This window comes from Coregonus clupeaformis, chromosome 18 (genome assembly GCF_020615455.1).
Source record: "Coregonus clupeaformis isolate EN_2021a chromosome 18, ASM2061545v1, whole genome shotgun sequence".
In the NCBI taxonomy this organism is placed as follows: Eukaryota; Metazoa; Chordata; class Actinopteri; order Salmoniformes; family Salmonidae; genus Coregonus; species Coregonus clupeaformis.
Genome location: NC_059209.1, coordinates 43,090,602 through 43,162,690, shown reverse-complemented (window position 1 = coordinate 43,162,690; position 72,089 = coordinate 43,090,602). Strand labels below are relative to the sequence as shown.

General features: G+C 46.1%; 1 protein-coding gene across 1 annotated transcript; it reads left to right on the top strand.

Annotated features, from left to right (window-relative positions):
• Positions 1–31,837: 31,837 nt before the first annotated feature.
• Positions 31,838–61,388, top strand: dmrt3a (doublesex and mab-3 related transcription factor 3a). Its single transcript, XM_041873855.2, is given in 4 exon segments — positions 31,838–31,865; positions 31,868–32,140; positions 32,143–32,220; positions 59,302–61,388. Coding segments are annotated over 4 exon segments (1,488 nt in total). The 3' UTR covers positions 60,411–61,388.
• Positions 61,389–72,089: the final 10,701 nt, after the last annotated feature.

The window sequence follows — 72,089 nt, the reverse complement described above, 5'->3', positions numbered from 1 at the left end:
AGGGCAGACAGAACCATGTGGAGGGGGGCAGGCAGACAGAACCATGTGGATTGGGCAGACAGAAAGAACCATGGGAGGGGGGCAGAGCAGAAAAAAACATGTGGAGGGGACAGGCAGAACCATGTGGGAGGGGGCAGAAAGAACCATGGGGAGGGGGGCAGAAAGAACCATGGGGAGGGGGCAGAAACAACCGCGGGGGAGGGGGCAGAAAGAACCATGGGGAGGGGGGCAGAAAGAAACCATGTGGAGGGGGCAGGCAGAAAGAACCATGTGGAGGGGGGCAAGCAGAAAGAACCAGTGGAGGGGCAGGCAGACAGAACCATGGAGGGGGCGGACAGAAAGAACCATGTGGAGGGGCAGACAGAAAGAACCACGTGGAGGGGGCAGGCAGAAAGACCCATGGGGAGGGGGGCAGGCAAAACCATGTGGAGGGGGCAGGCAGAAAGAAACCATGTGGAGGGGGCTGCAGACAGAACCATGTGGAGGGGGCAGACAGAAAGAACCATGTGGAGGGGGCAGACAGAAAGAACCAGGAGGGGGGCAGGCAGACAGAAAGACCCCTATGGGGAGGGGGCAGGCAGAACCATGTGGAGGGGGCAGGCAGAACCATGAGGAGGGGGCAGGCGAAAGAACCATGTGGAGGGGGGAAGACAGAAACAACCATGTGGAGGGGGCAGGCAGACAGAACCGTGTGAGGGGGGCAGACAGAAAGAACCATGTGGAGGGGGGCAGACAGAAAGAACTATGTGTAGGGGGAAGACAGAAACATGTGGAGGGGGCAGACTGAAAGAACCATGTGGAGGGGGCAGGCAGAAAGAAGCGCATATGGAGGGGGGCAGACAGACAGAACCATGTGGAGGGGGCAGACAGAAAGAACTATGTGTAGGGGGAAGACAGAAACATGTGGAGGGGGGCGGACTGAAAGAACCATGTGTATGGGAAGACAGAAACATGTGGAGGGGGCAGACTGAAAGAACCATGTGGGGGGGGCAGACAGAAAGAACCATGTCAGGACAGGCAGAGGCCAAGTGTGGAGGGGGCAGGCAGAAGGAACCATGTGGAGGGAGCAGGAAACAACATGATGGAGGGGGCAGACAGAACCTGTGGAGGGGCGGCAGAATCCATGTGGAGGGGGACAGGCAGAACCATGTGAGGGGGGCAGACAGACAGAACCATGTGGGAGGGGGCAGGCAGAACCATGTGGAGGGGGGCAGACAGACAGAACACATGTGGAGGGGGCAGGGCACAGCCATGTGGAGGGGGGCAGGCAGAAAGAACCATGTGGAGGGGGGCAGACAGAAAGAACCATGGAGGGGGGCAGGCAGAACATGTGGAGGGGGGATGGCAGAAAGAACCATGCTGAGGGGGGCAGACGGAAAGAAACCATGTGGAGGGGGCAGGCAGACAGAACCATGTGGAGGGGGGCAGACAGAAAGAACCATGTGGAGGGGGCAGACAGAAAGAAATCCATGTGTAGGGGGAAGACAGAAACATGGGGAGGGGGCAGACTGAAAGAAACCATGTGGAGGGGGCAGGCAGAAAGAACCATGTGGGAGGGGGCAGACAGACAGAAAGCCATGTGGAGGGGGCAGACAGAAAGAACTATGTGTAGGGGGAAGACAGAAACACGTGGGAGGGGGGCCAGACTGAAAGAAACCTGTGTAGGGGAAGACAGAAACATGTGGAGGGGGCAGACTGAAAGAACCATGTGGAGGGGGCAGGCAGACAGAACCATGTGGGAGGGGGCAGACAGACAGAACCATGGGGAGGGGGCAGGCAGAAAGAACCATGGGTAGGGGGAAGACAGAAACATGGAGGGGGCAGAAAGAAACATGGGGAGGGGGACAGGCAGAAATAACGATGTGGAGGGGGCAGGCAGAAAGAAACCATGTGGAGGGGAGCAGGCAGATCCATGTGGAGGGGGCAGGCAGAAAGAACCAGGTGGGAGAGGGCAGGGCAGAAAGAACCATGTGGAGGGGGCAGGCAGAACCATGTGGAGGGGGGCAGACAGAAAGAAACAATTTGGAGGGGGCAGGCAGACAGAAACCATGTGGAGGGGGGAAGGCAGAAAGAACCATGTGGAGGGGGGCAGACAGAAAGAACCATGTGGAGGGGGCAGGCAGAAATAACCATGTGGAGTGGGCAGGCAGACAGAACCATGGATTGGGCAGGCAGAAGACTATGTGGAGGGGGGCAGACAGAAAAAACCATGTGGAAAGGGGGCAGGCAGAACCATGTGGAGGGGAAAAGGCAGAAAGAACCATGTGGAGGGGGCAGACAGAAAGAACCATATGGAGGGGGCAGGCAGACAGAACCAGGTGGAGGGGGCAGACAGAAATAACCATGTGGAGGGGGCAGACAGAACCATGTGGAGGGGGAAGACAGAAATAACCATGTGGAGGGGGCAGCAACAGAACCATGTGGAGGGGGCAGGCAGAAAGAACCATGTGGGAGGGTGCAGACAGAAAGAAACATGTGGAGGGGAGCAGACAGAAAGAAACCATGGGGAGGGGGCAGGCAGAAAGAACCAAGTGTGAGGGGGCAGGCAGACAGAACCATGTGGATTGGGCAGACAGAAAGAACCATGTGGAGGGGGCAGACAGAAAAAAACATGTGGAGGGGACAGGCAGAACCACGTGGAGGGGGAGCAGAAAGAACCATGGGGAGGGGGGCAGAAAGAACCATGGGGGAGGGGCAGAAAGAACCATGGGGAGGGGGCAGAAAGAACCATGGGGAGGGGGGCAGAAAGAGCCATGGGGAGGGGGGAGCAGAAAGAACCATGTGGAGGGGGCAGGCAGAAAGAACCATGTGGAGGGGGCAGGGGCAGAAAGAACCATGTGGAGGGAGCAGGCAGGCAGAACCATGTGGAGGGGGGAAGGCAGACAGAACCATGTGGAGGGGGCAGGCAGACAGAACCATGTGGAGGGGGCAGGCAGACAGAACCATGTGGAGGGGGCAGGCAGACAGAACCATGTGGAGGGGGCAGGCAGAGACAGAACCATGTGGAGGGGGGCTGGCAGAAAGAAACATGTGGAGGGGGCAGCAGACAGAACCATGGGGAGGGGGCTGGCAGAAAGAAACCATGGGGGAGGGGGGATGGGCAGAAAGAACTCATGGGGGAGGGGGCTGGCAGAAAGAACCATGGGGAGGGGGCAGGCAGAACCATGGGGAGGGGGCAGAAAGAACCATGTGGAGGGGGCAGGCAGAAAGAACCATGGGGAGGGGGCAGGCAGAAAGAACCATGTGGAGGGGGCAGGCAGACAGAACCATGTGGAGGGGGCAGGCAGACAGAACCATGTGGATTGGGCAGACAGAAAGAACCATGTGGAGGGGGCAGACAGAAAAAAACATGTGGAGGGGACAGGCAGAACCATGTGGAGGGGGCAGAAAGAACCATGGGAGGGGGGCAGAAAGAACATGGGAGAGGGGGGCAGAAATAACCATGGGGAGGGGGCAGAAAGAACCATGGGGAGGGGGGCAGAAAGAACCATGGAGGGGGGCAGGCAGAAAGAACCATGTGGAGGGGGCGAGGCAGAAAGAACCGTGTGGAGGGGGCAGGCAGAAAGACTCCATGGGGAGGGGGCAGGCAAAACCACGTGTGGAGGGGGCAGGCAGAAAGAACCATGTGGAGGGGCTGGCAGACAGAACCATGGGAGGGGGGGCAGACAGAAAGAAACCATGTGGAGGGGGGCAGACAGAAAGAACCATGTGGGAGGGGGCAGGCAGACAGAAAGACCCATGGGGAGGGGGCAGGCAAAACCATGTGGAGGGGGCAGGCAGAAAGAACCATGTGGAGGGGGCAGGCAGACAGAAACCCGTGGAGGGGGCAGACAGAAAGAACCTATGTGGAGGGGGCAGACAGAAAGAAACCATGGGGAGGGGGCAGGCAGACAGAAAGACCTATGGGGAGGGGGCAGGCAGAACCATGTGGAGGGGGCAGGCAGAACCGTGTGAGGGGGGCAGGCAGAAAGAACCATGTGGAGGGGGGCAGGCAGAACCATGTGGAGGGGAAAGGCAGAAAGAACCATGTGGAGGGGGCAGACAGAAAGAACCATATGGAGGGGGCAGGCAGACAGAACCAGGTGGAGGGGGCAGACAGAAATAACCATGTGGGAGGGGGGCAGAGCAGAACCATGTGGGAGGGGGGAAGACAGAAATAACCATGTGTAGGGGGCAGACAGAACCATGTGGAGGGGGCAGGCAGAAAGAACCATGTGGAGGGTGCAGACAGAAAGAAACATGTGGAGGGAGCAGACAGAAAGAACCATGTGGAGGGGGCAGGCAGAAAGAACCATGTGGAGGGGGCAGGCAGACAGAACCATGTGGATTGGGCAGACAGAAAGAACCATGTGGAGGGGGCAGACAGAAAAAAACATGTGGAGGGGACAGGCAGAACCATGTGGAGGGGGCAGAAAGAACCATGGGGAGGGGGCAGAAAGAACCAGGGGGGAGGGGAGGGGGCGGAAAGAACCATGGGGAGGGGGCAGAAAGAACCATGGGGGGGGGGCAGAAAGAAACCATGGGGAGGGGGAAGCAGAAAGAACCATGGGGAGGGGGCAGAAAGAACCATGGGAGGGGCAGAAAGAACCATGGGGAGGGGGGCAGGAAAGAACTGGGAGGGGGGCAGAAAGAGCCATGGGGAGGGGGCAGAAAGACCATGTGGAGGGGGCAGGCAGAAAGAACCATGTGGAGGGGGGCAGGCAGAAAGAACCATGTGGAGGGGGCAGGCAGACGAACCAAGTGTGGAGGGGGAAGGCAGACAGAACCATGTGGAGGGGGCAGGCAGACAGAACCATGTGGAGGGGGCAGGCAGACAGAACCATGTGGAGGGGGCAGGCAGACGGAACCACGTGGAGGGGGGCAGACAGACAGAACCATGTGGAGGGGGCTGGCAGAAAGAAAACATGTGGAGGGGGCTGGCAGACAGAACCATGGGGAGGGGGCTGGCAGAAAGAACCATGGGGAGGAGGATGGCAGAAAGAACCATGGGGAGGGGGCAAGCAGAAAGAACCATGGGGGAGGGGGTGGGCAGAACCATGGGGAGGGGGCAGAAAGAACCACGCGGGAGGGGCAGGCAGAAAGAACCATGGGGAGGGGGCAGCGAAGACCATGTGGAGGGGGCAGGCAGACAGAACCATGTGGAGGGGGCAGGCAGACAGAACCATGTGGATTGGGCAGACAGAAAGAAACCATGGGAGGGGGCAGACAGAAAAACATGTGGAGGGGCAGGAAACCTGTGGAGGGGGCGAGAACCATGGGGAGGGGGCAGAAAGAAACCATGGGGAGGGGGCAGAAACAACCATGGGGAGGGGGCAGAAAGAACCATGGGGAGGGGGCAGAAAAGAACTATGTGGAGGGGCGGCGAAAGAACCATGTGGAGGGGGACAGGCAGAAAGAACCATGTGGGAGGGGGCAGGCAGAAAGACCCATGGGGAGGGGGCAGGCAAAACCATGTGGAGGGGGCAGGCAGAAAGAACCATGTGGAGGGGGGCTGGCAGACAGAACCATGTGAGGGGGCAGACAGAAAGAACCATGGGAGGGGGGCAGACAGAAAGAACCAGGAGGGGGGCAGGCAGACAGAAAGACCCATGGGGAGGGGGCAGGCAGAACCATGTGGAGGGGGCAGGCAGAACCATGTGGAGGGGGCAGGCAGAAAGAACCATGTGGAGGGGGAAGACAGAAATAACCATGTGGAGGGGGCAGGCAGACATAACTATGTGGAGGGGGAAGGCAGACAGAACCATGGGGAGGGGGCAGACAGAAAGAACCATGTGGAGGGGGCAGACAGAAAGAACCATGGAGAGGGCAGACAGGAAAGAAACCATGTGGAGGGGGCAAGACAGAAAGAACCATGTGGAGGGGGCAGACAGAAAGAACCATGTGGAGGGGGCAGGACAGAAAGAAACCATGTGGGAGGGGGCAGACAGAAAGAACCATGTGGAGGTGGGCAGACAGAAATAACCATGTGGAGGGGGCAGACAGAAAGAACCAATGGGGAGGGGACAGGCAGAGCCAAGTGAGGGGGCAGGCAGAAGGAACCATGTGGAGGGAGCAGGCAGAAATCAACCATGTGGAGGGGGGCAGACAGAACATGTGGGAGGGAGCAGGCAGAACCATGGAGGGGACAGGCAGAACCATGTGAGGGGACAGACAGACAGAACCACGTGGAGGGGGCAGGCAGAACCACGTGGGAGGGGGCAGACAGACAGAGCCATGGTGGAGGGGGCAGGCATAACCATGTGGAGGGGGCAGGCAGAAAGAACCATGTGGAGGGGGGCAGACAGAAAGAACCATGTGGAGGGGCAGGCAGAACATGTGGAGGGGGATGGCAGAAAGAACCATAGTTGAGGGGGCAGACGGAAAGAACCAGGGAGCGGGCAGGCAGACAGAACCATGGGACAGACAGAAAGAACCATGTGGAGGGGGCAGACAGAAAGAACGCATGTGTAGGGGGGAAGACAGAAACATGTGGAGGGGGCAGACTGAAAGAAACCATGTGGGAGTGGGGCAGAGGCAGAAAGAAACCATGTGGGAGGGGGCAGACAGACAGAACCATGTGGAGGGGGCAGACAGAAAGAACTATGTGTAGGGAAGACAGAAACATGTGGAGGGGGTAGACTGAAAGAACCATGTGTAGGGGGAAGATAGAAACATGTGGAGGGGGCAGACTGAAAGAACTAATGTGGAGGGGGCAGGCAGTCAGAAACCATGTGGAGGGGGCAGACAGGACAGAACCAATGGGGGAGGGGGGCAGGCAGAAAGAACTATGTGTAGGGGGAAGACAGAAACATGTGGATGGGGCAGAAAGAAACATGTGGAGGGGGCAGGCAGAAATAACGTAAGTGGAGGGGGCAAGGCAGAAAGAACCACGTGGAGAGGGAGCAGGCAGATCCATGTGGGAGGGGGGCAGGCAGAAAGAACTCATGTGGAGGGGGCAGGCGAGAAAGAACCATGTGGAGGGGGCAGGCCAGAACCATGTGGAGGGGGCAGACAGAAAGAACACCTTGGAGGGGGCAGGCAGACAGGAAAACCATTGGAGGGGGGAAGGCAGAAAGAACCATGCGGAGGGGGCAGACAGAAAGAACCAGGGGAGGGGGCAGGCAGAAAATAACCATGGAGTGGTCAGGCAGACAGAACCATGTGGATTGGGCAGGCAGAAAAGAACCATGTGGAGGGGGTCAGACAGAAAACACATGTGAAGGGGGCAGGGCAGAACCAAGTGGGAGGGGAAAGGCAGAAAGAAACCATGTGGAGGGGGCAGACAGAAAGAACCATAATGGAGGGGGCAGGCAGACAGAACCAGGTGGAGGGGGCAGACAGAAACAACCGTGTGGAGGGGGCAGACAGAACCATGTGGAGGGGGAAGAAGAAATTAACCATGTGTAGGGGGCAGACAGAACCATGTGTGGAGGGGGCAGGCAGAAAGAACCACGGGAGGGTGCAGACAGAGACATGTGGAGGGACAGACAGAAAGAACCATGTGGAGGGGGCAGGCAGAAAGAAACCATGTGGGAGGGGGCAGGGCAGACAGAACCATGTGGATGGGCAGACAGAAAGAAACCATGTGGAGGGGGCAGACAGAGAAAAACATGTGGAGGGGACAGAGCAGAGCCATGTGGAGGGGGTAGGGAAAGCAACCATGGGGAGGGGGGAGAAAGAACATGGGGAGGGGGCAGAAAGAAACATGGGAGGGGCAGGCAGAAAGAACCATGGGGAGGGGGGGGGGCAGGCAGAAAGAACCGAGTGGAGGGGGCAGGGAGACAGATACCATGTGGAGGGGGAAGGCAGACAGAACCATGTGAGGGGGGCAGGCAGAAAGAACCATGGGAGGGGGGCAGGCACACAGAACCATGTGGAGGGGGAAGGCAGACAGAACCACGTGGAGGGGGGCAGGCAGAAAAGAACCATGGGGAGGGGGCAGAAAGAGCCATGGGGAGGGGGCAGAAAGAACGCATGTGGAGGGGGCGGTAGAAAGAACCATGTGTGAGGGGGCAGGCAGAAAGAGCATGTGGAGGGGGCAGGCAGACAGAACCATGTGGAGGGGGGAAGGCAGACAGAACCATGTGGAGGGGGCAGGCAGACAGAACCATGTGGAGGGGGCAGGCAGACAGAACCATGTGGAGGGGGCAGGCAGACAGAACCATGTGGAGGGGGCAGGCAGACAGAACCATGTGGAGGGGGCTGGCAGAAAGAAACATGTGAGGGGGCTGGGCAGACAGAACCATGGGGGGAGGGAGGCTGGGCAGAAAGAACAATGGGGAGGGGGCTGGCAGAAAGAACCATGGGGAGGGAGGCTGGCAAGAAAGAACCATGGGGAGGGGGGCAGGCAGAACCATGGGGAGGGGGCAGAAAGAACCATGTGAGGGGGCAAGACAGAAAGAACCATGGGGAGGGGGCAGGCAGAAAAGAACGATGTGGAGGGGGGCAGGCAGACAGAAACCATGGGAGGGGGCAGGGCAGAAAGAACCACGTGGAGGGGGCAGGCAGAAGGAACCATGTGGAGGGGGCGGGCAGACAGAACCATGTGGAGGGGGCAGGCAGACAGAGCCATGTGGGAGGGGGCAGGCAGACAGAACCATGTGGAGGGGGCAGAGACAGAAACCATGTGGGAGGGGGCAGGGGCAGACAGAACCATGTGGAGGGGGCAGGCAGACAGAAACCATGTGGAGGGGGCTGGCAGAAAGAAACACGTGGAGGGGGCTGGCAGACAGAACCATGGGGAGTGGGGCTGGCATGAAAGAACCACGGGGAGGGGGGCTGGCAGAAAGAACCATGGGGAGGGGGGTCTGGCAGAAAGAACCATGGGGGAGGGGGCAGGCAGAGCCATGGGGAGGGGGCAGAATGAACACGTGGAGGGGGCAGGCAGAAAGAAACCATGGGGAGGGGGACAGAAAGAACCATGGGGAGGGGGGAGCAGAAAGAACCATGTGGAGGGGAGCAGAAAGAACCATGGAGGGGAAAGCAGACAGAAAGAACCATGGAGGGGGCAGGCAGACAGAACCATGTGGAGGGGGCAGACAGACAGAACCATGTGGAGGGGGCAGGCAGAAAGAAACCATGGGGGAGGGGGGGCAGACAGAACCATGTGGAGGGGGCAGTGGCAGAAATAACCATGTGGAGGGGGCAGGCAGAAAGAACCATGTGGAGGGGCAGGCAGACAGAACCATGTGGAGGGGGCAGACAGAAAGAACCATGTGGGAGGGGGCAGGCAGACAGAACCACTTGGAGGGGGCAGACAGACAGAACCATGGTTAGGTGGACAGAAAGAACATGTGAGGGGGCAGACAGAAAGATCCATGGGGAGGGGGCAGGCAGAACCAGGGGAGGGGGGCAGGCAGAAAGAACCAATGTGGAGGGGGACGCAGACAGAACCATGTGGAGGGGGCAGACAGAAAGAAAACCATGTGGAGGGGGCAGAGACAGAAAAAGAACCATGTGGAGGGGGCAGGCAGACAGAAGACCCATGGGGAGGGGGGCAGGCAGAACCATGTGGGGGGGGCAGGCAGAAAGAAACCATGTGAGGGGGTTAGACAGAAAACCATGGTGGAGGGGGGCAGGCAGACATAACTATGTGGAAGGGGGAAGGCAGACAAACCACGTGGAGGGGGCAGACAGACAGAACCATGTGTGGAGGGGGCAGGCAGAAAGAACCATGGGAGGGGGCAGGCAGAAAAACCATGTGGAGGGGGCAGACAGAAAGAACCATGGAGGCAGACAAAAGCCATGTGGAGGGGGCAGACAGAAAGAACCATGTGTAGGGGCAGACAGAAAGAACCATGTGGAGGGGGCAGACAGAAAGAACCATGTGGAGGGGGCAGACAGAAAGAACCATGTGGAGGGGGCAGACAGAAACATGTGGAGGGGGCAGACAGAAATAACCATGTGGAGGGGGACAGGCAGAACCATGTGGAGGGGGCAGGCAGAAGGAACCATGTGGAGGGGGCAGGCAGAAGGAACCATGGAGGGGGCAGGCAGAACGAACCATGTGGAGGGAGCAGGCAGAAATAACCCTGTGGAGGGGGCAGACAGAACCAGAGGGCACAGAGAACCATGTGGAGGGGACAGGCACGAACCATGTGGAGGGGCAACAGACAGAACCATGTGGAGGGGGCAGGCAGAACCATGTGGAGGCAGACAGACAGAACCATGGAGGGGCAGGCATAACCATGGAGGGGGCACAGACTACCATGGAGGGGGCAGACAGAAAGAACCATGTGGAGGGGGCAGAAACATGGAGGGGGATGGCAGAAAGAACCATGTTGAGGGGGAACCAAAGAACCATGGAGGGGCAGGCAGACAGAACCATGGAGGGGGCAGACAGAAAGAACCATGGAGGGGGCAGACAGAAAGAACCATGTGTAGGGGGAAGACAGAAACATGTGGAGGGGGCAGACTGAAAGAAACCATGGACAGGCAGAAAGAACCATGGGGAGTGGCAGACAGACAGAACCATGTGGAGGGGGCAGACAGAAAGAACTATGTGTAGGGGGAAGACAGAAACATGTGGAGGGGGGCAGATGAACAGAACCATGTGAGGGAAGAAAGAACCATGTGGAGGGGCAGACAGAACCATGTGGAGGGGCAGACAGACAGAACCATGGGGAGGGGGCAGGCAGAAAGAACCATGTGAGAAGACAGAAACATGTGGAGGGGGCAGAAAGAAACATGGGAGGGGGCAGGCAGAAATAATGATGTGGAGGGGGCAGGCAGAAAGAACCATGGAGGGAGCAGGCAGATCCATGTGGAGGGAGCAGACAGAAAGAACCATGTGGAGGGGGCAGGCAGATCCATGTGGAGGGGGGCAGGCAGAAAGAACCATGTGGAGGGGGCAGGCAGAAAGAACCATGTGGAGGGGGCAGACAGAACCATGTGGAGGGGGGCAGACAGAAAGAACAATTTGGAGGGGGGCAGGCAGACAGAACCATGTGGAGGGGGGAAGGCAGAAAGAACCATGTGGAGGGGGGAGACAGAAAGAACCATGTGGAGGGGGCAGACAGAAATAATCCCATGTCGAGTGGGTAGGCAGACAGAACCATGTGGATTGGGCAGGCAGAAAGAATCATGGAGGGGCAGACAGAAAACCATGGAGGGCGGCAGAACCATGTGGAGGGGAAAGGCAGAAAGAACTCATGTGAGGGGGCAGACAGAAAGAACCATGGAGGGGCAGGCAGACAGAACCAGGGTGGAGGGGGCAGACAGAAATAACCATGGAGGGACAGACAGAACCATGGAGGGGGAAGACAGAAATAACCATGTGTAGGGCGGCAGACAGAACCATGTGGAGGGGGGCAGGCAAGAAAGAACCATGTGGAGGGTCAGACAGAAAGAACCATGTGGAGGGGCAGACAGAAAGAACCATGGGCAGGGGGCAGGCAGACAGAACCATGTGGATTGGGCAGACAGAAAGAACCATGGGGGGGGCGGACAAAAAACATGTGGAGGGGGCAGGCAGAACCATGTGGAGGGGGGCAGGCAGAAAAAAACTCCATGTGGGGGGCAGGGCAGAACCATGTGGAGGGGGCAGGCAGACAGAACCATGTGGAGGGGGCAGGCAAGGAAGAACCATGTGGAGGGGGCAGGCAGACAGAACCATGTGGAGGGGGCAGGCAGACAGAACCATGTGGAGGGGGCTGGCAGAAAGAAACATGGAGGGGCCTTGCAGACAGAACCATGGGAGGGGGCTGCGAGAAAGACCCATGGGGAGGGGCTAGCAAGAGAGAACCATAGGGAGGGGGCAGAAAGAACCACGGGGAGGGGGCAGAACTATGGGGAGGGGGAAAGGCATGGAGGGGCTGGTCAGAAAGAACCATATGGAGGACAGAAAGAACCATGGGAGGGGGCAGACAGAAAGAACCATGTGGAGGGGCAGGCAGACAGAACCATGGAGGGGGCAGACAGACAGAACTCATGGAGGGGGCAGGCAGAAAGAACCATGTGGAGGGGGCAGACAGAACCATGTGGAGGGGGCAGGCAGAAATAACCATGTGGAGGGGGCAGGCAGAAAACCATGGGAGGGCAGGCAGACAGAACCATGTGGAGGGGGCAGACAGAAAGAACCATGTGGAGGGGGCAGGCAGACAGAACCATGTGGAGGGGGCAGACAGACAGAACCATGGGGAGGGTGCAGACAGAAAGAACCATGTGGAGGGGGGCAGACAGAAAGACCCATGGGGAGGGGGCAGGCAGAACCATGTGGAGGGGGGCAAGGCAGAAAGAACCATGGGAGGGGGCTGGAGACAGAACCATGTGGAGGGGGCAGACAGAAAGAACCATGGAGGGGGCAGACAGAAAGAACAATGTGGAGGGGGCAGACAGAAAGACCCATGGGGAGGGGCAGAACCATGTGGAGGGGGCAACATCATGTGGAGGGGGCAGACAGAAAGAACCATGTGGAGGGGGCAGACAGAAATAACCATGTGGAGGGGGCAGGCAGACATAACTATGTGGAGGGGGAAGGCAGACAGAACCATGTGGAGGGGGGCAGACAGACAGAACCATGGAGGGGGCAGAAAGAACATGTGGAGGGGGCAGGCAAAAAGAACTCATGTGGAGGGGGGCAGACAGAAAGAACCATGGAGGGGGCAGACAGAAAGAACCATGTGAGGGGGCAGACAGAAATAACCATGATTATTAGGAGGGGGCAGACAGAAAGAACCATGTGGAGGGGGCAGACAGAAAGAACCATGTGGAGGGGGCAGACAAGAAAGAACCATGGAGGGGCAAAGAAACAGAAGAACCATGTGAGGGCAGGCAGACCATGGAGGGCAGGCAGAAGGAAAACCATGGGAGGGGCAGGCAGAAAGAACCATGTGGAGGGCGGCAGAACTCATGTGGAGGGGGCAGAAATGACCATGGAGGAGAGACAGAACCATGAGGGGGCAGACAAGAACCGTGGGGAGGATGCAGACAGAAAGAAACATGTGGAGGGAGCAGACGAAACACTATGGAGGGCAGGCAGAAAGAACTCATGGGAGGGGGCAGGCAGACAGAACCATGTGGATTGGGCAGACAGAAAGAACCATGTGGAGGGGGGCAGACAGAAAAACTTATGGAGGGGGCAGGCAGAACCAGTGTGGAGGGGTCGGCAGAAATAACCATGTGGGGGGGCAAGGCAGAACTCATGGAGGGGCAGGCAGACAGAACCATGTGGAGGGGGCAGGCAGACAGAACCATGTGGAGGGGGCAGGCAGACAGAACCATGTGGAGGGGGCAGGCAGACAGAACCATGTGGAGGGGGCAGGCAGACAGAACCATGTGGAGGGGGCGGCAGAAAGAAACTGTGGAGGGGGCCAGACAGAACAGGGAGGGGCTGAAAGACCATGGGGAGGGGGGCTGGCAGAAAGAACCATGGGAGGGGGCTGGCAGAAAGACCATCGGGAGGGGGAACATGAGGGGAGAAAGAACCATGGGAGGGGGCAGCAGAAAGAACCAGGGAGGGGGCAGAAAGAACCATGGGGGAGGGGGCTGGCAGAAGAACCATATGGAGGGGGCAGAAAGAACCATGTGGAGGGGGCAGACAGAAAGAACCATGTGGAGGGGGCAGGCAGACAGAACCATGTGGAGGGGGCAGACAGAAAGAACCATGTGGAGGGGGCAGGCAGAAAGAACCATGTGGAGGGGGCAGACAGAACCATGTGGAGGGGGCAGGCAGAAATAACCATGTGGAGGGTGCAGGCAGAAAGAACCATGTGGAGGGGGCAGGCAGACAGAACCATGTGGAGGGGACAGACAGAAAGAACCATGTGGAGGGGGCAGGCAGACAGAACCATGGAGGGGCAGACAGACAGAACAATGGGAGGGCAGACAGAAAGAACCATGTGGAGGGGGCAGACAGAAAGACCCATGGGAGGGGGCAGGCAGAACTATGTGGAGGGGGCAGGCAGAAAAAAAGAACCATGGAGGGGGCTGGCAGAAAGAACCATGGAGGGGGCAGACAGAAAGAACCATGTGGAGGGGGCAGACAGAAAGAACAATGTGGAGGGGCAGGCAGACAGAAAGACCCATGGGAGGGGGCAGGCAGAACCATGGGAGGGGGCAGCAGAACCATGGAGGGGGCAGGCAGAAAGAACCATGTGGAGGGGGCAGACAGAAATAACCATGTGGAGGGGCAGGCAGACACTACTATGTGGAGGAGGCAGACAGAACCATGGAGGGGGCAACAGACAGAACCATGTCGGAGAGCAGGCAGAAAGAACCATGGAGGGGGGCAGGCAGAAAGAACCATGTGGGAGGGCAGACAGAAAGAACCATGTGGAGGGCAGACAGAAAGAACTCATGGAGGGGGCAGACAGAAATAACCATGGAGGGGCAGACAGAAAGAACCATGCTGGAGGGGGCAGACAGAAAGAAACCATGTGAGGGGGCAGACAGAAAGAACCATGTGGAGGGGGCAGACAGAAATAACCATGTGGAGGGGGCAGACAGAAATAACCATGGGAGGGACAGGCAGAACCATGTGGAGGCAGGTAGAAGGAACCATGTGGAGGGGGCAGGCAGAACGAACCATGGAGGAGCAGAAAGAAATAAAATGCCCATGTGGAGGGGGCAGACAAGAACCATGTGAGGGAGCAGGCAGAAATCATGGGAGGGGACAGACAGAACCATGGAGGGGGCAGACAGACAGAACCATGTGGAGGGGGCAGGCAAACCATGGGAGGGGGCAGACAGACAGAACCAATGTGGAGGGGGGCAGGCATAACCAGTGTGGAGGGGCAGGCAGAAAGAACCATGGGAGGGGGCAGGCAGACAGAACCATGTGGAGGGGCAGACAAAAGAACCATGTGGAGGGGGCAGGCAGAACATGTGGAGGGGGATGGCAGAAAGAACCATGTTGAGGGCAGACGTGAAAGAACCATGGAGGGGGCAGGCACCAGAGAGAAAGAACCATGTGAGGGGCAGACAGAAAGAACTCATGTGAGGGCAGACTGGAGAACTATGAGGGGCAGAAAGACCATGAGGGGGCAGACAGAGGCTCAATGGAGGGGGCAGAAGAAAAGCAAACCTTTCTGGGGGAAGACAGAAAACAGTTTGGAGGGGGCAGACTAAAGACCATGTGGAGGGGCAGGCAGAAATAACCATGTGGAGTGGGCAGGCAGACAGAACCATGTGGAGCAGCAGAAAGAACTCCATGTAGGGGGCAGACAGAAAAACTATGGAGGGGGGCAGGCAGAACCATGTGGAGGGGAAAGGCAGAAAGAATCATTGGAGGAGCCAGACAGAAAGAAAAAATATGGAGGGGCAGACAGACAGAACCAGGTGGAGGGGGCAGACAGAAATACCATGGAGGGGCAGACAGAACCATGGGAAGACAAATAACCATGTGAGGGGGCAGACAGAACCATGGGGAGGGGGCAGACAGAAACATGTGGAGGGTGCAGACAGAAAGAAACATGGAGGGAAGCAGACAGAAAGAAGCATGTGGAGGGGGCAGGCAGAAAGAACATATGGAGGGCAGGCAGACAGAACCATGTGGATTGGGCAGACAGAAAGAAACCATGGGGAGGGGGCAGACAGAAAAAACATGTGTGGAGGGGGCAGGCAGAACCATGTGGAGGGGGCAGGCAAGAAATACCATGGGCAAACAGAACCATGGAGGGGGCAGGCAAGACAGAACCATGGGAGGGGGCAGAGGCCAGAAAGAACCATGTGGAGGGGGCAGACAGAAAGAAACCATGTGGAGGGGGCAGGTGTCGAAAAGAACCATGTGGTGGGGGCTGACAGAACCATATGGAGGGGGCAGGCAGACCATGTTGAGGGGGCAGACAGAAAGATCCATGTGGAGGGGGCAGGCAGAAAGAACCATGTTGAGCAGACAGAAAGATCCATGTGGAGGGGGCAGGCAGAAAGAACCATGTGGAGGGGGGCAGACAGAAAGAACAATGTGGAGGGGGCAGACAGAAAGAACCATGTGAGGGGGCAGACAGATATAACCATGGGAGGGGGCAGACAGAAAGAACAATGTGGGAGGGGGCAGACAGAAAAAAGAACAATGGGAGGGGGGCAGACAGAAATAACCATGTGGGAGGGGGGCAGACAGAAAGAACCATATGGAGGGGGAAGGCAGACAGAACCAGGTGGAGGGGGCAGACAGAAATAACCATAGTGGAGGGGGCAGACAGAAACATGTGGAGGGGGGAAGACAGAAATAACCATGTGTGTAGGGGGCAACAGAATCCCCACTTGTGGAGGGGCACAGAAAGAACCATGTGGAGAGGGCTCAGACAGACAGAAACATGCAGACAGAAAGAACCAAGTGGGCTAGAAAGAAGCATGTGGCAGGGGGCAGGCAGACTAGAACCATGATTGGGCAGACAGAAAGAACCTCTAATGGAGGGGGCAGACAGAACAAACATGCTGGAGGGCAGGCAGAACCATGTGGAGGGGGCAGCAGAAAAACATCTCATGTGGAGGGCAGGCAGAAACCATGGGAGAGGGCAGGCAAGAGAGAACCATGGAGAGGGATTCAGACAGAAAGAACCATGTGGAGGGGGCAGAAGAAAGAACTCATGGTGGGGGCATGACAGAACCATATGGAGGGGGCAGGCAGAACCATGTTGAGGGGGCAGACAGAAAGATCCATGTGGAGGGGGCAGGCAGAAAGAACCATGTTGAGGGGGCAGACAGAAAGATCCATGTGGAGGGGGCAGGCAGAAAGAACCATGTGGAGGGGGCAGACAGAAAGAACAATGGGGAGGGGCAGGACAGAAAGAACCATGTAGAGGGGCAGACAGAAAGAACCATGTGGAGGGGGCAGACAGAAAGAACAATGTGGAGGGGGCAGACAGAAAGACTAATGTGGAGGGGGCAGGCAGACAGAACCATGTGGAGGGGGCAGACTGAAATAACCATGTGGAGCGGGCAGGCAGAACCATGTGGAGGAGGCAGACTGAAAGAACTATGTGGGGGGCAGGCAGAAAGAACCATGTGGAGGGTGCAGGCAGAACCATGTTGAGGGGGCAGACAGAACGATCCATGTGGAGGGGGCAATGGCAGAAAGGAACAGGAAAGGCAGACAGAAAGATCCATGTGGAGGGGGCAGGCAGACAGATCCATGGAGGGGGCAGGCAGACAGACCCATGTGGAGGGGGCAGACAGAAAGAACCATGGGGGGGCAGACAGAACCATGTGGAGGGGGCTAGATCAGAAAGAACCATGTGGATGGGGCAGAAAGAACCATTTGGAGGGAGCAGGAGAAAGAAACCATTGAGGGCAGGAGAAAGACTCAATTTGGAGGCAGGAAGAAAGAACCATGGGAGGGGCACAGATATGGAGGGGCAGAAAGACCAGTGGAGGACAGGCAGAAAGAACAATGGGAGGGGCAGACAGAAAGAACCATGTGGAGGCGGGGCAGAAAGAACCATGTGGAGAAGGGGCAGAGATCATGTGGAGGCAGAGAAACATGGAGGGGGCAGACATGAAAGAAACCATGTGGAGGAGCAGGAACAGAAAAACATGTGGAGGGGGCAGGCAGACAGAACCATGGGGAGGGGGAAGGCAGAAACAACCATGGAGGGGGCACAGAAAGAACCATGGGAGGGGGCAGGCAGACAGAACCAGGTGGAAGGGGCAGACAGAAATAACCATGGGAGGGGGCAGACAGAACCATGGGAGGGGTGTAGACAGAAATAACCATGTGTAGGGGAAGCAGACAGAACCATGTGGAGGGGGCATAGAAAGAACCATGGGAGGGCAGACAGAAAGAACCATGTGGAGGGGGGCAGGCAGACAGAACCATGGAGGGGGCAGGCAGATCCACTGTGAGGGGCAGGCAGAAAGAACCATGGGAGGGGCAGGCAAAGAAAGAACCATGTGGAGGGGGCAGGCAGAACCATGTGGAGGGGGCAGACAGAAAGAAACATGTGGAGGGGCCAGGCAGAACATGTGGAGGTGGGGATGGCAGAAAGAACCATGCTGAGGGGGCAGACAGAAAGAACAATTTGGAGGGGGCAGGCAGACAGAAAGCAGCAGTGTGGAGGGGGAAGGCAAGAAATAACCATGTGGAGGGGGCAGGCAGAAAGAACCATGTGGAGGGGGCAGGCAGACAGAACCAGGTGGAGGGGGCAGACAGAAATAACCATGTGGAGGGGGCAGACAGCCATGTGGAGGGGGCAGACAGGAAATAACCATGTAGGGGGTAGGGGGCAGACAGAACCATGTGGGAGGGGGGTGCAGGCAGAAAGAACCATGTGGAGGGTATAAACAGGAAAAACCATGTGGAGGGGGGCAGGCAGAACCATGAGTGGAGGGCAGGAGAACAACTCATGTGGGAGATATACAGGCAACAGAACCATGTGGAGGGGGCAGACAGAAAACATGGGAGGGGACAGGCAGAACCATGTGGTGGGGGCAGGGCAGAACATGTGGATGGGGGCAGGCAGAAAGAACCATGTGGAGGGGGCAGACAGAAAGAAACATGTGGAGGGGAGCAGGCAGAACATGTGGAGGGGGGATGGCAGAAAGAACCAGTGGTTGAGGGGAGCAGACAGAAAGACCAATTTGGAGGGGGGCAGGCAGACAGAACCATGTGGAGGGGTGGGAAGGCAGAAATAACCATGTGGAGGGGGCAGACAGAAAGAACCAGGGAGGGGGCAGGCAGACAGAACCAGGTGGAGGGGGCACAGGAAATCAACCATGTGGAGGGGGGGCAGACAGAACCATGCGGGAGGGGGAAGACAGAATAACCAATGTTGAGGGGCAGACAGAACGATCTAAGGTGGAGGGGGCAGGCAGAAAGAACCGAAAGGTGGAGGGGGCAGACAGAAAGAACCATGTGGGGGGGCAGGCAGACAGAACCATGTGGGAGGGGGCAGGCAGAACAGAACCATGTGAGGTAGACAGAAAGAACAAGGGAGTGGGGCAGGCAGACAGATCCATGGAGGGGAAGGGGCAGAAAAAAACAGAAAGAACTATGTGGGGGGGGCAGGCAGGAAACCATGTGGAGGCGGCAGGCAGAACAGAACATGTGGATGGGGCAGAAAAGAACCTATGTGGGAGGGGGCAGGCAGACAGAATACCATGTGTGGAGGGGGGCAGGCAGGCAGAAACCAAGGTGGAGGGGGCAGACAGACAGAACCATGTGGAGGGGGGCAGACAGAAAGAACCATGTGGAGGGGGCAGGCAGAACCCAGGAGGGGGCTACAGAGAAAGAACCATGTGGATGGGGTAGGCAGAAAGAACCATGTGGGAGGGGGCAGGCAGACACCATGGGAGGGGGCAGGCAGAAAGAACCATGTGGAGGGGGCAGACAGAAAGAACCATGTGGAGGGGGCAGACTAAAGAACCACCTGTGGAGGGCAGACTGAAAGAACTCCATGTGGAGGGGGACTGACAGAACCATGTGTGGGGCAGACAACTCCAGACAGAAATATGTGGAGGACTGACAGAACCATGGGAGGGGGCAGACTGAAAGAACCATGTGGAGGGGGGCAGACAGAAGAACCATGTGGAGGGGGCAGACAGAAAGAACCATGTGGAGGGGGCAGCTGGCAGAACCATGTGGAGGGGGCAGAGAAAAGAACCATGTGGAGGGCAGCTGACTAACCATGTACCTGCAGTATGTCTTGATATTCCGGATCTCACATGTCTATTGCAAGTTGCCTAAAGTTCATATCCTCTCTAGTTTTAATTTAAGTTCCAAACTTTCCCCAGGCTTTCTTTATTGTCCAATTACAATTTATTTTATTTTTGTAACCCCCTTTATACTAAAATTTCATTGAACATGTAAGTGTTTATACTTTCAAACCCTAGACCCAAGGCATTTAAACTAAAGCTAAAGTGAATGTTTTGTTACTAAAGATTTAAGTGGATCTGTAAAATTTGTCTCTTTACACACACTTTTTCTTCTTACTTCCCATCTTATTATCTCTTTAACGACATTTTATCTTACTTTTACAACATGCTTTGTGAGCTGGGTCCAGTCTGTATTCAGTCTCTTTAACAGGTATGCTGTGACTGGGTCCAGTCACTGTTTCAGTCTCACCCAACGAACATGCTGTGACTGGGTCCAGTGCTGCATACAGTCTCTTTAACAGACATGCATTGAGCTGGGTCCCAGTCTATATTCAGTCTCTTTGGCACAGACATGCTGTGTTTAAGTTCAATCTGTATTCAGTCTCTTTTTAACAGACATGCTGTGACTGGGTCCAGTCTGTGTTCAATCTATACCCAACAGACATGCTGTGACTAGGTCCAGTCTGTACTGATCTCTTTGCTTGTGACTGGGTCCAGTCTGTATTCAGTCTCTTAACATTTATGCTGTAGGCTGGGTCAAATCTGCCATTTGATTCTCTTTTAACAGACATGCTGTGACTGGGTCCAGTCTGTGTTTAGTCTCCCCAACAGACATGCTGTGACTAGGTCCCAGTCTGTATTCAGTCTCTTTATCTTATGTGCTGTGACTGGGTCCAGTCTGTATTCAGTCTCTTTAACAGACATGCTGTGAGCTGAACAGGTCCCAGTCTGTATTCGTCTCTTGTGAGGCATGCTGTGACTGGGTCCCAGTCTGTATTCATCCTCCCCTTAGGTGAGTGCTGTGACTGGGTCCAGTCTGTCTCATTCAAATCTCTTTAACAGACATGCTGTGACTGGAATTAGAGTCTGTATTCAGTCTCTTTTAACAGACATGCTGTGACTGGGTCCAGTCTGCTTATTCAAATCTTAACAGACATGCTGTGACTGGGTGCAGTCTGTTATTCATCTCTTTAACAGATGCTTACTGGGTCTTTATCCTCTTCTGTATTGACTGGGTCCAGTCTGTATTCAGTCTCTTTAACAGACATGCTGTGACTTAGATTCATCTTATTCGTCTCTTTACAACAGAGCCTTGCTGTGACTGGGTCCAGTCTGTATTCCAGTCTCTTTAACAGACATGCTGTACTGGGTCCCATCTTTTACTTTAACAACATGCTGTACTGTCCAGTCTGTATTCAGTCTCTTTAAATCTTTTACTTAATCTTATTCATCTCTTTACAACATGCTGTACTGGTCCAATCTTATTCATCTCTTTACCACAGACATGCTGTGACTTATCCAGTCTGTATTCAGTCTCTGCAACAGACATGCTGTGACTGGGTCCAGTCTTATTAGTCTCTTTACACATACTTGGGTCCAATTTATTCAATCTCTTTAACACATGCTGTACTGGGTCCAGTCTGTATTCAGTCTCTTCTAATCATCACTGATGTCCAGTCTGTATTCAGTCTCACTAGCTTGCGTGTTGTGACTGGGTTCAGTCTTATTCCAGTCTCTTAAAGACATGCTGTGACTGGGTCCATCTTATTCATCTCTGCAACAGACATGCTGTGACTGGGTCCAGTCTGTATTCCAGTGTCTCTTTAACAGACATATGTACTGGTCCAAGTCTCATAACATTCAAATCTCTTTATCTTTGAGACTTGTCTGTGACTTTGGGGTCTCTATCATTCATCCTTCTCTTAGCACATGCTGTACTGTCCTCTTATTCAGTCTCTTTTTACTCTTGTACTGGTCCTTTATTCAGTCTCTTATGCTGTACTGGGTCCAGTCTGTATTCAGTCTCTTTAACAGACATGCTGTACTGGGTCCAGTCTGTATTCAGTCTCTTTAACCCAGACATGCTGTGACTGGGTCCAGTCTGTATTCAGTCTCTTTATCAACATGCTGTACTGGGTCCAGTCTGATTCAGTCTCTTTAACAGACATGCTGTACTGGGTCCCAATACTTTCATCTCTTCCCCAACAGACATGCTGTGACTGGATCCCAGTCTGTATTCCAGTCTCTTTAACAGGCTGTGCTGTGACTGGATCCAGTCTGTATTCAGTCTCTTTAACAGACATGCTGTACTGTCCATTTATTCAGTCTCTTCCCCAACACATTTACTGTCCCATTCCCATCTTACAGACAGACCTGCTGTGACTGGGTCCAGTCTGTATTCAGTCTCTTTAACACATGCTGTGACTGGGTCCAGTCTGTATTCAGTCTCTTTAACAGACATGCTTATGGTCCATTTATTCAGTCTCTTTAACAACATCTGTACTGGGTCTAGTCTTTCAGTCTCTTTAACGACATGCTGTGACATTTCCAGTCTGTATTCAGTCTCTTTACGAGCATGCTAACATGACTGGGTCCAGTCTGTATTCAGTCTCTTTAACAGACATGCTGTGACTGGGTCCAGTCTGTATTCAATCTCTTTACCAACATGCTGTACTACAGGATCCATCTGTTATTCAGTCTCTTTAACAGCATGCTGTACTATCTTATTCAGTCTCTTTAACACATGCTGTGACTGTCCTTTCGTCTTTTCAGAGCATGCTGTACTATCATCTTATTCAGTCTCTTTTAACAAAAATTTATTCATCTCAACAACATGCTGTGTGAGTTTCATCTGTATTCAGTCTCTTTAGCTTTACCCAGCTGCTGTGACTGGGTCCCAGTCTGTATTCCAGTCTCTTTAACCATATGTCCAGTCTTATCTCAGTCTCTTTAACAGACATGCTGTGACTGGTTCCAGATCTGTATTCAGTCTCTTTTAACAGACAATACTGTGACTGGGTCCAGTCTGTATTCAGTCTCTTTAACAGACATGCTGTACTGGTCCATCTCCATTACTATCCGTCTTATTTAACTTAACCTTGCTGTACTGGGTCCAGTCTGTATTCATCTCCTTTAACAGACATGCTGTACTGTCCATCTTATTCAGTCTCTTTACCATACTGTAAATTTTTCCTTAACCTTTATTGATCTTATTCTTCTTTAACAACATTCTTACTGGGTCCTCTTATTCTACTTATAATTCCTATGGTCTCAGTCTGTATTCAATCTCTTCATCAGACATGCCTGTGACTGGTCCTAATCTGCATTCAGTCTCTTTAACAGACATGCTGTGACTGGGTCCAGTCTGTATTCAGTCTCTTTTAACAGACATGCTGTACTGTCCATCTTATTCCAGTCTCTTTCTAAACATGCTGTACTGGGTCCAGTCTGTATTCAGTCTCTTTTTAACAGACATGCTGTGACTGGGTCGAGTCTGTATTCAGTCTCTTTAACAGACATGCTGTGACTGGGTCCAGTCTTATTCATCTCTTTAACAGACTGTGCTGTGACTGGGTCCAGTCTGTATTCATCTCTTTAACAGGCATGCTGTGACTGGGTCCAGTCTGTATTCAGTCTCTCTTTAACAGACATGCTGTGACTGGGTCCAGTCTGTTTCCATCTCTTTTAACAGACATTGCTGTACTGGGTCCAGTCTGTATTCAGTCTCTTTAACAGACATGCTGTACTGTCCAGTCTTATTCAGTCTCTCTTAACAACATTACTGTACTGGGTCCAATCTGTATTCGTCTCTCTAACACATTTGGGTCCAGTCTATTATTCCAGTCTCTTTTAACAGACATGCTGTGACTGGGTCCAGTCTGTATTCAGTCTCTTTAACAGACGTACTTTGACTGGGTCCAGTCTGTATTCAGTCTCTTTTAAGCGGACCTTGCACTGTGACTGGGTCCAGTCTGTATTCAGTCTCTTTTAACAACATTCTGTGACTGGGTCCAGTCTGTATTCAGTCTCTTTTAACAGACATGCTGTGACTGGTCAGTCTGTATTCAGTCTCTTTTAACAGAACATCTGTACTAGATCCAGTCTGTATTCAGTCTCTTTTAACAGACATGCTGTGACCGGTCCAGTCTGTATTCAGTCTCTTTAACAACATTCTGTATGGGTCCATTTTTCAGTCTCTTTTCACTCTGTACTTCCAGTCTTTTTCATCTCTTTTTCTGTACTGGGTCCAGTCTGTATTCAGTCTTTTCATGCCTGTGACTGGTCCAGTCTGTATTCAGTCTCTTTGCTGTAACAACATGCTGTGACTGGGTCCAGTCTGTATTCAGTCTCTTTTAACAACATCTTACTGGGGTCTTTCAGTTGTATTCAGTCTCTTTAACAGCTGCTGTGACTGTCCAGTCTGTTCTCTCTTTTACACTGCTGTGAGCTGGTCCATCTTTTCTCTTTCAACAGACATGCTGTGACTGTCCAGTCTGTATTCAGTCTCTTTAACAGACATGCTTGTGTCCAGTCTTATTCAATCTCTCTAACAACATGCTGTGACTGGGGTCTCATCTGTATTCAGTCTCTTTTAACGGACATGCTGTGATTGGGTCCAGTCTGTATTCCAGTCTCTTTTAACAGACATTAACTGGGTCCAGTCTGTATTCAGTCTCTTTTAACACATGCTGTATGTCCTTTATTATCTCTTTTAACAGACTCTACTGTCCAGTCTTATCTCTCTTTAACAGACATGCTTACTGTCCAGTCTTATTCAGTCTCTTTTACGACATGCTGTGACTGGTCCAGTCTGTATTCAGTCTCTTTTAGACATATGCTGTGACTGGTTCCAGATCTGTCTTCGAGTCTCTTTTAACAGACATGCTGTGACTGGGTCCATCTGTATTCCAGTCTCTTTTATCAACATGCTGTCTGGGTCCAGTCTGTATTCCAGTCTCTTTTCTGCATGCTGTATGGGTTCCAGATCTGTATTCAGTCTCTTTTAACAGACATGTCTGAGTCTGATCTGTATTCATCTCTTTTAACAGACATGCTGTGATGGGTCCAGTCTTATTCAGTCTCTTTTAACAACATGCTGTACTGGTCCAGTCTGTATTCATCTCTTTTAACAGACGTCTGTACTGGTCCAGTCTGTTTCAGTCTCTTTAACAGACATGCTGTGACTGGGTCCAGTCTTATTAGTCTCTTTTACAGACGTGCTGCTGACTGGGTCTAGTCTGTATTCAGTCTCTTTTAACAGACTGCTGTACTGGGTCCAGTCTTATTCAGTCTCTTTTAACAACATGCTGTGAAGCTGGTCCAGTCTTATTAGTCTCTTTTAACAGACATGCTGTGACTGGTCCAGTCTGTATTCAGTCTCTTTTAACAGACATGTATACTGGGTCCAGTCTTATTCATCTCTTTCACATGCTGTACTGGTCCAGTCTCTATTCATCTCCTTTAACAAATACTTACTGGGTCCTCTTATTCTCTCTTTCACATCTGTACTTCTTCTTATTCAGTCTCTTTTCACATTGATGGTCCAGTCTGTATTCAGTCATCTTTTCCAGACATCTGTGACTGGTCCATTTATTCAGTCTCTTTTAACAACATGCTGTATGTCCAGTCTTATTCAGTCTCTTTACTTCTGTGACTGGGTCCAATCTTATTCATCTCTTTATTGTACTGGGTCCCAGTCTGTATTCAGTCTCTTTCAACATACATCCTGTGACTGGGTCCAGTCTGTATTCCGTCTCTTTCAACATGACAATGCTGAACTGAAGATCCAGTCTCTATTCAGTCTCTTTTAACTAGACATGCTGTGACTGGGTCCAGTCTGTATTCAGTCTCTTTAACCATACATGCTGTGACTGGGTCCAGTCTGTATTCCGATCTCTTTCAACATACAATCCTGTCCGACTGGGTCCAGTCTGTATTCAGTCTCTTTAACAACAGTTGTGCTGTGACTGGGTCCAGTCTGTATTCATCTCTTTAACCCTCAACTGTACTGGGTCCAGTCTGTATTCAGTCTCTTTAACAACATGCTGTGACTTTCGGTTCCCAGTCTGTATTCAGTCTCTTTTAACAGACATGCTGTACTGGTCCATTTATTCAGTCTCTTTACAGACATGCTGTGACTCGTCCAGTCTTAATTCAGTCTCTTTTAACAGGTACATGCTTTGTGACTGGGTCCAGTCTGCTTATTCAGTCTCTTGTACATACATGCTGTACCTCCAGTCTGTATTCATCTCTTTAACATACATGCTGTGACTGGGTCCATCTTATTCAGTCTCTTTCTACATACATGTGTGAGCTGGGTCCAGTCTTATTCAAATCTCTTTTAACAGACATGCTGTGACTGGGTCCAGTCTGTATTCAGTCTCTTTAACAACATCTGTGACTGGGTCCAGTCTTATTCAGTCTCTTTTAACAACTGCTGTGACTGTCCAGTCTTATTCATTTTTTCATTTACTTTTGTCTTTAGCAACACTCTTATCCAAGTACTTACAGGACAATTGGGTTAAGTGCCTTGCTCAAGGCACATCGCCATTTTTTCACTTAGTTGGCTCGGATTAAACCCTACTTTCGGTTACTGGCACAAGCCTCTTAACCACTAACTACCACCCTCCCCCCATATTCATCTCTTTACATACATGTCTGTACTGGGTCCATTGTATTCAGTCTCTTTAACATAATGCTGTACTGGTCCAGTCTGTATTCAGTCTCTTTAACATACATGCTGTGACTGGGTCCAGTCTGTATTCAGTCTCTTTTAACATACATGCTGTGACTGGTCCAGTCTGTATTCAGTCTCTTCTTAACATACATGCTGTACTGGGTCCAGTCTGTATTCAGTCTCTTTAACATACATGCTGTACTGGGTCCAGTCTTATTCAGTCTCTTTAACATACTGCTGTGACTGGGTCCAGTCATGTATTCAGTCTCTTTAACATACATGCTGTGACTGGTCCAGTCTTATTCAGTCTCTTCAACATACATGCTTTGACTGGTCCAGTCTGTATTCAAGTCTCTTTAACATACATGCTGTTGTAGTTATGTATTCAGTCTATAACTCTAGAGTGGTGGTGACCATAGAAATCCATATTCCTGTTCAACCATTGGTTGGACTCTATCATCTCCAATTGGCTGTCTTAGGTGGAAGTGCAGTGACCGGGGGGGGAGGTGCTGGGGAGATGATGGAGGGGATGGATGGAGGGAGGGGGGGGGGGGGGGGGGGGGGGGGGGGAGGGGGGGGGGGGGGAGGGGGGGGGGGGGGGAGGGGGGGGGGGGGGGGGGGGGAGGGGGGGGGGGGGGAGGGGGGGGGGGGGGGGGAGGGGGGGGGGGAGCCATAGGGTGAATGAACATCCAGCTAACTCCTCTGCAGTCTCTTTTAACAGATGCTGTACTGGTGAAGTGGATCTGTGATCTGTGATCTGTGAATGGTTCTGGTCAAAGTGGATCTGGTCAAGTGGATCTGGTGAGTGGATCTGGTGGAGTGGATCTGGTGGAGAGGATCTGGTCAAGTGATCTTAGTGGATCTTGAAGTGGATCTGTAGAGTGGATCTGGTGGAGAGATCTGGTCAAGTGGATCTGGTGGAGTGGATCTGGTGAAGCGGATCTAGTGGATAGATCTGGTGAAGTGGATCTGGTCAAGTGGATCTGTTAAAGTGGATCTGGTCAAGTGGATCTGGTCAAGTGGATCTGGTAGGGAGTGGATCTGGTGGAGAGGATCTGTCAAGAGTGGATCTGGTGGAGGTGGATCTGGTCAAGTGGATCTGGTGGAGTGGATCTGTGAAGTGATCTGGTGGAGTGGATCTGGTGAAGTGATCTGGTCAAGTGGATCTGGTAAGTGGATCTGGTGGAATGGATCTGGTCAAGTGGATCTGGTCAAGTGGATCTGGTCGTGGATCTGGTGGAGTGGATCTGGTCAAAGTGGATCTGGTGAAGTGGATCTGGTGATAACGGATCTAATGGAGTGGATGTGGTGAAGTGGATCTGTGAAGTGGATCTCCAGTCAAGTGGATCTGGTGAAGTGGATCTGGTGAAGTGGATTTGGTGAGGGGATCTGGTGGGAGTGGATCTGGTGAAGTGGATCTGTTAGAGTGGATCTGGTCAAGTGGATCGTGGTCAGTGGATCTGGTTAAATGGATCTGGTGGAGTGATCTGTTGGGGTGGATCTGGTCAAGTGGATCTGGTGAAGTGGATCTAGTCGTGGATCTGTCTTCTGTGTGAAGGTCCTACAGCCCAGCAGCCCTCAGTCTAATAAATGTTGTATTTCAGCCGGTTTCTTAAAATGTTAAGTTGTGTGAATTTATACATTGACAATGTAGGCTTAAATATTTCATTTTGTTAAATCAACTTTGATTTCCTTATTGATATAATACAATACAAATACAAAATAACTTTGGCATAAAAATGCTGCACTTACTATTTAGAATTGACCGGCTGCCTTAACATTTTCAGTTATGTCAAGGTAGGGCTGAGACTGTGTAGTAGGCCTAGGTTTCACAGTAGGTTACTGGATTTTCATGACATAAGAAATCACATTCAAACCAAAACAAATCTAATGTTACAGGGATTCAGTTTGTAGGTCTGTTTGTGGGCCTTGCATTATTGTGTTCAGATGTGACGTTAATATAATGTGACTTAATTAACTGTTTTTGGCTGGACTGCATGTTACTTCCGGCTCAAAGTCACCCTTATTTAGCATTTTAACTATTTTAATTTGAATTTAAAAGTTGAATCAGTTAAGTTGTTTTTCTGTTTTCCCCTCTCTCTGGATTTAAAAATAAATAAAATCCCAACTCAAAATTAGTCCTAATAGAAATAATAATGTTCAATAATAGGCCTGTTATTATAGTTGAAATCCACACATTCATGTCAATGACTTTAAAATATATTCGCTAATAAAGGTTCGTGTCAATTGCTTTTCACATTTAGAGGGGAGCAGTATATTTATATATATTTTTTTTTATTATTGTGCTTTCACGCTCTCACTAACCATGACCTCTAACCATCCACTAGTCAGTACATATGCTCTCCTCCCACTCCGTCTCCGATTGAGACTGCCGACCCCTGCCAAGCTCGTTCTATCCGTCACCTTGAGGTTCCATTCACTCTGCTCTGCCCGTTCTAATTAAAGCTTAATAGCCCCCGAGACAGGGTCCATGCGGTGAGTTTACCCAGGGCCTCCGTTCTCAGAGCCGCCCTCTGATCCCATTGTTTGCTTGAATAACCTTTTTACGATCAGAAATGTGAGCATGGGGGTGTCCGGTGTTGCTGTTTCTATGGCCTGCCGCTATGAGCCGAGGCTTAGGGGAGCACATCGATCAGCAGGAGGGATTTTAATACCCTACATCGGTAAGTCCATATAGGACTAGATTGTGTTTAATGGTGAGAACGAACGGATGTCGGTCCATTATATTTGGTGTGAATTAATTAAATATAATGATGAAAATTACTACTCAGAATTTCATTACATAAATAGTGCCAAAGAGAAGCCGGTGAAATAACCAAACAGCCACGCAGACAGGTTGGGCTGTACGAACCCTTACAGCTTACTGTAAACATACTTTCAATCCGATACCATATACACCTGAGTACAGGCCTACACTCCATGCTGCTCTGTGAGCTTTGAGTGATGTCAACACCTCTAAAACTATTTATCCAACCTGATTTTGATGTTTGGAGTGTAGTCAAATTGTTTCATAATACTGTTGTAATTTCATGCAGACAATATTGCTCAGGGCTTTTTTTTGCCACTTGTCCTTCGGATAGGGGACAGATTTTTACTTGTCCGAAAGCTGAAGTCACTTGTCCCCACAAAAAAAATGAGTGAAATACATGGAGAGGATCTGAAATAATTGAATGCGCTTGCCCATAGATTGTGTTATCGGCCCTTCGCGGCCATCCAAAATAATGTAGCAATAAAAGGTCACACAAAAAAATAGACTGCTATGCATCTGGCTGGCATGCTACTGGAGAGCCGAGAAATCACGACATTGACTAAATATATTTAGTGGAGACAAATCTTTTATATCTGTGGTACTATAGAGATGTGTGGATCCTGGTCTATCTGGTTATATGTGGTACTAAAGAGTGTGTAGGATCCTAGGTCTATCTGGTTATCTGTGGTACTAAAGAGATGTGTAGATCCTAGGTCTATCTAGTTATCTGTGGTACTATAGAGATGTGTAGGATCCTAGGGTCTATCTGGTTATCTGTGGTACTAAAAGAGATGTGTGGATCCTAGGTCTATCTGTGGAGTACTATAGAGATGTGTAGGATCCTAGGTCTATCTGGTTATATGTGGTACTATAGAGATGTTAGTATCCTAGTCTATCTGTGGTACTAAAGAGATGTGTAGGATCCTAGGTCTATCTGATTATCTATGGTATATGAGATGTGTAGGATCCTAGGTCTATCTGGTTATATGTGGTACTATAGAGATGTGTAGTTCCTAGGTCTATCTGTGGTACTAAAGAGATGTGTAAGATCCTAGGTCTATCTGGTTATCTGTGGTACTATAGAGATGTGTAGGATCCTAGGTCTATCTGGTTATATGTGGTACTATAGAGATGTGTAGGATCCTAGGTCTATCTGGTCATCTGTGGGTACTTAGAGATGTGTAGGATCCTATGTCTATCTGGTTATCTGTGTGTCTGTGTTTGCCGAAGTGTGCATGGAGAAAGCGACAGTTAATGAGCTTCGCTGGCTGTTGGTCTTGTGATGGACAATGAATCATCAGGGCTGCAGAGCAACTCTCCTGTCCTCAGAACTGGATAATTATAAACCGATTCCCATTTTTTTCCTCATCCGCATCTCTTCTTAAGCCTGGGCTACTATCTGCGTTGTAGCGGTTGCACATTACTAGAATACTATGTAAACAGCCCCAGCCAACTACGCATTTCTTTTGAATTCCTCACTGTAGCCTACGTTTTCGTTTGACTCCTCATTAGATTTTTCCATCTTGTTATTGTTTTTCTCAATTTCACTTCTTGTGCCTAAAATATTTGTCATTCAAAATAAATGTATGAATGAGAATAGCATAGACTCCGACGTTCATAATTGTTCCCATTTAAAAGCTGCAACCTTTAGGACATTAAACACTTTATTAGAAAAGTTTGGAAAAATACTCTTCATAACTTTATTTTCTCTTAATACTTTTATGATATTTCAGTTAGTAGGATTAGGCTTTTGGCCGTTTGGTTCGTAATGGCAAGGAAGGATTTTACCTGGCCTCGCATGCAGGAATCATTTCTGTTTTATAACGCTTTGCTCAATTGTAAGGTTTTGTTCTCATTTATCATTAGATTTTTTATGTCTTGCAATTGTTTCTTCCATCTCTCTCATTATTACCTTGGGCCTCTCATGTTTTTGGGTTATTCAAAAACAACTTAAAACTTGCTGAGATATTTTACGCTACTTTGGTGAGACTCTTAGCTCTGTCTGCATTGTTCTCTTGATTTATGTAAATATAATATATTAATTGAAATCGGTTATAGCAAATAGGAATATAGGCTATTTACTCAGAATGTCAACCATGTCCTGCCCTGCTGTGCGCTGCGGCAACGACGCTGCAGGATTCCAATTCTGATCGGAGAAATTGTTTCATATTGTGATTTTTTACTTGTCCATTCCGTCAACTGAAATATATATTCTGGTTGTCCGACTATTTTTTCTTGCCCCAGACAAGCGGACAATCCTTAATGTTGAGCCCTGTTGCTGTGTGTTTTGTCAATGCCGTGTAGCCTACAGTCCCAACAGACTGACATAACTGTCTTCTGGGCTGCATCGTTTTATTGCACTTAGGTTAAATAAGGCTTATTCCATAGGCCTACACATCAGCACCTCGCCTTCTGATTTATGAACTCTAATTCATTCTTCCATGCGACTAACCGTTCAATGTAAACGTTTAATTAAGTGTGTGCATTCATTGTCCCGCTAGAGTCTGCGAAACCATGGAACCTCTACCTCTCTCTCTCCCCAGATTCGTTGAGCGGGTACCAGTGATGCGCGACAGTATTTAACGTTACTCGCCTCCATAACTGCGTGTCAGATGGAGGCTGATGCACGTGTGTCTTTATTGCCAGGGGACAGGAGAGGTAGAGGTGGATCCAACCAGCACCTCTATCATGCAGACAGGACAGCGTGTAGCGAACACCGACAGGATTTGATCTCTTCACTCTCACTTCTGTCTGACAACTCTACTCTGCCTGGCCCGGCCTGCGTCACACGCCCTTATCAGATGCACCTCGCGCCTAAGCACTTTGAGGAGATAAAGTAGTGAGAGTGTGTGTGACTGACTGGCTGACTAACGGTGTGAGAAATGAATGGCTACGGATCGCCCTACCTGTACAGGGGGGCCCGGTGACCCAGGCCCGAGCGCCGCTCCAGAGGACCCCCAAGTGCGCGCGGTGCCGGAACCACGGCGTCCTGTCCTGGCTGAAGGGCCACAAGCGATACTGCCGCTTCAAGGACTGCACCTGCGAGAAATGCATCCTGATCATCGAGAGGCAGCGGGTCATGGCGGCTCAGGTGGCGCTCCGCAGACAGCAGGCCAACGAGAGTCTGAGAGCCTCATCCCAGGAGTCTCTGAGAGCTCTGCCCGGCATCACGGTGCCTGGACCCGGGGAGGGAACAAGGGCTTGCCACACCGCTCTGGAGGAATGGACCTCCTATGGACCTCGAAACAGACTGCCAACACGCAGGGTAAGATGATGAGGATAGTCATAATAATAACAATCATAATACGCTTTTATTTAAGTCTATAGCTTTCATTTATGAAATGTTATTCATATAAATATATATCTATATATATCTATATATATATAAATCATTACAAAAATAGATCTCAAATGTGCTGTATTTGATAAAGTTACAACAAAACCTATACCTGAGAGAGAGCCAACGTTTGGACAATTTAGTTAAAAATGGGTTGCCTACACTTAGGCTATTGGTTACAAACTGCGGCGAATGACAACACTGCAATGGCAACACTGCAATGACAACACTGCAATGGCAACACTGCAAAAGCATCGCATTAGACTCAAAATTAAAATCAACAAGAATAGGCTATTATTGTAATTATTTCTTTAAATTGTAGGCAATATCTTTATCACAGATATTCAAGCTTTTTTAACTTTTTTAAACGGCAAGCGTCACTGCATGAAGGCAGTCAGCTTTCCTTTATTGCCTATGGCCTAATATAATTTTTTATAAGTCTGTTAATTGGTTTGAGAAATTAAATGAATACAGATTTGATATTTTAACTCACAGAAACCAAAGTATCTTATGGGGGTTCAACCCGGGGGGTTATGTCAACGGTGGCTGACCTTACAGAGACACATTAACAGACATTGGTATTAAAAAACATTATGCACTCACTAACTGTAAGTCGCTCTGGATAAGAGCGTCTGCTAAATGATCTAAAATGTTTTTTTTAAACATTTGGAAGAGTTTATTTACAGAACGCTATATCCACCAGTTTTCACATGAGTGTTTTTTTATTATAAATGAATGCTATGTGTGTGTGAAATACAGTATTACTATCCTCATATTTTTTATTCATAGATTTTAGATCCCCTCTAAAAATGCTGGGCCAATAATGACCCAATTTGGGTAATTTCTCCTAACCTAGCACTGGGTCACTATAGTACATACCCAGCACTGGGTTATTTTGACCGAGCAGCGGGTTGGTTTTTGACTCTTTTGCTGGGTTCTTGTTATTCATGTATTTCTGTTATTTCTTACTTTACTGCTGGGTTCTTTTTCTACCTCGTCTCTATTAAATCATCTGCTATTTTTGGAAAGGTACAAATACTTCTAACAATAACAATCAATGTTACAACGTTACTACACCAGTCTATGAAATTCTTAAAATGACATATGGACAATCATGACAAATTGTAGATAAAATACCAAATGTTTATTTTCAGATATTAATTTCAGCTACAAGATGAAGTCATGCAAAAGATAAACAAATAAGGAAGACACAAATAAACCAAAACTTTAGAAGCACAATCAAATCAAATCAAAATAAAATAAAATTGTATTCGTCACATATGCCGAACACAACAGGTGTAGGCCTCACAGTGAAATAATTACTTACAATCCATCATTAGAAAATCACAGCAGCCCTACCAATGAAAGCTGAGGAAAGGGGCTGAAGAAAAGTAAATCCTTTACCATGTACTCCCCTAACAGGTATCAATTTTCAACATGAATGAATGTAAAACACAACGAAACATAACGTCTTCTGCTCCAGAGCCTGCCCATTCACGATGGTGAATGCCAGGAGTAGAGGCGATTGTCCCGGAGAATAATCTGAACGAAGGGTTCGAGTCTCTTGTTGTTTTCTGTCGCCTGGCGGAGATTTTCAGCCATATTGGTTCCAGCCTGAGGATCAGAGAATATGATTATAAAATGTTGAACAATAATCAAGACACACATGACATTTTTACACACACACATTTCTGTGTGCAAGGCCCTTAATCTGCATTGAGTTGAGTCCAGACACTGTGCATGGTTCACAGTATTACTGTGTTGTAGTCCGGTCTCCAGACCACATACTGAGTGTCTCGTTCTTGATAGCCGACCAAACTCAACTCCATGATGTACGATGGAGTTGATCCGCGACTAGTGTGGGCGGACTGGAGCTCCGACGTCACATAAAATGAATATTTCAGCACAAAGAATGGGATAATGTGATGTGTAAACGCGGCCTATTCTTTGGGTGTTGAAATCCGTATTTTCCCCCTCCCCCAAAAATGTATCACTTTGGTACTATTTTCACAAGTATGTGGTACAAAACTTCAAACTGGTCATACTTGTTACGCAGCCAGTCTTTCATTCTAAACCTGTCTTTGTGCATTTATTTGGATTGTAAACGTCTCTCACCACACAACCATCGATTCAAAATATACGTTTATTGTGAAATGTAATGACAACATTGGTTTAATCGCCAAAACACAACATGTGGTCCTCTGTAGCTCAATTGGTAGAGCATGGCGCTTGTAACGCCAGGGTAGTGGGTTCGATCCCCGGGACCAGCCATACATAAAAATGTATGCACACATGACTGTAAGTCGCTTTGGATAAAAGCGTCTGCAAAATGGCATATTATTATTATGAAGATATATTTTCAATTTAGTCGTTTTAACTACCAGTTAATCCAATAGCAAATGTGTTTCAAGATACGTTTTCAAATGGCCCTTAGAAGTGTAGAAAGTAATATGCTACAGTACTGTAAATTACAGTTTTCACATTAGGCAATACACTTACATTACCCAACAAAATTGACAGAAAATCTATCCAATGTGTAACCAAAGGTGTGATCAATGAAGACATCCTCTATAATCATGCATGTAAAAAAAACATTGTATTTTCAGAAATAATTGCAACATAGGTGTGCTGTCTGTAATCAAATGTAAGAAATTAAATGAAACAAATTAAATGAATTCAAATAAAACTAACTTTAGACGCATTAATTTGCATCAAGCCGGTCTTGAGCATTTGGCCATAAATTATCATCCACTGTGAATGTCCTCATAGTCCATGCACCGCGGGAAATATCTTTTAGCGTATCCAAGCTTGACATTGGTCTGCATTGATGTCGTCGCATGCCTCATCCATGGACAGAAGGAGGGCGGCACGCTCATGGGGATGGCGATCGTACACCTTCCACCTCCATGATGAAAAAAATGTCTCAATAGGGTTGAGGAAAGGAGGGTGTGGGGGCAGGTATAGGGTCACGAATTGGGGATGGGCCCAAACCATGCCTGAAGCACCTCTGCATGGTGGAACCTGACATTGTCCCACACAATGACAAAGGCGACCCCTTCACCTTGACAGGTCTGCTCAATTTCATTGAGAAACACAATGAGCTGTGCAGCGTTGCTAGGATCCAAGTAATGACCTACGTCCTAACACACCTTAAAAATACACCTTATGGAACAGCGGGGACTGTGAAGCAACACAAACATAGACACTGACACAGACACATGCATACACACACACAATAACATATGCACTCTATACACACATGTACACACCTGGATTTTGGTGGTAGTAGAGTAGAGGCCTGAGGCACACATTTCGTATGCTGTGAAATCTGTTATGAATGTATTGTAATGTTTTTTTAAATGTATAACTGCCTTAATTTTGCTGGACCCCAGGAAGAGTAGCTGCTGCCTTGGCAGGGAACTAATGGGGATCCATAATAAACCCCAGGAAGAGTAGCTGCTGCTTTGGCAGGAACTAATGGGGATCCATAATAAACCCCAGGAAGAGTAGCTGCTGCCTTGGCAGGAACTAATGGGGATCCATAATAAACCCCAGGAAGAGTAGCTGCTGCCTTGGCAGGGAACTAATGGGGATCCATAATAAACCCCAGGAAGAGCAGCTGCTGCCTTGGCAGGAGCTAATGGGGATCCATAATAAACCCCCAGGAAGAGTAGCTGCTGCCTTGGCAGGAACTAATGGGGATCCATAATAAACCCCAGAAGAGTAGCTGCTGCCTTGGCAGGAACAATGGGGATCCATAATAAACCCCAGGAAGAGTAGCTGCTGCCTTGGCAGGAACTAATGGGGATCCATAATAAACCCCAGGAAGAGCAGCTGCTGCCTTGGCAGGAACTAATGGGGATCCATAATAAACCCCAGGAAGAGTAGCTGCTGCCTTGGCAGGAACTAATGGGGATCCATAATAAATACAAATACAAATACACCATCTTCAGAGATAGCTGCTGCACATGGAGGTGTTTCCCCCACGTTGTCCAGGCACTTGGACGGTCACCCGTTTGCGGATGAGGTTCCGCCCACGGCATCGAGTTTCTGCCAGGTTGAAGCCCGCTTCATCAACGAAGATATACTTGTGATGGTCCACAGCAGCACCAACACCCTCTAAACATATAATTTGGTTAGTTATTTCTACAGTACAGTTCCAATATTACATTGTGAAGTAGCATGTGCATCACATAGTAACAGTAATATCAAATCTAATTGTATTGGTCACATACACGTGTTTAGCAGATGTTATTGCTGGTGTAAATGCTTGTGCTTCTATCTCCGACCGTGCAGTAATATGAGTTCTGTAGTATATAGTGCGGTGGTTTCACCCAGTCGTTGTTTCTCTCTAAAGGCTCCAGGTCAATGTGTTCCATAGATACCTGGTGTCTTTCTCTCCTAAAGGCTCCAGGTCAATGTGTTCCATAGATACCTGGTGTCTTTCTCTCTAAAGGCTCCAGGTCAATGTGTTCCATAGATACCTGGTGTCTTTCTCTCTAAAGGCTCCAGGTCAATGTGTTCCATAGATACCTGGTGTCTTTCTCTCTAAAGGCTCCAGGTCAATGTGTTCCATAGATACCTGGTGTCTTTCTCTCTAAAAGGCTCCAGATAAATGTGTTCCATAGATACCTGGTGTCTTTCTCTAAAGGCTCCAGGTCAATGTGTTCCATAGATACCTGGTGTCTTTCTCTCTAAAGGCTCCAGGTCAATGTGTTCCATAGATACCTGGTGTCTTTCTCTCTAAAGGCACCAGGTAAATGTGTTTCATAGATACCAGGTGTCTCTTCAAAGGCAGGTGATTGTTGTTAGGCTGATGGATGCCACATTGGTAAAGGTGTCATCATTCTCCTCAATGGCCTGCTTTATTTCAGACAGCCGTATGTCATTCCTGGCCCTCACCATTTCCACCACTGTCCGCTCCTGCTGGTCGGTCAGCACACGGTCACCACCATGGGGTCTCCTGTCAGTCCTGAGGGTAGAACAGAGTATACAATCAATAGATCATACTGTAAGAATACCGTAACATGTTTTGTGAATTTACATGCATTGCAATATGTAATTTACTGTAAATGTAATGGTAAAGCATAGTGCATATCCTGCAGACTTACCGGTTTTCTTGGTGAACATTTCTCGTGATCGAATTGACAGTTGATCTTTTCAGATTGTGGTGAACTAATCTGGCAGCCTCTGTCATGGTAAGGCCTCTGTTTACCACATGGTCAACGACGATGGCCAGGACTTCATTAGACACAACAGTTCCCTGCCGTCTGCCTCCCTCTCTCTGATGGCCACCTCTCTGACGGGCCCCTCGTCCTCCTCTCTGACGGGCCCCTAGTCCACCTCTCTGACGGGCCCCTCGTCCTCCTCTCTGATTGGCCCCTCATCCACGAGCTCTTTGATTTTCCTCTCCCTTGCTGTCTATCCTGCTCCATGTTGAAAGAAATTGTGTTCACACACCCCCTTTCATATGGTGACCAATTGTGAAATAAATTAGCAATAATGAGTAGTCATTATGTATGGTTATCATGTATCATACATGTCATTTACATGTATGTATTTTACAAACACACATTTTATTTCTGTAGTTCTCAAAATCCATATATAGTAGACAAACCAGTTTAAAATCTATAGGTTTACCAAACGGTTAAGTGATTAACCATTATGCACAGTTGGATTAAGTGATGGTCAAATGTATTTAAACAAATGAGAAGAGAATCATATGAAAAGTATTGTGAGCATTGCATTGTGAAAGGCAATGACTTTATATAAAAGGTATTTCTAGATGAAACACTGATTGGTGAAAAAGTTACTGTGTGATGTTGTGTGTTATACTAGTCAATTGAAAATGTGCTTAAAGTAAAACATTTTTAAAAAAAAGAAGCATTTTTGATGATCTGTTTTGAGTTTTGTACTACATTTTACCACATACTTCTGAAAATAGTACCAAGGCAAAAACAAAAACTGGTAAAAAATATTTTTATGTGACGTGGAAGCTCCAGTCCGCTAGTCACTGCTCAACTCCATCGTACGTCATGGAGTTGACCTTACTCAGCTAGGTGTTGGATATATTTTTACTCGGTCTTGACTCTGACTCATTCTCGGACAATGAGGACTCGTCATTTCTTTCCTAGACCAGCCGAGGCCAGCGCTGTAAAAAAAAATCTGAATTACAGTCAGATAAGGTAGAGAAAGTCTAAATTACAGTCAGATAAGGTAGAGAAAGTCTGAATTACAGTCAGATAAGGTAGAGAAAGTCAGAATTCACAGTCAGATAAGGTAGAGAAAGCGAGACATCCCACTTCCTAATTTCTTCTGGTCAGGGCGTGGTCTGCTCATTTGCCCTGCAGAGGATATGGTAGAGCAGGGTGTCTAACTCATTCCATGGAGGGCCTAGTGTCTGCAGGTTTTTGGTTTTTACTTTCCAACAAAGCCCTAGACGACCAGGTATGGGGAGTTCCTTACATTAGTGACCTTAATTCATCAATCAAGTACAAGGGAGGAGCAAAAACCTGCAGACACTCCAGCCCTCTGTGGAATGAGTTTGACACCTGTGTGATGGAGAAAGGAGACATCTCACCGGCTATAACAAGTAGACCAGAGGCAGCTGTTCCCTCTCTCACATGAGCATGCCAGAGATTATGGAGGAACCGTGAGCATGCCAGAGATTATGGAGGAACCGTGAGCATGCCAGAGATTATGGAGGAACCGTGAGCATGCCAGAGATTATGGAGGAACCGTGAGCATGCCAGAGATTATGGAGGAACCGTGAGCATGCCAGAGATTATGGAGGAACCGTGAGCATGCCAGAGATTATGGAGGAACCGTGAGCATGCCAGAGATTATGGAGGAACCGTGATCATGCCAGAGATTATGGAGGAACCGTGATCATGCCAGAGATTATGGAGGAACCGTGAGCATGCCAGAGATTATGGAGGAACCGTGATCATGCCAGAGATTATGGAGGAACCGTGAGCATGCCAGAGATTATGGAGGAACCGTGATAATGCCAGAGATAATGGAGGGACCGTGAGTATGCCAGAGATTATGGAGGAACCGTGATCATGCAGAGATTATGGAGGAACCGTGATCATGCCAGAGATTATGGAGGAACCGTGAGCATGCCAGAGATTATGGAGGAACCGTGATAATGCCAGAGATTATGGAGGGACCGTGAGCATGCCAGAGATTATGGAAGAACCGTGATCATGCCAGAGATTATGGAGGATCCGTGATCATGCCAGAGATTATAGAGGAACCGTGAGCATGCCAGAGATTATGGAAGAACTGTGAGCATGCCAGAGATTATGGAGGAACCGTGATCATGCCAGAGATTATGGAGGAACCGTGATAATGCCAGAGATTATGGAGGGACCGTGAGTATGCCAGAGATTATGGAGGAACCGTGATCATGCAGAGATTATGGAGGAACCGTGATCATGCCAGAGATTATGGAGGAACCGTGAGCATGCCAGAGATTATGGAGGAACCGTGATAATGCCAGAGATTATGGAGGGACCGTGAGCATGCCAGAGATTATGGAAGAACCGTGATCATGCCAGAGATTATGGAGGATCCGTGATCATGCCAGAGATTATAGAGGAACCGTGAGCATGCCAGAGATTATGGAAGAACTGTGAGCATGCCAGAGATTATGGAGGAACCGTGATCATGCCAGAGATTATGGAGGTGCACTATGCAGAAATCGCCGTTTCCTGGTTGCTAAAATTCTAATAGTTTTCCTAATTTCAGTTTATATGACAAAACAAGCAAGGATAGTATAGACATTTTACATTTTAGTCATTTAGCAGACGCTCTTATCCAGAGCGACTTACAGTTAGTGAGTGCATACATTTTTCATACTGGCCCCCCGTGGGAAACGATCCCACAACCCTGGCGTTGCAAGCGCCATGCTCTACCAACTGAGCTACAGGGTAACATTGAAATAACCCACATAGAACAGATCTACCGCTTCTCAGACTGTCTTTCAATGGGAATTACTGATCTATAACTAACATTTCTTTGTGAATTTGGTCGGTTGTCCCAAAAAAACCATATTGCAGCTTAAAAAATATCCGAAAACTTTGTTGCTTGTAAAAATTTTCGGTAACACTTTACTTGACACCCAGCGTCATAACACGTAACGACACGGTCATAACCATGTCACAATATGTCACAACAGCTGCCATAACTTGTCATAACCTGTTATAATATGGTCATAACCCTGTCATAACCCATATATTTAGAGCTGTTGTGGCATATATTGCGTTATTTTATGACTGGTTATGACACCTACATAAGAGTGTCAAAACCCACAAAACCCACAAGGCAAAACATTCCATTACACCATAGCCTACCTGTCAACAGATGGTTGTTATATATATATTTGTTGTTGACCATATTAAATTAACATTGTAATTGTGCACACATTGATGTCAGACATGCACCTAACCCAATGCTCTATTGCTGATGACCGGGATGAATGCAGGAGCAGATTTCAGGAGCAGGACAAGACACCCTCTTATTGACTGATGACTGATATAAAGGCCTGTACGTGATAGGCCTATCAGGCTTATATGATTATGATGGTCATAATGCTTCTTGAAAGTGGCATAAAGGGTATTTTCTTAGTCCAAGTAAAGTGACACAGGATGGTCATAATGCTTCTTGACAGTGTCATAAAGTGTATTTTCTACAAGTTATTTAAAATGTGATGAAAAAAACATTACATTTACATTTACATTACATCATTACAACAACAACAAAGGATTTAAGAAACAAACTTTCAAACGAAAGGAAACTTCTTGGCAGGAAAAAAACACATTTGAATAAATGTAGGTGTCATAACCAGCCATAAAATAACGCAATATATGTCACAACAGGTGTAAATATATGGGTCATGACAGGGTTATGACCCTATAATGACAGGTTATGACAAGTAATGTCACTGGGGGTTAAGTAAAGTTTTACAGAATGTTCTTGAGTTACTGGTAGGGAACAGTCGTATTATCTATTATACACCTGTTTGGGTTATTGACCATTTCTAGAGTGGCTCTCTATTTGCGCTCAGCATGCATTTGTTTCACCATTCTGAATGTCTACAGAATCCATATGTTCTTCTGAAATATGAACATAGAAATAGTGGACATTTTGAACTCTTATTATGGTGGTGATTTGACACAATTACTAACATGGTCTTGAATTGGACATGCATTTGTCTGGTCTCGGTCTTGGACCCCTCGTCCCCCTCCTGGTCTTGACTTGGTAATAATGTGCAAATGTTGCACAATCCAGGTGTGGAAAGCTCTTAGAGACTACCCAGAAAGACTCAGCTGTAATCGCTGCCAAAGGTGCTTCAACAAACTATTGACTACATTTTCACAATAAAATTAACAAATACATGTTTTTATTTTGTAATTATGGGGTATTGTGTGTAGATTGGTGAGAAAAAAATATTGAATCAATTTTGAATTCAGGCTGTAACACAACAAAATGTGAAATAAGTCAAAGGGGTATGAATACTTTCTGAAGGAACTGTAAATACACTCGGTACACTGGCTGTAGGAGAAACACTCTCAGGGCCACCTTTAGTATCTTTAAGTGGAGAGTCAAAATGGATCCCTAAACTTGGATGAACAATTGAGACACTCCTTTCATATCAATATGTAGCTATCTAGCGATAGCTACCTAAAGTAACTGTGTCTGCATCCAGACTAGCTAGCGATAGCTACCTAAAGTAACTGTGTCTGCATCCAGACTGAGACTAGCTAGCGATAGCTACCTAAAGTAACTGTGTCTGCATCCAGACTAGCTAGCGATAGCTACCTAAAGTAACTGTGTCTGCATCCAGACTATCTAGCGATAGCTACCTAAAGTAACTGTGTCTGCATCCAGACTGAGACTAGCTAGCGATAGCTACCTAAACTAACTGTGTCTGCATCCAGACTGAGACTAGCTAGCGATAGCTACCTAAAGTAACTGTGTCTGCATCCAGACTAGCTAGCGATAGCTACCTAAAGTAACTGTGTCTGCATCCAGACTGAGACTAGCTAGCGATAGCTACCTAAAGTAACTGTGTCTGCATCCAGACTAGCTAGCGATAGCTACCTAAAGTAACTGTGTCTGCATCCAGACTATCTAGCGATAGCTACCTAAAGTAACTGTGTCTGCATCCAGACTGAGACTAGCTAGCGATAGCTACCTAAACTAACTGTGTCTGCATCCAGACTGAGACTAGCTAGCGATAGCTACCTAAAGTAACTGTGTCTGCATCCAGACTAGCTAGCGATAGCTACCTAAAGTAACTGTGTCTGCATCCAGACTGAGACTAGCTAGCGATATCTACCTAAAGTAACTGTGTCTGCATCCAGACTGAGACTATCTAGCGATAGCTACCTAAAGTAACTGTGTCTGCATCCAGACTGAGACTAGCTAGCGATAGCTACCTAAAGTAACTGTGTCTGCATCCAGACTAGCTAGCGATAGCTACCTAAAGTAACTGTGTCTGCATCCAGACTGAGACTAGCTAGCGATATCTACCTAAAGTAACTGTGTCTGCATCCAGACTGAGACTAGCTAGCTAACAAACAATTATGCTAAAAACCATACAGCGACTGAAACACCATAAAAGCATGAGATAACCTTGCCAAGTAGCTAGCTAGCTACCAACCATTTTAAATTAACTCAAAGACATGGAATAGGCCTAGCTAAGTAGCGTCTATAGCAGGTCTAGCTAGCCAAACAGGGTGAGAAACCTAGTTTACGTGAAACAATGCACCACACAGTAGGCCCACACAAGCTTTCTACAGGCATTGACCAAACTTTAACAAAAACCTTACATTTTTGCTACCCCACACAGCACAGTAAAATAGCTTGCTAGCTAGCTAGCTAAGTTAGCAAATGTTATGTAGCATGCATGGGGTAGCTTGCTAGCGAAAATGATCTAAAATTGTCAATGACTGAGATAATATGTAATTATGATAGCTACATCTATTTAACCTGAAAGGATAATTAGTAACGTTAGCTTTTTACTCACAGTTTTTGGTTAGCCACAACGCCTTTCCCATTTGTCCGTCGAAAAGTAGGCCTAATTACACTCAGCACTGATAGACTTGCTACACCTGCAATAGTCCTCATTCACGAGTTTGCTGGATCACTTCGATCTTCTGAATTTGGCGGGAAAATTAACCCACTCACTGGGTCATATCTCAATAACCCAACATCAATAACCCAGCATCAACAACCCAACCTTGTTCTTTTTAAAGAAAACAACCCAACTAAAATCAAATAATTGTATTTGTCATATGCGCCGAATACAACAGGTGTAGACCTTACCGTGAAATACTTACTTACAAGCCCTTAACCAACAATGCAGTTCAAGAAATAGAGTTAAGAAAATATTTACCAAGTAAACTAAAGTAAAAAATGAAATAAAAAGTAACACAATAAAATAACAATAACGAGGCTATATACAGGGGGTACCGGTACCGAGTCAATGTTTGGGGGTAGAGGTTAGTCGAGGTAATATGTACATGTAGGGAGGGGTAAAGAGTCCGAGTGGCCATTTGATTAATTGTTCAGCAGTCTTATGGCTTGTGGGTAGAAGCTGTTAAGGAGCCTTTTGGACCTAGACTTGGCACTCTGGTACCGCTTGCCGTGCGGTAGCAGAGAGAACAGTCTATGACTTTGGTGACCGGAGTCTTTGACCATTAGGTCCTTCCTCTGACACCGCCTGGTATAGAGGTCCTGGATGGCAGGAAGCTTGGCCCCAGTGATGTACTGGGCCCTACGCACTACCCTCTGTAGTGCCTTATGGTTGGATGCCGAGCAGTTGCCATACCAGGCGGTGATGCAACTGGTCAGGATGCTGTCAATGGTGCAGCTGTATAACTTTTTGAGGATCTGGGGACACATTCCAAATCTTTCAGTCTCCTGAGGGGGAAAAGGTGTTGTCGTGCCCTCTTCATGACTGTCTTGGTGTGTTTGGACCATGATAGTTTGTTGGTGTTTTTGACACCAAGGAACTTGAAACTCTCGACCCGCTCCACTACAGGCCCGTCGATATCAATGGGGGCGTGCTCTGTCCTCCTTTTCCTGTAGTCCACGATCAGCTCCTTTGTCTTACTCACGTTGAGGGAAAGGTTGTTGTCCTGGAACCACACTGCCAGGTCTCTCACCTCCTCCCTATAGGCTGTCTCATCGTTGTCGGTGATCAGGCCTACCACCGTTGTGTCGTCAGCAAACTTAATGATGGTGTTGGAGTCGTGCCTGGCCACGCAGTCGTGGGTGACTAGGGAGTACAGGAGGAGACTAAGCACACACCACTGAGGGGCCCCCGTGTTGAGGATCAGCGTGGCAGATGTGTTGTTACCTACTCTTACCACCTGGGGGCGGCCCGTCAGGAAGTCCAGGATCCAGTTGCAGAGGGAGGTGTTAAGTCCCAGGGTCCTTAGCTTAGTGATGAGCTTTGTGGGCACTATGGTGTTGAACCCTGAGCTGTAGTCAATGAACAGCATTCTCCCATAGGTGTTCCTTTTGTCCAGGTGGGAAAGGGCAGTGTGGAGTGCGATTGAGATGGCATCATCTGTGGATCTGTTGGGGTGGTATGCGAATTGGAGTGGGTCTAAGGTGTCCGGGATGATGGTGTTGATGTGAGTCATGACCAGCCTTTCAAAGTACTTCATGGCTACAGACATCAGTTCTACGGGTTGGTAGTCATTTAGGCAGGTTATCTTAGTGTCCTTGGGCATGGGGACTATGGTGGTCTGCTTGAAACATGTTGGTATTACCGACTGAGTCAGGGAGAGGTTGAAAATGTCAGTGAAGACACTTGCCAGTTGGTCCGCGCATGCTTTGAGTATACGTCCTGGTAATCCGACTGGCCCCGCAGCCTTGTGAATGTTGACCTGTTTAAAGGTCTTGCTCACATCAGGTACAGAGAACATGATCACACAGTCATCCGGAACAGCTGGTGCTCTCATGCATGCTTCAGTGTTGGTTGCCTCGAAGCGAGCATAAAAGGCATTTAGCTCATCTGGTAGGCTCGTGCCACTGGGCAGCTCACGCCTGGGTTTCCCTTTGTAGTCCGTACTAATTTGCAAGCCCTGCCACATCCGATGAGCTTCAGAGCCGGTGTCGTAGGATTAAATCTTAGTCCTGTATTGACTCTTTGCCTGTTTGATGGTTCGTCGGAGGGCATAGCGGGATTTCTTATAAGTGTCCGGGTTAGAGTCCCGCTCCTTGAAAGCAGCAGCTCTACCCTTTTGCTCGGTGTGGATGTTTCCTGTAATCCATGGCTTCTGGTTGGGATATGTACGTACGGTCACTGTGGGGAAGACGTCGTCGATACACTTATTAATGAAGCCGATGACTGAGGTCGTATACTCCGTCATCGGAACATATTTCAGTCTGTGCTAGCAAAACAGTCCTGTAGCGTAGCATCCGCGTCATCTGACCACTTCCGTATTGAGCGAGTCACTGGTACTTCCTGCTTTAGTTTTTGCTTGTAAGCAGGAATCAGGAGGATAGAATTATGGTCGGAACCTAAGTGAGACAATGCCTGCAACTCAGCAGTTGGCTCATCCAAACAACCCAGCAGTTGGGTCCAGTTGGGTCAACCAAACAACCCAGCAGTTGGGTCCAGTTGGGTCAACCAAACAACCCAGCAGTTGGGTCCAGTTGGGTCAACCAAACAACCCAGCAGTTGGGTCCAGTTGGGTCAACCAAACAACCCAGCAGTTGGGTCATCCAACCAACCCAGCAGTTGGGTCAACCAAACAACCCAGCAGTTGGGTCAACCAAACAACCCAGCAGTTGGGTCCAGTTGGGTCAACCAAACCACCCAGCAGTTGGGTCATTCAAACAACCCTGCAGTTGGGTCATTCAAACAACCCAGCATTTTCTAGTGTGCCTATTACAATTGGATTAGTTGCGAAACGCTATATTTTGTCATACTCGTTTTTGATTGGCTTAAAGGGCATTCTAGCGTGTGTATTATTTCCCTATAATGCACGGTATAATTCAATGGCTATGAAGTTCATTCTTACATGTTCTATGTTTGAGCTGCTTTTGAAGGCAAGAGTCAAATTGAAGGCATTATTGTCATTATTGTCATTATTGAATTTGATTTTCATAATAGCAAGCTAGGGCTGATGGTCTGGGAAGGCTTTCCACTAGATGTTGGAACATTGCTGCGGGGACTTTTTCCCATTCAGCCACAAGAGCATTAGTGAGGATGTGCAAAGCTGTCATCAAGGCAAAGGGTGGCTATTTGAAGTATCTCAAATATAAAATATATTTTGATTTGTTTAACACTTTTTGGGTTACTACATGATTCCATATGTGTTATTTCATAGTTTCGATGTCTTCACATTATTCTACAATGTAAAACATAGTAAAAATAAAGAAAAACCCTTGAATGAGTAGGTGTGTCCAAACTTTTGACTGGTACTGTATATACATATTAAGAGACCACTGCAAAAATATAAGTTTCTCTGGTTTTACTATTTATAGGTATGTGTTTGGGTGAAATTAACATGTTTGTTTTATTCTATAAACTACTGACAACATTTCTCCCAAATTCCAAATAAAAATATTGTCATTTAGAGCATTTCTTTGCAGAAAATGACAACTGGTCAAAATAACAAAAAAGATGCAGTGTTGTCAGACCTCGAATAATGCAAAGAAAATAAGTTCATGTTAATTTTTAAACAACACAATACTAATGTTTTAACTTAGGAAGAGTTCAGAAATCAATATTTGGTGGAATTACCCTGATTTTCAATCACAGCTTTCATGCGTCTTGGCATGCTCTCCACCAGTCTTTCATATTGATGTTGGGTGACTTTATGCCACTCCTGGCGCAAATATTCAAGCAGCTCGGCTTTGTTTGATGGCTTGTGACCATCCATCTTCCTCTTGATCACATTCCAGAAGTTTTCAATGGGGTTCAGGTCTGGAGATTTGGCTGGCCATGACAGGGTCTTGATCTGGTGGTCCTCCATCTACACCTTGATTGACCTGGCTGTGTGGCATGGCGCATTGTCCTGCTGGAAAAACCAATCCTCAGAGTTGGGGAACAATGTCAGAGCAAAAGGAAGCAAGTTTTCTTCCATGACAACCTTGTACGTGGCTTGATTCATGCGTCCTTCACAAAGACAAATCTGCCCGATTCCAGCCTTGCTGAAGCACCCCCAGATCATCACCGATCCTCCACCAAATTTCACAGTGGGTGCGAGACACTGTGGCTTGTAGGCCTCTCCAGGTCTCCGTCTAACCATTAGACGACCAGGTGTTGGGCAAAGCTGAAAATTGGACTCATCAGAGAAGATGACCTTACTCCATTCCTCTACGGTCCAATCTTTATGGTCTTTTGCAAACCTCAGCCTGGCTCTTCTTTGCTTCTCATTGATGAAGGGCTTTTTTCTAGCTTTGCATGACTTCAGCCCTGCCCCTAGGAGCCTGTTTCGAACCGTCCTCGCCGTGCACTTCACCCCAGCTGCCGTTTGCCATTCTTTTTGTAGGTCACTTGATGTCATCCTGCGGTTGTTGAGTGACATTCGAATGAGTTGGCGGTCATTCCGGTCAGTAGAGAATCATTTTCGCCCTCTGCTGGTCTGTAGCTTTGTTGTCCCCAATGTCTGCTGCTTGACCTTGTTCTTATGAACCGCCGTCTTTGAAATTTTGAGGATGGAAGCAACCTGAAGCTCACTGTATCCCTCTGCCAGTAAAGCCAGAATTGAACCCTTCGTTTCCTCACTCAAAAGTTATTTTTTTATTAATATTACTTTTGAGGTATATTAGCACTGTTTTTGCCATCCAGCTGGTCCTATTGCAAGAGGATAGTGATGACCACAGCAGTGGTTTTTATACTTTTCCTCGTTAAATAAGATTTGGTTCATGTGATCACCTAATCAGTACCTAATTCAGTAGAATGAGGTGTGCCTGTGTTGGAATTCAACAGACACTGGAATGGAATAGCTGTCATACATGTAGAGATGCTGATTTAAGAAAAATGTGCAGTGGTCTCTTAATTTTTTCCACAGCTGTGTATATATATATATATATATATATATATATATATATATATATATATATATATATCCTGCATACAGGCTATCCTGTATACTGATATACAGTGCATTCAGAATGTATTCAGACCCCTTGACTTTTTTCACATTTTGTTTCGTTACAGCCTAATTCTAAAATGGATTAAATAAATACATTCTCATCAATCTACACACAATACCCCATAATGACACAGCGAAAACAGTTTTTTTTTAATTTTAGCAGATTTATAAAATTTAAAAACAGAAATTCCTCATTTACATAAGTATTCAGACCCTTTGCTATAAGACTCGAAATTGAGCTCAGGTGCATCCTGTTTCCATTGATCATCGTTGAGATATTTGTACAACTTGATTGGAGTCCACCTGTGGTAAATTCAATTGATTGGACATGATTTGGAAAGGCACACACCTGTCTATACAGGATCCCACAGTTGACAGTGCATGTCAGAGCAAAAACCAAGCCATGAGGTCGAAGGAATTGTCCGTAGAGCTCAGAGTCAAGATTGTGTCGAGGCACAGATCTGGGGAAGGGTACGAAAAAATGTCGGCAGCATTGAAGGTCCCCAAGAACACAGTGGCCTCCATCATTCTTAAATGGAAGAAGTTTAGAACCACCAAGACTCTTCCTCTTTCTGTTTTGTATGGTGTTCCTCGTATTGCGAATCCCATAAGCCCCACTGGACTCGTCTGAAGTCGGTACCGCCGATGTGCCAGCTTCTATCTGTAGTGTCCAAACCGTTTGGGTTACGAACTAATATGACTAATACTAATACTACTAGCGCGCACCGCTAACTAGCTAGCCATTTCACACCGGTTACACTTGGACCAGTCTGTCTCTGTAGCACCTGGAAGGAGACGGATAGAGTTAGTGAGTGTGCTCACCCCTGACCTCCCATTGGTCCAGGGCCTCCTGCCTAACCCTCCCCCTGACCTCCCATTGGTCCAGGGCCCCCTGCCTAACCCTCCCCCTGACCTCCCATTGGCCCAGGGCCTCCTGCCTAACCCTCCCCTGACCTCCCATTGGCCCAGAGCCTCCTGCCTAACCCTCCCCCTGACCTCCCATTGGCCCAGGGGCTCCTTCCTAACCCTCCCCTGACCTCCCATTGGCCCAGGGCCTCCTTCCTAACCCTCTAGCCAGTCTCTCTGACAGGGAGTTACTGCAGTAGTAGACTGTTGTATGGTGCAGAGGGCTTCTCCACTCCTCATGAGTGTAGTATTAGCTCTTGAAATGGTATAATGCAATGTAAAGGAAAAAATTATATCATGATTTACTGACATGTGCCTGCTGACATTCATACATCCAGTCTATTTCTACTATTTATCTTCTTAAAATCTGATTTTAATCCTAAGCCTAACCACACTAATAACCTTGTACCTAACCTGAAATGAAGACCAAAAAGCAAAAAATTATTTTCATGATTTTTTACGATTTGGCCAATTTTGACTTTGTGGCTGTGGTAACTAGTGGAAACCCAACAGAGCTGATAAAAATGATGCACGCCATTTTGTGATAATGGTTACGACAAATGACATGGCATCCATGTGAATTTATAGCTCAGCTATTATTTATATTATGGCACCACGTATCACTTCACTAACAATTGCTACCTTGACTTATTCCATCATGACATCAACATGCTCCTTATTTGACTGTAGTTAGCTGCTAGCTTAGCCAGATGCAGCCTGTGATTGAGGACGGGCTAATTTAGCAGCCAAACTGCTTCAAATAGGGTGATTAGCCTAGGTAGCTAGCTAACTAAATAATAACCCTATTAACTCTAGAAGTATCGACTCTATTGCTTAATTCAGAAAGTAGGCTTCACCTCATTAGCTTGCTCGCTAGCTAGACGTGATCTAGCTAATGTGAGCTAGCTAGCCAACATGCATTGTTTCTGACATGCAACCATCCTGCTAACTTTACATTTGACAGATATTTAGCTACTGTAGCTAGCTTCTAAGATAATGGTTTATAATAATTGCAGTTAGTTCATTATCTAGCTAGCTAACTAGTTAGCTAAGTGTAAAATGCAGCTAGCTAGCTAACCAACTAGGCAGTAATCAAAGATATTCAGTTGGTAATTTACCATACATTTCTAACCAACTAGACAATGCTACTAATTGTTGCCTGCTCCCGTCTATCTTCAGGTCTTCTTCTAGGTTCAAATGATATGGCTGTAGTCCGGTGCTTCATTGTCAAAAGAAACCCACTCGCACACTGCCATCTGGTGCATTTACATTTACATTTACATTTTAGTCATTTAGCAGACGCTCTTATCCAGAGCGACTTACAGGAGCAATTAGGGTTAAGTGCCTTGCTCAAGGGCACATTTACGTCATTTAGTAGACGCTCTTATCCAGAGCGACTACAAATTGGTGCATTCACCCTATAGCCAGTGGGATAACCACTTTACAATTATACTTTTTTTTTTGGGGGGGTAGAAGGATTACTTTATCCTATCCCAGGTGTTCCTTAAAGAGGTGGGGTTTCAAATGTCTCCGGAAGGTGGTGAGTGACTCCGCTGTCCTGGCGTCGTGAGGGAGCTTGTTCCACCATTGGGGTGCCAGAGCAGCGAACAGCTTTGACTGGGCTGAGCGGGAACTATGCTTCCGCAGAGGAAGGGAGCCAGCAGGCCAGAGGTGGATGAACGCAATGCCCTCGCCTGGGTGTAGGGACTGATCAGAGCCTGAAGGTACGGAGGTGCCGTTCCCCTCACTGCTCCATAGGCAAGCACCATGGTCTTGTAATGGATGCGAGCTTCAACTGGAAGCCAGTGGAGTGTGCGGAGGAGGGGGGTGACGTGAGAGAACTTGGGAAGGTTGAACACCAGACGGGCTGCGGCATTCTGGATGAGTTGTAGGGGTTTAATGGCACAGGCAGGGAGCCCAGCCAACAGCGAGTTGCAGTAATCCAGACGGGAGATGACAAGTGCCTGGATTAGGACCTGTGCCGCTTCCTGTGTAAGGCAGGGTCGTACTCTCCGAATGTTGTAGAGCATGAACCTGCAGGATCGGGTCACCGCCTTGATGTTGGCGGAGAACGACAGGGTGTTGTCCAGGGTCACGCCAAGGCTCTTCGCACTCTGGGAGGAGGACACAACGGAGTTGTCAACCGTGATGGCGAGATCATGGAACGGGCAGTCCTTCCCGGGAGGAAGAGCAGCTCCGTCTTGCCAGGGTTCAGCTTGAGGTGGTGATCCGTCATCCATACTGATATGTCGGCCAGACATGCAGAGATGCGATTCGCCACCTGGTTATCAGAAGGGGGAAAGGAGAAGATTAGTTGTGTATCGTCAGCGTAGCAATGATAGGAGAGGCCATGTGAGGATATGACAGAGCCAAGTGACTTGGTGTATAGGGAGAAAAGGAGAGGGCCTAGAACTGAGCCCTGGGGGACACCAGTGGTGAGAGCACGTGGTGCGGAGACAGCTTCTCGCCACGCCACTTGGTAGGAGCGACCGGTCAGGTAGGACGCAATCCAGGAGTGAGCCGCGCCGGAGATGCCCAGCTCGGAGAGGGTGGAGAGGAGGATCTGATGGTTCACTGTATCAAAGGCAGCAGACAGGTCTAGAAGGACAAGAGCAGAGGAGAGAGAGTTAGCTTTAGCAGTGCGGAGAGCCTCCGTGACACAGAGAAGAGCAGTCTCAGTTGAATGACCAGTCCTGAAACCTGACTGGTTTGGATCAAGAAGGTCATTCTGAGAGAGATAGCAAGAGAGTTGGCTAAAGACGGCACGCTCAATAGTTTTGGAAAGAAAAGAAAGAAGGGATACTGGTCTGTAGTTGTTGACATCAGTGGGATCAGTGTTGGTTTTTTTGAGAAGGGGGTGCAACTCTCGCTCTCTTGAAGATGGAAGGGACATGGCCAGCAGTCAAGGATGAGTTGATCAGCGAGGTGAGGTAGGGGAGAAGGTCACCGGAGATGGTCTGGAGAAGAGAGGAGGGGATGGGGTCAAGCGGGCAGGTTGTTGGGCGGCCTGCAGTCACTAGTCGCAAGATTTTATCTGGAGAGAGAGGGGAGAAAGAAGTCAAAGCATAGGGTAGGGCAGTGTGAGCAGGACCAGCAGTGTCATTAGACTTAACAAACGAGGATCGGATGTCGTCAACCTTCTTTTCATAATGGAACAAAAAACAAAATAGAAAAACGCATGTTTTTTTTGTTTGTAATATCTTTTACCAGATCTAATGTGTTATATTCTCCTACATTAATTTCACATTTCCACAAACTTCAAAGTTTTTCCTTTCAAATGGTATCAAGAATATCCATATCCTTGCTTCAGGTCCTGAGCTACAGGCAGTTAGATTTGGGTCATTTTAGGTGAAAATTGAAAAAAAGGGTCTGATCCTTAATTTTCCTTTTTTAGTCATTTAGCAGACGCTCTTATCCAGAGCGACTTACAGGAGCAATTAGGGTTAAGTGCCTTGCTCAAGGGCACATTGACAGATTTTTCACCTAGTCGGCTCTGGGATTAGAACCAGCGACCTTTCGGTTACTGGCACAACGCTCTTAACCACTAAGCTACCTGCCGCCCAGAGCGTTCCGAGCACATGCTCTGTTTTCAGGGTTTTACTTTTATAGCACTATAGTCACAGGGTCCCTATTGCTGCTGCTCCATACATCTACCAGGAATAGATCAAGCTCCATACATCTACCAGGAATAGATCAAGCTCCATACATCTACCAGGAATAGATCAAGCTCCATACATATACCAGGAATAGATCAAGCTCCATACATATACCAGGAATAGATCCAGCTCCATACATCTACCAGGAATAGATCAAGCTCCATACATATACCAGGAATAGATCCAGCTCCATACATCTACCAGGAATAGATCAAGCTCCATACATCTACCAGGAATAGATCAAGCTCCATACATATACCAGGAATAGATCCAGCTCCATACATCTACCAGGAATAGATCAAGCTCCATACATCTACCAGGAATAGATCAAGCTCCATACATCTACCAGGAATAGATCACGCTCCATACATCTACCAGGAATAGATCAAGCTCCATACATCTACCAGGAATAGATCAAGCTCCATACATCTACCAGGAATAGATCAAGCTCCATACATCTACCAGGAATAGATCCAGCTCCATACATCTACCAGGAATAGATCAAGCTCCATACATCTACCAGGAATAGATCAAGCTCCATACATATACCAGGAATAGATCCAGCTCCATACATCTACCAGGAATAGATCACGCTCCATACATATACCAGGAATAGATCACGCTCCATACATCTACAGGGAATAGATCAAGCTCCATACATCTACCAGGAATAGATCAAGCTCCATACATCGACCAGGAATAGATCAAGCTCCATACATCTACCAGGAATAGATCAAGCTCCATACATCTACCAGGAATAGATCAAGCTCCATACATATACCAGGAATAGATCCAGCTCCATACATCTACCAGGAATAGATCAAGCTCCATACATCTACCAGGAATAGATCAAGCTCCATACATCTACCAGGAATAGATCACGCTCCATACATCTACCAGGAATAGATCAAGCTCCATACATCTACCAGGAATAGATCAAGCTCCATACATCTACCAGGAATAGATCAAGCTCCATACATCTACCAGGAATAGATCAAGCTCCATACATCTACCAGGAATAGATCCAGCTCCATACATCTACCAGGAATAGATCAAGCTCCATACATCTACCAGGAATAGATCAAGCTCCATACATATACCAGGAATAGATCCAGCTCCATACATCTACCAGGAATAGATCACGCTCCATACATATACCAGGAATAGATCACGCTCCATACATCTACAGGGAATAGATCAAGCTCCATACATCTACCAGGAATAGATCAAGCTCCATACATCTACCAGGAATAGATCAAGCTCCATACATCTACCAGGAATAGATCAAGCTCCATACATATACCAGGAATAGATCAAGCTCCATACATCTACCAGGAATAGATCAAGCTCCATACATCTACCAGGAATAGATCAAGCTCCATACATCTACCAGGAATAGATCAAGCTCCATACATATACCAGGAATAGATCCAGCTCCATACATCTACCAGGAATAGATCAAGCTCCATACATCTACCAGGAATAGATCACGCTCCATACATATACCAGGAATAGATCACGCTCCATACATCTACCAGGAATAGATCAAGCTCCATACATCTACCAGGAATAGATCAAGCTCCATACATCTACAGGGAATAGATCAAGCTCCATACATCTACCAGGAATAGATCAAGCTCCATACATCTACCAGGAATAGATCACGCTCCATACATATACCAGGAATAGATCACGCTCCATACATCTACCAGGAATAGATCAAGCTCCATACATCTACCAGGAATAGATCCAGCTCCATACATCTACCAGGAATAGATCAAGCTCCATACATCTACCAGGAATAGATCCAGCTCCATACATCTACCAGGAATAGATCCAGCTCCATACATCTACCAGGAATAGATCACGCTCCATTAATCTACCAGGAATAGATCAAGCTCCATACATCTACCAGGAATAGATCACGCTCCATACATCTACCAGGAATAGATCACGCTCCATACATCTACCAGGAATAGATCAAGCTCCATACATCTACCAGGAATAGATCAAGCTCCATACATCTACCAGGAATAGATCAAGCTCCATACATCTACCAGGAATAGATCCAGCTCCATACATCTACCAGGAATAGATCAAGCTCCATACATCTACCAGGAATAGATCCAGCTCCATACATCTACCAGGAATAGATCCAGCTCCATACATCTACCAGGAATAGATCACGCTCCATTAATCTACCAGGAATAGATCAAGCTCCATACATCTACCAGGAATAGATCACGCTCCATACATCTACCAGGAATAGATCACGCTCCATACATCTACCAGGAATAGATCAAGCTCCATACATCTACCAGGAATAGATCAAGCTCCATACATCTACCAGGAATAGATCAAGCTCCATACATCTACCAGGAATAGATCCAGCTCCATACATCTACCAGGAATAGATCCAGCTCCATACATCTACCAGGAATAGATCACGCTCCATTAATCTACTAGGAATAGATCAAGCTCCATACATCTACCAGGAATAGATCAGGAATAGATCAAGCTCCATACATCTACCAGGAATAGATCAAGCTCCATACATCTACCAGGAATAGATCACACTCCATACATCTAACAGGAATAGATCCAGCTCCATACATCTACCAGGAATAGATCCAGCTCCATACATCCACCAGGAATAGATCACGCTCCATACATCTACCAGGAATAGATCAAGCTCCATACATCTACCAGGAATAGATCAAGCTCCATACATCCACCAGGAATAGATCACGCTCCATACATCTACCAGGAATAGATCACGCTCCATACATCTACCAGGAATAGATCAAGCTCCATACATCCACCAGGAATAGATCACGCTCCATTAATCTACCAGGAATAGATCAAGCTCCATACATCTACCAGGAATAGATCACGCTCCATTAATCTACCAGGAATAGATCAAGCTCCATACATCTACCAGGAATAGATCACGCTCCATACATCTACCAGGAATAGATCAGGAATAGATCAAGCTCCATACATCTACCAGGAATAGATCAAGCTCCATACATCTACCAGGAATAGATCACGCTCCATACATCCACCAGGAATAGATCACGCTCCATTAATCTACCAGGAATAGATCAAGCTCCATACATCTACCAGGAATAGATCACGCTCCATTAATCTACCAGGAATAGATCAAGCTCCATACATCTACCACGAATAGATCAGGAATAGATCAAGCTCCATACATCTACCAGGAATAGATCACGCTCAATACATCTACCAGGAATAGATCCAGCTCCATACATCTACCAGGAATAGATCCAGCTCCATACATCCACCAGGAATAGATCACGCTCCATACATCTACCAGGAATAGATCAAGCTCCATACATCTACCAGGAATAGATCAAGCTCCATACATCCACCAGGAATAGATCACGCTCCATACATCTACCAGGAATAGATCACGCTCCATACATCTACCAGGAATAGATCAAGCTCCATACATCCACCAGGAATAGATCACGCTCCATTAATCTACCAGGAATAGATCAAGCTCCATACATCTACCAGGAATAGATCACGCTCCATTAATCTACCAGGAATAGATCAAGCTCCATACATCTACCAGGAATAGATCACGCTCCATACATCTACCAGGAATAGATCAGGAATAGATCAAGCTCCATACATCTACCAGGAATAGATCAAGCTCCATACATCTACCAGGAATAGATCACGCTCCATACATCCACCAGGAATAGATCACACTCCATTAATCTACCAGGAATAGATCAAACTCCATACATCTACCAGGAATAGATCACGCTCCATTAATCTACCAGGAATAGATCAAGCTCCATTAATCCACCCAGGAATAGATCAAGCTCCATACATATACCAGGAATAGATCAAGCTCCATACATCTACCAGGAATAGATCAAGCTCCATACATCTACCAGGAATAGATCAAGCTCCATACATCTACCAGGAATAGATCACGCTCCATACATCTACCAGGAATAGATCAGGCTCCATACATCTACCAGGAATAGATCAAGCTCCATACATCTACCAGGAATAGATCAAGCTCCATTAATCCACCCAGGAATAGATCAAGCTCCATACATATACCAGGAATAGATCAAGATCCATACATCTACCAGGAATAGATCAAGCGCCATTAATCCACCCAGGAATAGATCAAGCTCCATTAATCCACCCAGGAATAGCTCAAGCTCCATTAATCCACCCAGGAATAGATCAAGCTCCATTAATCCACCCAGGAATAGCTCAAGCTCCATTAATCCACCCAGGAATAGATCAAGCTCCATTAATCTACCCAGGAATAGATCAAGCTCCATTAATCCAACCAGGAATAGATCAAGCTCCATTAATCTACCAGGAATAGATCAAGCACCATTAATCCACTCAAGTTTAGATCAAGCTCCGTGAATCCACGCAGGAGTAGATCAAGCTCCATAAATATATATGCAGGAATAAATCACGCTCCATTAATCTACCAGGAATAGATTAAATTCCATTAATCCAACAAGGAATATATCAAGCTCCATCAATCTACCAGGAATAGATCAAGCTCCATTAATCTACCAGAAATAGATTCAACTCCATGAATCCATCCATGAGTAAATTAAGCTCCATTAATCCACCCAGGAATATATCAAGCTCCATTAATCTACCCAGGAATAGATCAAGCTCCGTTGATCTACAAGGAAAAGATGAAGCTCCATCAATCTACCCAGGAATAGATCAAGATCCATTAATCCACCCAATAATATATCAAGCTACATTAATCTACTCAGGAATATATCAAGCTTCATTAACTATTTCTATTTTGGGGGTAACTTTGTATTTGAAGTTCTCTGCAGTCCCAGTCAGACAGATAGCCTAACCATCTTGATTTTATGTTTAACAGAGATCTTCTGTGACTAAAGTGACGCGGAAGGGCAAAAAAGCATCTAACGATCTCAAGACTACGAAGGCTCAGGGAAACGATTCCCTGATTGCGTTCAGCGTTGTTTTGAGAGCAGTGTTGTCCAGAGAAAGGATAGAACACAGGGATAGAACACAGGGATAGAACGCAGAGATAGAACACAGGGATAGAACGCAGGGATAGAACGCAGAGATAGAACAGAGGGATAGAACACAGGGATAGAACACAGGGATAGAACACAGGGATAGAACACAGGGATAGAACACAGGGATAGAACACAGAGATAGAACACAGGGATAGAACACAGGGATAGAACACAGGGATAGAACACAGAGATAGAACACAGGGATAGAACGCAGAGATAGAACGCAGGGATAGAACACAGAGATAGAACACAGAGATAGAACACAGGGATAGAACACAGGGATAGAACACAGGGATAGAACCGTAGAATTACATATAGAATCCATGGAAGTAATTTAACAGAATCTCTGTGGATTAAGAACACAACACTCTTAGAAAAAAATGTTCTGGATAGAACCAAAAAGGTTCTATGCTTGCTTCGTATATGCCCCCCCTAAATGTTCTATAAAGAACCAAAATTGATTCCATATAGAACCCTATATGGAACCCAAGGGTTCTATATATATCCAATTTTGGTTCAGTGGGGTTGTGATCAAAGAACCATACAAAAGGGTTCTATATAGAAGCTTTAGGGATGCCATATATTGAAGCATGCAATATAATCCTTATTGGTTCTACCCAGAACCTTTTTTTCTGAGAGTGAAGGATAGAACACAGGGCATTGAGGTGAAATTGGTATCGACTTCACATCAGGCCCATTTCAGTGTGAGGGATGATGGGATGTATTCAGAAAGAGTACAGTACTCCAGACTGGACAGCTTCTAATCGAATGTAATCACCATCATTTCTCCACGAAGTAAACTCTCAGTGAAATGTTACCAAGCAACAGCCAATCTGTTTACAACATGTGGTCAAAGACCATTGATGGGAGATTCCTCACTGACACACAGTGACACACTCAGCACTTCCTGCTAACAGCTTTTCGAGGAGAAAAAAAAGTAAATGGTCATAAATTGCAGAGTGGTCGACAAGTTGATAATCTCTTTAGCCTGTTCTAGACCTCCATGTTGCGTTCCTCCTCCTTGATGATCTAGGCCTTGGGCCCTCCGCTTGCAGTCAGGTGGAGAAAGGCGCTGGCAAATGGAGATTCATGTTAGCTCATTGAATTCATCTCCATCTTCCAGGTTGTACTATTTGACATGTCACTGATCCAAAGTGAATAGTACGACTGTGTTGTAGTAAAATGATGTTGTTATTTCTGAGCTGTCTATGTGGCTGTCTGAATGAGGATGTGTTTCTGTGTTCTCTGTAGTCCTGACTGAGGACGCGTCGGGGGATCACTCCGGCGGGGAGAACGGTGGTGGTAGCGGCAGTGAGAAGGACCAGGACCCTAGCAGCTCCCCCGAGGGCTCCAAGCCTTCTTGCTACACCCCCGAGCCCCCGGACACCGCGAACCAGGCAGAGGATTGCCGCTACAGCTTCCCCTTGCCCCTCTCCAGCCTCCCTCTCCCCCTGGCCTTCCCCAAGACCTGCAGCACCTCTCCAGAGCCTAAGGCAGACAGCCCCCCTAAGGCCTACCCCGGGGTTGGGGCAGGCGGGCTACCAGGGGACCACAGCCTGGTGATTGAGGGCCTGTCTGGGTCTGTCTCCCTCCCCTTCAACCTGCGAGCCAACCGGCCACCCCTGGAGGTGCTGAAGAAGATCTTCCCATCCCACAAGCCCCCGGTGCTGGAATTGATCCTGCAGGGGTGTGGAGGGGACCTGGTGGGGGCCATCGAGGTGCTGCTGTCCAGCCAGGCCCAGGAGGCCAGGGGGGGTCATCCCCACAGCCAGAACCCCCACCCCGACACCCTGGTCCTTCCCTCCAACGGCCACCTCCTGGACCACCCCCTGGGGTCCTACCACCCTCTGGCCTCCTCTGCCAAGTGGTCTGTGGGCTCTGCCTTCAGGGTGCCTGAGTCCCTGCGCTTCTCGTCTGACTCGTCGTCCGGCCCCCTGGCCCTACACCCTGGGTCTTTCCCCCAGCCGCCCCGCTACCCCCTGATGCTAAGGAACTCTCTGACCCGCGGCGGCCAGGCCGGACCCTTCTGCAACGACGTGACGCTGTGGAACACGATGACGCTGCAGCAGCAGTACCAGCTCAGGTCAGCTCAGTACGTCTCTCCTTTCTCCTCCGCTGGGGTCTTCCAACGCTCTCCGCTCCTCTCCTCCTCCTCCTCCTCCTCCTCCTCTCCGCTCCTCTCCTCCTCCCGCCCCCAGGAGGAGCACCGTCTCTCCCAGCTGGAGGAGGGCTGCCCTCCCGCCCCCATCCCCCCCATTCTCCCCACCCCCGGGGCCAAACAGACCCTCTACACCCATGAGGAGGAGTACGAGGACCGCTCCGACTCCTCCGACTCACGAATTCTCAACTCCTCCACCTGAACTTCCTGAACCACCTGAACCTATGGGTTATATCTCTACCCCTGAACCTATGGGTTATATCTCTACCCCTGAACCTATGGGTTATACCTCTACCCCTGAACCTATGGGTTATATCTCTACACCTGAACCTATGGGTTATATCTCTACACCTGAACCTATGGGTTATATCTCTACCCCTGAACCTATGGGTTATATCTCTACACCTGAACCTATGGGTTATATCTCTACACCTGAACCTATGGGTTATATCTCTACACCTGAACCTATGGGTTATATCTCTACCCCTGAACCTATGGGTTATATCTCTACACCTGAACCTATGGGTTATATCTCTACACCTGAACCTATGGGTTATATCTCTACACCTGAACCTATGGGTTATATCTCTACACCTGAACCTATGGGTTATATCTCTACACCTGAACATATGGGTTATATCTCTACCCCTGAACCTATGGGTTATATCTCTACACCTGAACCTATGGGTTATATCTCTACACCTGAACCTATGGGTTATATCTCTACACCTGAACCTATGGGTTATATCTCTACCCCTGAACCTATGGGTTATATCTCTACACCTGAACCTATGGGTTATATCTCTACACCTGAACCTATGGGTTATATCTCTACACCTGAACCAATGAAACAATGAACCTATGAAACAATGAATCATGCCACACTGGCTACTTAAGCACCAAAACTGTCTTGTGAACGAATCTTTAATGTGAATAATGCAAGACTGGGTATCAAGACAGGTTGTTGTCTCGTTTGAACTGAACTTTGTTGCGCAGCCATCGGTCCCCTACAGGTAATGTAGCTGAATGCTAGGCTGTACCATTATCACATGGATATGACCAAAAAGAATGAATGTAAAAGAATGGGGTGGATCACGTGTTTGTGAACATTAATCTCTTTCCAGACAGTATGCATGTAATGTACTGTGAATAATCATATGTCCTTGATGTTAAGATCTGATGCATGTCAAGATTATTAATAAACATAGGTAATAATGACAACACATTGTGTCCTCTTTATTGCCAAGAAGTGGATCAATGAATTCCAAATACAATTGGTGCAAATTGGCTGTTATACTTAATGAATGGAATACTATAATGTAGTATAATGTAGAATAACCCCCTAGAGCAGGGATCATCAACTAGATTCAGCCGTGGGACGTTTTTTTCTGGAACGGATGGTGGTGGGGGGGGGCGGAACGTAATTACAAATAATTTGTAGACTGCAAATTGACCGCAAGAAGGCCAAACAGATATAGCGTTTGACTAAAACATAATCATTTCAAACCTTGCTTACATTTGTATACGATAACGTGTCTCTGTATTATGGGTGGGAACAGACGTCTGAATGTAAATCCCTTGGAGCTGATTTCCTGCTGTTTCTACAGTCTTTTATGTCCACCAATGAAATTCCACAAAAATGACAAACTTTTTTTTGGGGGGGCCAAATAAAACCACCTGCCAAATTTGACCCGAGGGCCGCCAGTTGGGGACACTAGAGTCTAACGATGCAACAGTGCGTCTATTTAAGTAACATATTAAAAAGATCCCTATCAGAATCTGTCAATTTAAGCGATATCTGTTTTTTTACATCTCAATCCACCTCATCAGCCTATGTCTGCCTTCCGCATCTGCAGTGGGAAGGGTCAGAGCTACAGCGCTGTTTGTCGACCAGGAGACCGGTCTTCTCACGGAAACGTCTGTAGCATCCGTACGGTTTGGCCTATAAACTATTATGACACCTCTATGGAAAGGCAACTCTATAGAGCCGTTTGCACATTAAATAGTACCCGCAAAACACCAGTCTCAATGTCAACAGTGAAGAGGCGACTCCGGGATGCTGACCTTCTAGGCAGAGTTGCAAAGAAAAAGCCATATATCAGACTGGCCATCTTAATCTTTTATTTTTATTGGTCAGTCTGAGATATGGCTTTTTCTTTGCAACACTGCCTAGAAGGTCAGCATCCCGGAGTCGCCGGGATGCTGACCTTATAGTTTAATGTATTTTAATAAAGGTTAATATATGTTAATATAAATTAATATACCTTAATATAGTTTAATATAGTTTAATATAGCTTAATGTAGTTTAATACATCTTAATATATTTGAGTATAATTTAATATAGTTTAATATAGATTAATATAGGTAAATATAGTTTAATATAGTTTAATATAGTTTAATATAGTTTAATATAGATTAATATAGGTAAATATAGCTTAATAAAGGTTAATATACTTTAATATAGGTCAAAATAGATTAATATAGGTAAATATAGTTTAATATAGGTTAAAATAGGTTAAAATAGATTAATATAGGTAAATATAGTTTAATATAGTTTAATATAGTTTAATATAGTTTAATATAGTTTAATATAGATTAATATAGGTAAATATAGCTTAATAAAGGTTAATATACTTTAATATAGGTCAAAATAGATTAATATAGGTAAATATAGTTTAATATAGGTTAAAATAGGTTAAAATAGATTAATATGGTAAATATAGTTTAATATAGGTTAATATAGTTTAATTATTATTTATTTTTTTAGTCATTTAGCAGACGCTCTTATCCAGAGCGACTTACAGTTAGTGAGTGCATACATTTTTCATACTGGCCCCCCGTGGGAAATGAACCCAGAACCCTTGCGTTGCAAGCGCCATGCTCTGTAAATGTAAATGTTAATATAGGTTAATATAGTTTAAAATAGATTAATATCGTTTAAAATAGGTTAATATAGGTTAATATAGTTTAATATAGTTTAGTATAGTTTAATGTAGATTAATATAGTTTAGTATAGTTTAATGTAGATTAATATAGTTTAGTATAGTTTAATGTAGATTAATATAGTTTAGTATAGTTTAGTATAGTTTAATGTAGATTAATATAGTTTAGTATAGTTTAATGTAGATTAATATAGTTTAGTATAGTTTAATGTAGATTAATATAGTTTAGTATAGTTTAATGTAGATTAATATAGTTTAGTATAGTTTAATGTAGATTAATATTGTTTTGTATAGTTTAATGTAGATTAATATAGTTTTGTATAGTTTAATGTAGATTAATATATCTAAATATAGCTTAATATAGGTTAATATAGGTAATATATATTAACATAGCTTAATATAGTTTAATATACGTTAATAGAGATTAATATAGGTTAATATAGTTTAAAATACGTTAATATATGTAAATATAGGTTAATATAGCTTAATATATTTTTTATAAAGTATAATATAGATTAATATAGCTTAAATATGTTAAGATAGGTTAATATATGTTCATATAGTTTAACATAGGTTAATATAGCTTAATATAGTTTACTATTGTTTAATATAGGTTAATATAGTTTAATATAGTTCAATATAGTTTAATATAGTCGAAAATAGTTTATTATAGGTTAATATCGTTTAATATAGTTTAATATAAGTTAATATAGGTTAATATAGGTTAATATAGATTAACATAGCTTACTGTAAGGGTTTTTTCTACAAACTGTAATGGCCTATTCATTAATCTTAATAAATCTCCCAACATAGGTCTGTGGATTGAAGTTGTTTATATTGTGGTTATGGAATATCAAACATATCCAATATTAGTTTTATTGTCTGATGCCACAATCCTGAGTTTGTGTTTCAGTCCCATTGCACTTGGTTTGGTTGAGGGACGGGGCTGGAGGAATGTAACCCCTCTCAGAGTTGTAGTCCAAGCGATGGATGGAAGAACAAAGTCCATGAGATCAGATCGTTTTGAACAGACGTTGAAGCTAAAACTCTGCAGTTGTGCATTTGTTTTTCTAATTTAGTAGCTAGTTAGCTATCTAGCTAAGTGTATACAGTGGGGAGAACAAGTATTTGATACACTGCCGATTTTGCAGGTTTTCCTACTTACAAAGCATGTAGAGGTCTGTAATTTTTATCATAGGTACACTTCAACTGTGAGACGGAATCTAAAACAAAAATCCAGAAAATCACATTGTATGATTTTAAAGTAATTCATTTGCATTTTATTGCATGACATAAGTATTTGATCACCTACCAACCAGTAAGAATTCCGGCTCTCACAGACCTGTTAGTTTTTCTTTAAGAAGCCCTCCTGTTCTCCACTCATTACCTGTATTAACTGCACCTGTTTGAACTCGTTACCTGTATAAAAGACACCTGTCCACACACTCAATCAAACAGACTCCAACCTCTCCACAATGGCCAAGACCAGAGAGCTGTGTAAGGACATCAGTGATAAAATTGTAGACCTGCACAAGGCTGGGATGGGCTACAGGACAATAGGCAAGCAGCTTGGTGAGAAGGCAACAACTGTTGGCGCAATTATTAGAAAATGGAAGAAGTTCAAGATAACGGTCAATCACCCTCGGTCTGGGGCTCCATGCAAGATCTCACCTCGTGGGGCATCAATAATCATGAGGAAGGTGAGGGATCAGCCCAGAACTACATGGCAGGACCTGGTCAATGACCTGAAGAGAGCTGGGACCACAGTCTCAAAGAAAACCATTAGTAACACACTACGCCGTCATGGATTAAAATCCTGCAGCGCACGCAAGGTCCCCCTGCTCAAGCCAGCGCATGTCCAGGCCCGTCTGAAGTTTGTCAATGACCATCTGGATGATCCAGAGGAGGAATGGGAGAAGGTCATGTGGTCTGATGAGACAAAAACATAACTTTTTGGTCTAAACTCCACTCGCCGTGTTTGGAGGAAGAAGAAGGATGAGTACAACCCCAAGAACACCATCCCAACCGTGAAGCATGGAGGTGGAAACATCATTCTTTGGTGATGCTTTTCTGCAAAGGGGACAGGACGACTGCACCGTATTGAGGGGAGGATGGATGGGGCCATGTATCGCGAGATCTTGGCCAACAACCTCATTCCCTCAGTAAGAGCATTGAAGATGGGTCGTGGCTGGGTCTTCCAGCATGACAACGACCCGAAACACACAGCCAGGGCAACTAAGGAGTGGCTCCGTAAGAAGCATCTCAAGGTCCTGGAGTGGCCTAGCCAGTCTCCAGGCCTGAACCCAATAGAAAATCTTTGGAGGGAGCTGAAAGTCCGTATTGCCCAGCGACAGCCCCGAAACCTGAAGGATCTGGAGAAGGTCTGTATGGAGGAGTGGGCCAAAATCCCTGCTGCAGTGTGTGCAAACCTGGTCAAGACCTACAGGAAACGTATGATCTCTGTAATTGCAAACAAAGGTTTCTGTACCAAATATTAAGTTCTGCTTTTCTGATGTATCAAATACTTATGTCATGCAATAAAATGCAAATTAATTACTTAAAAATCATACAATGCGATTTTCTGGATTTTTGTTTTAGATTCCGTCTCTCACAGTTGAAGTGTACCTATGATAAAAATTACAGACCTCTACATGCTTTGTAAGTAGGAAAACCTGCAAAATCGACAGTGTATCAAATACTTGTTCTCCCCACTGTACGTTGAAGCTAAAACCTGCAGATTTGTTTTTACATTGATGACAAAAACAAACAATTGAGTAAAACAAACCTATTTCTTTACATTTTAGTCATTTAGCGGATGCTCTTATCCAGAGCCACTTACAGTTAGTAAGTGCATATATATATTTATTTCATACTGGTTCCCCTTTGGGAAGCAAACCCACAATCCTGGCGTTGCAAACACCATGCTCTACCAACTGAGCTACACGAGACTTGGGTTATGCTGGTGTTAGACAGATACTAAGCTCATGAGCCATTTCTCAGTTCTATTCGTCAAGTATCAGTGGGTACAGAATGCACTGAAAATGACCACAGACCTACTACAGGGGGAGATACTGTAGCCCAAGGTGTGTTATGGAAACGTGATACAGCTCAATCCTGCCCACATGTGGTCAAGAGAGGAAACACACTACAGAAATATCAGCATTATACAAGTGTGGTTGACCTTTGGGTAAACAGTGTATTCAGAAAGTATTCAGACCCCTTGACTTTTTCCACATTGTGTTATGTTACAGCCTTATTCTAAAATTGATTTTTTTTTAAATCCCCTCATCAATACCCCATAATGACGAAGCAAAAACTAGTTTTTAGAAATGTTTGCAAATGTATTAAAAACAAAAAACTGAAATATCACATTTACATACGTTTTCAGACCCTTTACTCAGTACTTTGTTGAAGCACCTCTGGCAGCGATTACAACCTCGAGTCTTCTTGGGTATGACGCTACACACCTGTATTTGGGGAGTTTCTCCCATTCTTCTCTGCAGATCCTCACAAACTCTGTCAGGTTGGTGTCACGCCCTGGCTCTGGGGACTCTTATATGTTAAGCCAGGGTGTTAGTTTCTATGTTTAGTGTTCTATGTTCATGTTCTAGTTAATTTGTTTCTATGTTGGCCGGGGTGGTTCCCAATCAGAGGCAGCTGTGGCTTGTTGTCTCTGATTGGGAACCATACTTAGGCAGCCTGTTTTGCACTTGTCATTTGTGGGATCTTGTTCCGGAGAGGTTTGTGTTTTGTTAACCTTAGGACTTCACGTATCGTTTTGTTGTATTGTTGTTCGTGTTTAAAGTACTCATTAAAAGATGTACGCATATCACGCTGCGCCTTGGTCTGCTTCTTACGACGATCGTGACAGTTGGATGGGGAGCATTGCTGCACAGCTATTTTCAGGTCTCTCCAGAGATGTTTGATCGGGTTCAAGTCCGGGCTCTGGCTGGGCCACTCAAGGACATTCAGAGACTTGTCCTGAAGCCACTCCTGCGTTGTCCTGGCTGTGTGCTTAGGGTCATTGTCCTGTTGGAAGGTGAACCTTGGCCCCAGTCTGAGGTCCTGAGAGCTCTGGAGCAGGTTTTCATCAAGGATCTCTCTGTACTTTGCTCCGTTCATCTTTCCCTCGATCCTGACTAGTGTCCCAGTCCCTGCCGCTGAAAAACATCCCCACAGCATGATGCTGCCACCACTATGCTTCACCATAGGGACGGTGACAGGTTTCCTTCAGACGTGACGCTTTGCATTCATGTTTTCCCATCTCCACAGAAGAACTCTGGAGCTCTGTCAGAGTGACCATCGGGTTCTCACAGAGGAACTCTGGAGCTCTATCAGAGTGACCATCGGGTTCTCACAGAGGAACTCTGGAGCTCTGTCAGAGTGACCATCGGGTTCTCACAGAGGAACTCTGGAGCTCTGTCAGAGTGACCATCGGGTTCTTGGTCACCTTCCTGACCAAGGCCCTTCTCCCCCGATTGCTCAGTTTGACCGGGCGGCCAGCTCTAGGAAGAGTCTTTGTGGTTATAAACTTCTTCCATTTAAGAATGATGGAGGCCACTGTGTTCTTGGGGACCCTAAATTCTGCAGAAATGTTTTGGTACCCTTCCCCAGATCTGTGCCTCGACACAATCCTGTATCGGAGCTCTACGGACAATTCCTTCGACCTCATGGCTTGGTGTTTGCTCTGACCTGCTTAGTCAACTGTGGGACCTTATATAGACAGGTGTGTGCCTGGGATATTCTGTTCTTCGGTAGTCCTATCAATGTAAAACACATGGAATAAACTACATTCGAATTAGAAATAGACAATATATATTTTATGATAAATCAATATAATAATTTGACAATAAGTTTACAAAAAAATAATCTATACTGAACAAAAATGTAAATGCAACATGTTAAGTCTTTCATGAGCTGAAATAAATGATCCCAAAAATGTTCCATATACAAAAAAAGCTTATTTCTTTAAAATGTTGTGTACAGATGTGTTAAAATCCTTTGCAACGGAGCATTTCTCAGTTGCAAAGATAAGCTATCCACCTGACAGGTGTGGCATATCAAGAAGCTGATTAAACAGCATGATCATTACACAGGTGCACCTTGTGCTGGGGACAATAAAAGGCCACTCTAAAATGTGCAGTTTTGTCACACAACATAATGCCACAGATGTCTCAAGTTTTGAGGGAGCGTGCAATTGGCATGCTGACTGCAGGAATGTCCACCAGAGCTGTTGCCAGAGAATTTAATGTTCATTTCTCTACCATAAGATGCCTCCAATGTCGTTTTAAATCATTTTAGTTCAGGGCCTTTTGAGGTTATTTCAATTGACTGATTTTCTTATATGAACTGTAACTCAGTAAAATCTTTGAAATTGTTGCATGTTGCGTATTACTTCTTTTTCAGTACAGTAACATTTTTATGGTCCTAGTGTTATTTAACCCTGCTACTAAAACAACACATTTATAATAGGCTACATTTAACCCTGCTACTAAAACAACACATTTATAATAGGCTACATTTAACCCTGCTACTAAAACAACACATTTATAACAAGCTACATTTAACCCTGCTACTAAAACAACACATTTATAATAGGATATATTTAACCCTGCTACTAAAACAACACATTTATAACAGGCTACATTTAACCCTGCTACTAAAACAACACATTTATAATAGGCTACATTTAACCCTGCTACTAAAACAACACATTTATAATAGGCTACATTTAACCCTGCTACTAAAACACACATTTATAATAGGATATATTTAACACTGCTACTAAAACAACACATTTATAATAAGCTACATTTAACCTTGCTACTAAAACAACACATTTATAATAGGATATATTTAACCCTGCTACTAAAACAACACATTTATAACAGGCTACATTTAACCCTGCTACTAAAACACATTTATAATAGGATATATTTAACCCTGCTACTAAAACAACACCTTTATAGTAGGCTATATTTAACACTGCTACTAAAACAACACATTTATAGTAGGATATATTTAACCCTGCTACTAAAACAACACATTTACAATAGGATATATTTAACCCTGCTACTAAAACAACACATTTATAATAGACTACATTTAACCATGCTACTAAAACACATTTATAATAGGATATATTTAACCCTGCTACTAAAACAACACGTTTATAATAGGCTACATTAAACCCTGCTACTAAAACACATTTATAATAGGATATATTTAACCCTGCTACTAAAACACATTTATAATAGGATATATTTAACCCTGCTACTAAAACAACACCTTTATAGTAGGCTATATTTAACACTGCTACTAAAACAACACATTTATAGTAGGATATATTTAACTCTGCTACTAAAACAACACATTTACAATAGGATATATTTAACCCTGCTACTAAAACAACACATTTATAATAGACTACATTTAACCCTGCTACTAAAACAACACATTTATAGTAGGCTACATTTAACCCTGCTACTAAAACAACACATTTCTAGTAGGCTATATTTAACCCTGCCAATAAAACAACACATTTACAATAGGATATATTTAACCCTGCTACTAAAACAACACATTTATAATAGACTACATTTAACCCTGCTACTAAAACAACACATTTATAGTAGGCTACATTTAACCCTGCTACTAAAACAACACATTTCTAGTAGGCTAAATTTAACCCTGCTACTAAAACAACACATTTACAATAGGATATATTTAACTCTGCTAATAAAACAACACATTTACAATAGGATATATTTAACCCTGCTACTAAAACAACACATTTATAATAGACTGCATTTAACCATGCTACTAAAACACATTTACAATAGGATATATTTAACCCTGCTACTAAAACAACACATTTACAATAGGATATATTTAACCCTGCTACTAAAACAACACATTTACAATAGGATATATTTAACCCTGCTACTAAAACAACACATTTACAATAGGATATATTTAACCCTGCTACTAAAACAACACATTTATAATAGACTGCATTTAACCATGCTACTAAAACACATTTACAATAGGATATATTTAACCATGCTACTAAAACACATTTATAATAGGACATATTTAACACTGCTACTAAAACAACACATTTATAATAGGCTATATTTATCACTGCTACTAAAACAACACATTTATAATAGGCTACATTTAACCCTGCTACTAAAACAACACATTTATAGTAGGCTATATTTAACACTGCTACTAAAACAAAACATTTATAGTAGGCTATATTTAACACTGCTACTAAAACAACACATTTATAGTAGGCTATATTTAACACGGCTACTAAAACAACACATTTATAGTAGAATATATTTAACACTGCTACTAAAACAACACTTTATAGTAGGCTATATTTAACACTGCTACTAAAACAACACATTTCTAGTAGGCTATATTTAACACTGCTACTAAAACAACACATTTCTAGTAGGCTATATTTTACACTGCTACTAAAACAACACATTTATAGTAGGCTATATTTAACACTGCTACTAAAACAACACATTTCTAGTAGGCTATATTTAACACTGCTACTAAAACAACACATTTATAGTAGGCTATATTTAACACTGCTACTAAAACAACACATTTATAATAGGCTATATTTATCACTCCTACTAAAACACCACATTTATAATAGGCTACATTTAACCCTGCTACTAAAACAACACATTTATAATATGTTTTATTTAACCCTGCTACTAAAACAACACCTTTATAGTAGGCTATGTTTTACACTACTACTAAAACAACACATTTATAGTAGGCTATATTTAACACTGCTACTAAAACAACACATTTATAGTAGGCTATATTTAACCCTGCTACTAAAGCAACACATTTATAGTAGGCTATATTTAACCCTGCTACTAAAACAACACATTTCTAGTAGGCTATATTTAACACTGCTACTAAAACAACACATTTCTAGTAGGCTATATTTAACACTGCTACTAAAACAACACATTTATAGTAGTCTATATTTAACACTGCTACTAAAACAACACATTTCTAGTAGGCTATATTTAACCTTGCTACTAAAACAACACATTTATAGTAGGCTATATTTAACACTGCTACTAAAACAACACATTTATAGTAGGCTATATTTAACACTACTACTAAAACAACACATTTATAGTAGGCTATATTTAACCCTGCTACTAAAACAACACATTTATAGTAGGCTATATTTAACCCTGCTACTAAAACAAGACATTTATAGTAGGCTATATTTAACCCTGCTACTAAAACAACACATTTATAATAGGCTACATTTAACACTGCTACTAAAACAACACATTTATTGTAGGCTATATTTAACACTGCTACTAAAACAACACATTTCTAGTAGGCTATATTTAACACTGCTACTAAAACAACACATTTCTAGTAGGCTATATTTAACACTGCTACTAAAACAACACATTTATAATAGGCTACATTTAACCCTGCTACTAAAACAACACATTTATAACAAGCTACATTTAACCCTGCTACTAAAACAACACATTTATAATAGGATATATTTAACCCTGCTACTAAAACAACACATTTATAACAGGCTACATTTAACCCTGCTACTAAAACAACACATTTATAATAGGCTACATTTAACCCTGCTACTAAAACAACACATTTATAATAGGCTACATTTAACCCTGCTACTAAAACACACATTTATAATAGGATATATTTAACACTGCTACTAAAACAACACATTTATAATAAGCTACATTTAACCTTGCTACTAAAACAACACATTTATAATAGGATATATTTAACCCTGCTACTAAAACAACACATTTATAACAGGCTACATTTAACCCTGCTACTAAAACACATTTATAATAGGATATATTTAACCCTGCTACTAAAACAACACCTTTATAGTAGGCTATATT